The sequence below is a fragment of the Glycine max genome, chromosome 3, assembly GCF_000004515.6.
Source record: "Glycine max cultivar Williams 82 chromosome 3, Glycine_max_v4.0, whole genome shotgun sequence".
In the NCBI taxonomy this organism is placed as follows: Eukaryota; Viridiplantae; Streptophyta; class Magnoliopsida; order Fabales; family Fabaceae; genus Glycine; species Glycine max.
Window position 1 is genome coordinate 27707918 of NC_016090.4, and position 72089 is coordinate 27780006.

At 35.2% G+C, this 72089-nt stretch overlaps 2 protein-coding genes across 2 annotated transcripts; both read left to right on the forward strand.

Annotated features, from left to right (window-relative positions):
- The first annotated feature begins 32013 nt into the window (after positions 1 to 32013).
- LOC100797051 (uncharacterized) lies at positions 32014 to 59268 on the forward strand. The gene is made up of 14 exons (XM_003520946.5): positions 32014 to 32532; positions 33954 to 34063; positions 40691 to 40753; positions 40840 to 41029; positions 47457 to 47561; positions 47651 to 47781; positions 47902 to 48469; positions 53689 to 53754; positions 53906 to 53982; positions 54266 to 54541; positions 55642 to 55966; positions 56054 to 56200; positions 57007 to 57543; positions 58868 to 59268. Exons 1-14 carry the CDS (start codon positions 32275 to 32277, stop codon positions 59054 to 59056), a joined length of 3042 nt encoding a protein of 1013 aa, XP_003520994.1. The 5' UTR covers positions 32014 to 32274; the 3' UTR covers positions 59057 to 59268.
- Positions 59269 to 67445: 8177 nt separating this feature from the next.
- Positions 67446 to 70003, forward strand: LOC100797592 (exocyst complex component SEC15A). The gene has a single exon (XM_006576585.4). The coding sequence runs from the start codon at positions 67637 to 67639 to the stop codon at positions 70001 to 70003; it is 2367 nt and encodes a 788-aa protein (XP_006576648.1). The 5' UTR covers positions 67446 to 67636.
- The last annotated feature ends 2086 nt before the right edge of the window (positions 70004 to 72089 follow it).

Sequence of the window (72089 nt, forward strand, 5' to 3'; positions counted from 1 at the left end):
CTTTTTTCACACTAATTTTCAATTGAAATTTTAGAACAAAAGAACTAAGATTGGTATAAAATAGGCACCAATTATAGAACAAATTTTGAGCCAAAACAACAAGCACACTTCCCTTTCACTTTTTTTTCTGGACACTGATTTTCCTGCCAACTGGTGTGATTTTTCTTATTTTTTCCTTTCATCCAAATCACTTGGTTCTTTTTTTTATATATAATTTTGTTCAGATGTCTAGAAAATTCAGCTCAAAATTTGAAGTATTCAAGCCATGGAAGAGTTAAGAACACAGTGTGCCAAAACTAACAACAACCAAAATTTCAACCTAGAAATCAAGAGTAGTGTTTATGTTTCTTAAGGCTTGGGTAGTTATAATTTGTGTTTTCTTATGCTCAATTATCTTGAATAACACAATTCAAGAGAGCTTAAGTCTTATTTTGATTCGCAAATCCAGCCACAACTCAGCACCACAACTCAATTTCTTCATAAGCATCATATAGGAAACTTAGAAAACAAAAAAAAAAGTTCAACAACAAGATTACTTCTAGGAATTGATTTAGAACATGTATGAACTAAATAACATGCATGAATTAGGCTCAAAATTTAAATGATAGGCTAAGAATTGCAAGAATACATGAACAAATGTATCTAGAATTAAACAACAAAGTCAAAATTGAACATAAACTTAGAACATAATGTGACAATTATTATGACTAAACATGACTGTAAGACAACATGAACGAAGTGATTTACACTTAGATTTTTGTGTTTTCTTTTCTAATCAATATTTTGCAAGAAAATTGAGATCTAAAGGTTCAGCACAAGAAGATTATAACTAAAAAATGATAGAACCTAAAATCAACACAAAAACATGATTCAAGAGTAGATTTATAAAATTTGAACCATAGAAATATAAGAACAGGTGTAGATCTAAGATTTAATCGATTTATTTTTTTGAATCTACTCTAAACAGCACCAAACCACAAGACAATAGAGGAGATACATGGAGAAGAAGATGAAGAACATGGAATTAAAGTGATTTGACTGAATGGAGAAGGAAAAAAGATGATTGGAGATGCCACTTTAAGGATAAGATGAGTCAAGAACAAGCTCACCACCATAGGAAGCCATGGATAAGAGCTTGAAGGTAGGAGAAGATGAGTGGAGGGAGAAGGAGAGAAGGAGCATGAAATTTTATGCCAAAAATGAGGTTTGAACTTTGAAGTGTAATTCTCAAATGATCAAAGTTGAAAAAATGCGCACACAAAACCTCTATTTATAGCCTAAGTGTCACACAAAATTGGAGGGAAATTTCAATCTCTATTCAAATTTCACTTGAATTTGAATTTGAATTTGTGGAGCCAAATTTGGAGCCAAAACTTCACTAATTATGATTAGTGAATTTTAGTTATGGCTTAACCGACTAATCCAAGATCAAGTTCAAGATTCTCCACTAAATATGCTTAGGTGTCATGAGACATGTAAAACATGAAGGACGTGCACAAAGTATGACTATATGATGTGACAATGGGGTGTAGCAAGCAAATGCTCACCTCCCCCTTAAGATGGTCCAAAATTTAATTGGGTTGGGCTTCTCCCAATTCAGTTAAATTTGTCTCCCAACACACACATCAAATAGTGCACTTAATTCACGTGAAATTACAAAATTACCCCTAATACAAAAACTAGTCTAGGTGCCCTAAAATATAAGGGCTGAAAAATCTTACATTACTAGGGTACCCTCCCTACACTATGGAGCCCTAAATACAAGGTCCAAAAATAATGAAACCTTAATCTAATATGTACAAAGATAAGTGGGATCATACTTAGCCCATGAGCCCAAAATCTACCATAAGGCTCATGAGAACTGTTGGATCAAGTGGCCTCGGAATAATTAAGAAGGGGGTTGAATTAATTATAAACGTGTCTTGACTAATTATAAATTTTATCCTTCTTAATGTTACTAGATTCAATTAGGCTTTACTACTAAGTTATGAGAAAGTAAAGAACATAAACAATAACTTAGACAAAAGTAAAGCGGAAATAAAAAGTGCACAACGGAAAAATAAAGAGTGTAGGGAAAAAGAAAACAAACACAAGATTTGTACTGGTTCAGCCACAACCCGTGCCTACTTCCAGTCCCTAAGCAACCACCAGTTCTTGAGATTTCCAATAACCTTGTAAAATCCTTTACAAGCAAAGATCCACAAGGGATGTACCCTCCCTTGTTTTCTTTGAAACACCAAGTGGATGTACGCTCCACTTGAACTGATCCACAAGAGATGTACCCTATCTTGTTCTCAGTATTACAACCCAAGTAGATGTACGCTCTACTTGTACCACAAATGATGTACGCTCCAATGTGTTAAGACAAAGAATTCTTAGGCGGTTAGTCCCTTGAATCTTTGTAAGGGGAAACAAAAGATATCTCAGGCGGTTAGTCCTTTGAAATCTTTTGTTCAAAGGGAAGAGGAAGAATCAAAAGAATTTCCAGGCGGTTAGTCCTTTGAATCTTTTGGCAAGAGGGAGAAGGAAGAATCAAAAGAATTCTCAGGCGGTTAGTCTTTTGAATTCTTCTGGCAAGAAAGAGAAGGAAGAATAAGATAACACACTTTTGTTTTCTGCAGAATTTCCACTTGCAAAAAAAACAAAGTTTTGAAACCGAAGTTTAGAAAGCTTTTTGGCAAGAGTTTTTGCAAAGAAAAACAATGGGCAATGGTTAGAAAAGATTTGAAAGAAATATGTGTTTTTGGATTATTGAATTCTTTTGGATTGATTTTAAAATGCGTGCCAAGGTCTTGCTTTTATAGACTCTTCATGTCTAGTTAAAAAAAACCATTAGAAGAGTTATGACTTTTGAGAAAATCATGTTAAGAGTTATAACTCTTAACTTTTTCTTCAAAACTATTCACTGGTAATCGATTACCACAATGGTGTAATCGATTACACAATGTATTTTATGAAAAGTTGTGACTCTTTAGAATTGGATTTGAATTCCAACGTTCAGATTCACTTGTAATCGATTACTAATATAGTGTAATCGATTATACTATTTGAAAATCATTTTGGAACGTTACAAATCTTTTGAAAACCAATCTGGTCACTGGTAATCGATTATTGCTTACTGGTAATCGATTACCAGAGAGTAATCACTCTGGTATCTTTAGAAAATTTGAGAAAATTCTTTTGTAAAACAAAACTGTGCTATTTTGTTTAGTGAAAAACTCTTTTAATACTTATCTATATGAAGTCTTGACTTGTTGCTTCTTGATTTATTTTCTTGAATCTTGAATCTTGGATTGGATTCTTGATTCTTGATCTTGAAGTCTTGAATCAATCTTGAATCAATCACTTGGGCTTTTGGCATCATCAAAATTGCTTGGTTCATCATCATGAAGCTTGCTTCTACAAGAACCCTAGGGCCTCTTGCATCTACAAGAACCCTAGGGCCTCTTGCATCTCTGGCTCAATCTTCTTGGAGTTTTCCCAGACTTGATTTCCCTTCTGCGGGCTTTTTCTTCGGCCTCTCTCTGGTAGGAATATGTATTGTTGGATAAATCTTATAGATGTCTTAATTGTGAAAATTGGCCTTAGTTCTCTAATGAAATATATTTTTCATAATAAATTGAGTAATTTTTATTAAATGATAATATTAATAAATAAATATTTAAAGATAAGATGTAGAATCCATTTTCGATTATAAGTTTTTTTTAATCAAACAAGTAAGTTCATAGTTTTCAGCTTATCGGAAAATTATTGAATACTTAATGCATATAATAATAGTAATTTTGATAAAAATATCCATTTTTTATTATAGTAATACCATATAATGGTCTATATATAAGATGAGTTATAAGTAAACTTTATAATAATATTTTCGACTTAAAGGTTATTTTATAATTATTTCGATTTTGATACTGATTTTATAAGGAATGAGAAGTAGTGATTGAAAAAGTAAAGGTTTTGAGAAGAAATGAAGATTGAAAAAAGTAAAGGGTTTAAAAACTGTAGTAAAGTAAGAGATATGAATTCATAAAAGATGAGAATTGAATACATACATGATGACTTGTTGAACTTGTAGCCAATTTCGATGGTAAGCGTTGTTGGTGTTTGAGGAATTAAGTGATAGTGTTTCAACCCCTATATTGGCAGTTAGAGGTCTTATTTATAAACTTCTAATAATAACAGTCGAATTCTATGATTTTGACATGTGTACAATGATATTTTTAAATACATAAATCTAACGCTACTTGACATCTTTGTGTAATTTCTTTATAACCGCGTCAACTAATACTTTGATTATCGAAAAGATCCTATTTCTGAGTGCTTTCCAATCCCATACGCTTTAAAGAAGTTGTTGCAACCATCAATTCCAATCGAAATAATTCCCTTTGATGGCACACTCATCTTCTCGAATTTTAGACCATATTTCAATCACTTTTGAATGGCTCTTCTGCTTCTCTTGAGACAAGTTCATCGAAAGTATACATAAGTTCCATAACTTTGACCAGTTTTACATAATAGAGATAACAAATGCCCCCCAAAATAGTGTGTTCGAGTACCATTTTCTGAGAATACAATAATTTTGTAGCAATAATTTGGATATCACTTAAATATATTACTTAATCAACGCTTTAAACCTCATTAAATATGTTGGGAACATAATCCAATCATGGTTGCAATTTTTGAGCTAACCAATATGGGCATAATTACCCTTTTGAGGAATCTCTTTCTAATCCAAATTACAAGTCACAACTTCAACAGTTAATAAATGAGGTCTTTGAGTTTAATGACTTGGTGGTTGATGAGATTCAAAAGGAAATAAAGTCTTTCCTTAATATCTTCAACAATGCCTTCAAAGCTCATCGATTACATAGTCAACACATTACTGATATTGTTGAGATAGATTCTTTTATAGAGCAGGACCGAAATAAGTTAGTTCAAGCTCGAGAAGGTTTTCAAAAGGCCAAAGAGAATCTTATGCTAATGCAAGGGTCAATCTAGAAAATTGAGAGATCTGAGGCAGAATTGACCAAGAAAGAAGAAAACATTTTGGTGATACTTAGGCCTATTCAAGAAGAATTTCGTTCCACTCGCCTCAAGCTTCAATAACTTTGATCTACCAAAGAAACTAATTAGAAAAATAAAGATTTTCTGTACTCATCTGCTAAAGACTAGTGCAAGAGCTAAAGGGCACTCTTGAGAAGTGCAAGCAACTCGATTTTTCTCAAAAGGAGTCTATGAATGCCCTATCTATATGGATCGAAGTCTTTAATGAACCGAAGCAAAACCATTTTATTCAATTTGCTAAATCTTCATCTGTTGTAGATTTATAAACAACGCTCTATTATTTTCTTTTGATGTTTTACAATCCGTGTAATCCCTTCTTGAACCAATTGCACTCTAAATTTCTAAGTTATAGGAATATTTATTTTAGTTATCATTGGTCTATATGCCTAAAAGTATTTTCCATTTATTGAACCAATATAATTGTCTGTAATTACTTCTTGAATCACATAAGCATTTCCCGAAATAACCTTTTCAATAACATATGACCTATCCCAATTTTGTGACCATTTACCAAGAAATTTCAATTTCTTATCCATAGGTAATATAACTTTCCAAATCAAGACTCCAATTCCAAAAAAATAAATTCTAATTTTTTTATTGTTGTATTTAGCAACTTTTTCTTTTTGACAAATAATGTTTTCAAGAGCAGTGAAACGTTCTTCATTCAAGGTATTCAACTCATTATACATCATATACCAATAGTCTTGGATAGGGATCTCATTTTGTCTTTGGAATATTAACCAAATATCGATTCCTTGCACTCAAGAATCCTAAGAATATTAACCAAATATCGATCCCTCGCATATGAAGTAAATATCCCAACATTACAATCATAATCTCGTGCTATTTGCAATCAAAATGTTATGCTCTATTCCTAGCAACATAACATAAAGAGTAAATTCATTCAGTTCAAATTCTAAGAGTACTTCCCAGTCAAACTTAAAATACAATTTATGAAACTAGTAATCAAATAGAATCAAGCATTACGAATAGAATGAAATCACCAATAATGAGTAGAAAAAATTCATACTTATATATATATATATATATATATATATATATATATATATATATATATATATAATATCAAAAGAGAAACATAAGGATATGAGATTACATCCAATCCTTTGGAGAAACTAACCGATCATTGCATAGAGCACAAGACTAACAAGAGAAATGATGAAGGATGTGATCCATGGTCACAACTCTACAGCGCCCGGGCTCCACTTTCCACTTCCTTCTTCCTTCTGGTGTTTCTCATTTTTCTCTCTGCTTTTTTATGTCCTCTTCATCTTCATTTGCATGGCTATTTATAGAAAAGAGCTAAGAGGTGCAAACAAATTCGTGTAGGCAAATTTGTTGCTTAACCATGAAGGCACAGACTCGCCCAGGCGAGCTCGCCTCAACGAGTTAATTACTTATGCATGAAGAAATCTGATTAGCCCAGGCGAGCTGGTTGCTAGCCTGGGAGAATGGATGTTTGAATTCTTGGAAAATTAACCATTTTGCCCTTCCTTTTGACTTGGTTTCTGGATCAAACAAACAACCACTAAAACCTAGGAAATGATAGATGAATCTTTCATATTTAAACAAAAATATCAGGAAATGTACAATATATATAACTAGATTTAAGGGAATTTTATAAGAAAATAATTACAATTGAAAGATAAGTGCTAACAATTAAGTCCCAAAAATAACTGAAATATGGCACTTATTGTTAGAGATTAGGAAAACAACATGAGCAACATGGTAAAAAAACCTAAGGCTAAAGCTTGAAACTCAAGGAAAATCTTGAAGAAGTTTTGGCTTTTACATGCCTAACTTCCTTGAGTGGCATTTGTATTTGTTGTTATCTTGGTTGTTGCATCTTAGTACATTTGATATTTGTTTTGCATCAAGCATCATCATATTGTGTGTGAAGAAAATTTTTTAAGTTAGAAAAATTTCTTTAGTGGCAAAAACTTTATGTTTTAATCGATTACAAAGTTGTCGTAATCGATTACAACAAGCTGTCTGAAGCTTAAAGAGTTAAGTCTCGTATCAATTTAATCAATTACAATAGTATTTTAATCGATTACACTGTTGTTTGTGACAATGACTGATTTATTCATGAGTCTCTATTTTAATCGATTACCAAGTGGATTATTCGATTACTTATCTCCCGTTTAGTTGTTCAGAGGTGAACAAGAACACTTTAATCAATTACCTAGAATATCTAATCGATTACACTATTCTTGAGTTGTTTTCTAGATGTTGGATGAACAATTTAATCAATTACTTAGATAATCTAATAAATTAGTTTGCTAAAATAATCGATTACCTTATAGATTTAATTGATTACAAACAGTTATCACTGTTTTCTCTATAAATAACTAGCTTGTGTTCACATTTACACATCAAGAGATCAATAGAGAATATTCAATACATCTTGAAAATAACATCTTAGCCTCAAAATGAGAAAGATATTGTGCTGCCATTAGTGAATAAGAGAAACAAGAAAAGAGCTTTATAGTAACTCAACTTCTTAATCGTTTGGTTATGAAGATCTTTTCTTAGAAGTGAGTTGTGTCTTTTGAATAGAAAAATATCAAGTTCTCTATCCAACAAGGTTTTTGTAGAAAGATTGGTCAGGTTGTATCTCTCCTACTTGGTTTTTCTTGCGTATGGTTTTTACACGGTCTTTTTGTTTATGTGTGAATTGCTTACAACATGCTAGAATATGGTTTTCTAGTTTGGGCTAAGAGTAGGGTAAGGGCTTATATTTGCAAAGGATCCTAGTGTTGGGTGCCTTAGTCTCTTTTTTCGAGGTGGGAATTGTAGATTGGCTATGATTTCTTGTAAGGATTCTTAATGCATAATGGAAATTTAATTCAGATTGTGAATTAGATAATTGGATTAGCTTATCTAGAAATAGAGAGTGAATCAGTATAAAAGATTGTGTCTTTCTTCTCTTGTTCTAGTCTATTTCTCTTATTCAAGTATTAATCAACTCATTCAAGTGTTAATCAACTCATTTGAGTATTAATCAAGTTTTTCATAAAGATTCAAGTTTTATGATTGTGAAAGAAAAGATGTTAATGAAGGATCATGTTTAAGGAAGGGTTGATTAAGTATTGATTACATTCAATTCATATTTGTTTTGTGATACGATCCATAAAAAAGTTTTGTTAACTTTGTTTTTTTAAAAGTACATTTTGTTTTGAAAACCAATTCACTCCCTTGGTTTATTGAGTTCCATCATTTTTTTTTCAATTGGCATCAGAGCTAAGTCTTGAAATTTACTCAAAATCACAATTTTTATAACAAGATGGACTCAAAACAAATCACTTTCAAAGAGGGTGCATCTTTGAATCGAACTCCTATGTTTGAGGATGAACATTTTTCTTTTTGGCAAAAGAGAATGGAAATCTTTATTTAATCAATTGATCCCGGTGCATGGAATGCCATCATTAAAGGTTCTCTCATTCCTACTAAAGAATTGAATGGTGAATTAATACCTAAAGAATGGGATGAAATGAGAGATGAAGAGGAAAGAAAAGTGTAAGATGATAAAAAGGCTAAAAATATTTTAACTTCTGGTTTATCCTCTGATGAATTCTTTCGTACTACAAGGTGCAAAAGTGAAAAAGAAATTTGGAATATGCTTGAAGTCACTCATGAAAGCACAACGGATGTGAGAAGAGCAAGAAAGCTTACTCTTGTATTTGAATATAAAGCATTTCAAATGAAGAATGGGGAAACCATTTCAGAACTTCAAACAAGATTCACTCACATTGTGAACCATCTCCTTGGTCTAGGAAAAATGTTTGATGATGAAGAGTTGAACATCAAGATCTTAAATTGTCTCATAAGAACTTGGGAACCAAAGATTACAACAATCAAGGAATCCAAGAATCTAGCTAAAATCACGATGGAAGCTCTCTTCGGTAAATTCCTAGCCTATGAACATGAATAGACTTAACAATCTAATGCAAAAAAAAAAACAAAAAAGAAAAGAAAAGGAATTGCACTAAAAGTTAACTCCTCAAGGGAAGAATATCAAAATAGTTCCAACAGTGAGGAAGATGCAGAAAAATTCAATTTAATGGTAAAAAAATTTGGAAAATTTCATAGGAAATCAAGAGACTGAAAATTCTCCAAATCAACCAAGAAGGTTGACGACAACAACAACAACAACTATACATGCTTTGAATGTGGTAAGTAAGACCATATTAAATATGAGTGTTTTATCTACCTTAGAAAACATGGTGGTGAAAAGAAAGGGAAGAAGGACAGAAAAAGAAAGAAAGCCAACATAGCATGGTAAGATAGTGCATCAATAACTTGCAACTGCTTAAGTGATGAAGAAATTGCTAACATGTGCTTAATGGAAAAGCCCATGAATGATCTGTCAACAAGTGAAGAAATTGAGGTAAATCCTAATTTTGAAGAACTCTTAGAACCATTTAATGAGATGCATGAGGAAGGTTAAAGGCTTGTTGTGTTAAACAAAAGGCTGAAGAGCGAATTGAAATTGTATGTCAATAAATTGGCTTCAACACAAGATGAGTTGAACAAATTGAAGCAAGAAAATGAAAATATTATTTCAAAATGTAAAGCCACTACTTGTGATGATAGCTCTACTTCCTTTAACATGGATGATTACAAGTTTTTGCAAGCCAAGTTTGAAAATTTCAAAAAGGTCACCATGCTGAATGTATGAAATTGCAAACTGAGTTTTCCTACCTTAAATATTTGTTTGGAAAATTAAACAAAGGAAAGAGTGATCTTAATCACATGCTCAATATGCAAAAACATACTACAGATAAGATCGGCTTAGGGTAACAAGAAAACCACCTTTTCAAAGAGAACTCAGTTTGTATCCTAAAAAAGGATGAACCCAACCAAGGTCTCAAAAAATAAAAACATGGTGTATTCTCGGAAAAATTCAAAAACATTTCATTATTGCATGAAAAAAGGGTCACACTTCATATTATTGCTATGTTATAAAGTTATACATTCCAAGAGGAAAATGCATGTGGATTCCAAAAGATTTATTTGTGAAGATTAACCCATTGGACCCAACTTAAATTGGGTACCATCTATCTATAATTGATTTTGTTGTGTAGGTGTGCCTAAAAGCAAAAGATTCACTATGGTACTTGGATAGTGGCTGCTCTAGGCACATGACGGCTGACAAGTTCAAACTCTTTGACTTTGTGTCAAAAAGTGGAGGATATATCACGTTCGGAAACAATAACAAAGGAAAAGTAATGGGAGAAGGAAATATAGGAAATCAACACAAAACTTAAATAATGAATGTGTTATATGTGGATGGACTAAAGCATAATCTCCTAAGCATTAGTCAACTTTGTGATAAAGGTTTCAAGATCGAATTCAACAAAAATTGTTGTCTTATAAGTGAAGCCATATCTGGTAAAGTTGTCCACCTTGGTAAGAGAATAGGTAATATCTATATGTTGAATGTTGATCATGCATCTTTTCATGAGCTAAGTTGCTTGGTGATTAAAATAGATTATTCTTGGTTGTGGCATTGTAGGACTGCACACATTAACATGCATCATTTAAATAATCTAATTAGGAAAGACATAGTAATTGGTCTTCCAAAACTGAAGTTTGAGAAAAACAAATTGTGCAAAGCTTGTAATAAAGGGAAGCAAGTTAAAAACACTTTTCAAAGCAAAAATATTGTTTCTACTTCAAAACCCCTTGAACTACTTCACATTGATTTATTTGGTCCCTCAAGAACTACGAGTTTAGGTGAAAATTACTATGGCTTAGTAATAGTGGATGATTACTCAAGGTTTACTTGAACCTTGTTTTTGAAAACCAAAAATGAAGCTTTCGATGCTTTTCACAAACTTGCCAAGGTGATTCAAAATGAAAAAGGTCTCAACATTATTTCAATTAGAAGTGATCATGGAGGTAAATTTCAAATGAGTCTTTTGAAAAATTTTGTCAAGAAAATGGAATTCACCACAATTTTTCAGCCCCAAGAACACCACAACAGAATGGTGTTGTGGAGAGAAAAAATAGATCTCTTGAAGAAGACGCAAGAACCCTTCTAAATGAAACAAGGTTACCTAAGTACTTTTGGGCAGATGTTGTACATATTATTTGTTACACCTTGAACAAAGTACTTATTAGACTTATTTTAAAGAAAAACTCCTTATGAACTGTATAAGGGAAGAAAACCGAACATTTCACACCTGAGAATTTTTGGTTGCATGTGTTTCATTTTAACCAACGGTAAAGTCTCTCTTGGCAAATTTGATGCAAAGGCTGATGAAGCTATCTTTCTTGGTTATTCATTGCATAGTAAGGCATGTAGATTATTCAATAAAAGAACTATAACTGTTGTACATGTGGTTTGTGATGAAACTAACTCTATTGTTTAAGAAAATTCTTTAGAAGAAGATGCAGGTTTTTAGGAAAAGGATCGTGTTCTTGAAGATTGTCGCAACCTACCCTTCGGCGGGAGGTGACACGAGACTCACGGGTGCGTCTTCCAAGAAAGGAAAATGCGTGAAGTCGCCACCAACATTTATTTGAGGAAAACATTAGAAAAACCAAAAAGATTATGGTTTGCGGATTTTGAAAATGAGGGTTCGGGAGTTGTTTACGTTCGGGGAAGGTATTAGCACCCCACGTGTTCGTCCCAAGGGACGACAGCCTTTAATCAAATGTGCAAAATCATGACCTCAAATTTTATTTTATTTTCCCTTTTTTATGTTTTTTTTTATCTTTTTGGGGTCGACAAGAGCAGGGCTTTTGCTCTTACGTATCCTCAATTGCGATGAGGAACTCAGACCTACGTAGTTCTTTGAAAACAAGAAAGTTACACATAGAATTGATTTTTAGACTTTTGAATGGTTCATTTTAACCTATAAAAGAAAAAAAAAAGATCGTTGAGGCGTTGGACCTTTGAACGGATTCAAGCAATTTTTATGGATAAAAGCTTGATTTTTGCGTTGATTTTAGCTTTGGTTTCACTTGGTTACTTTCAAACTCATTAACAGAGGAATTGCAAAGTAAATGACCGGTTGAAACTTTATTTTTTGATTAACCGAAGTTACAACACGAACGATCGGTTGAATTTTATTTTAATAGAGTTTAAGTGAGATTACAACACAAACGATCGGTTGAAATTGACTTTAACTGTGATTAAGTGAGATTACAGTACAAGCGATCGGTTGAAATTCATTTTAGCAGTGTTAAAGTGAGATTACGACTTAAACGATCGGTCAAAACTGATGATATATGACTGGGTGGTATATATTTAAAATTGGTTTTATTCAAATTATGCTTTATGTATGTTTTAGAATCATTTATGTTTGTTTTACAAATTATGCTTTGCGTATGTTTTAAATTATTCATGTTTTACGCACTTTGGCCTTTTTGATGTTACCAAAGGGGGAGAGAAAAATGGGCATTTTAGAAATCAAGATATTATATTTTCAAAGCTTTAAAATTAAGCATAAATTCAAAAAGAAAGAGGGAGAAAGAGATGAGTGAATGATAGAACAAAACTTGTATGTATCCTCTTGATTTCAGGATTGTCATCATCAAAAAGGGGGAGATTGTGGAAGCAATGACTTCCAAGATTATTTTGATGATGCCAAAGAATCAAGAGTTAAGCAAGTTCCAAAGAATCAGGAGTCAAAAACTTCAAGAATCAAGTTTCAAAGAATCAAGATTCAAGAATAATCAAGTTTCAAGAATCAAAATTCAAGAATAATCAAGATCAAGATTCAAGAATCAATAGAAGACTCAATCAAGATAAGTACTAAAAAAGTTTTTCAAAACATTGAGTAGCACAAGAATTTTTCACAAAATCTTTTACCAAAGAGTTTTACTCTCTGGTAATCAATTACCAGAAGGTAGTAATTGATTACCAGTAGCCAACATTGTTTTCAAAACTGATTTACAAAGTTGTAATCAATTACCATGAGCATGTAATCAATTACCAATATTTTAAAATGTTGGATTTCAAATTTCAAGAATCACAACTAGTGATAAAAAATTTTCAAATCATTTTAAACATGTGTAATCGATTACACAATACTTGTAATTGATTACCAGTGTTTTTAAATGTTTTGATTTTCAAATTTAAACATGAAGAGTCACATCTTTTGATGTGTAATCGATTACACTATAATGGTAATCGATTACCAGTGACTGATTTCGAAAAATAAATTTCCAAAAGTCACAATTCTTAAAGTGACTTGTTTCTGAAGATTTTTTTCAAAAGTCACAACTTTTTAAGTGACTAGTTTTCAAAAGAGTCACAATTTTTGAAAAGGTGACTAGTTTTAAAGAAATTGCCAAGAGTCACAAACTTTAACTTGAGTCATCAAATGATTATAAATATGTGACCATGGCACGAATTTCATAATACAACTAAGACTGATTCCTTTCATTCAAAAAGACTGATTTCTTTCTGTAGAAGCAAAGCTTCATGATGAATCAAGAGTGATTCAAAGATGATTTGATGATAACAAAGATGATAACAAAAGATGATGACAAAGGTGATGACAAAAAGCTCAAAGGTTAATCAAAGAATGAGTTCAAGATATTCTAGATAGAATCAAGAACACTTCAAGATTCAAGAGGAAAGTTGATTTCAAGAATCAAGAATCAAGATTCAAGAGATCAAGATTTCAAGAATCAAGATTCAAGAGATCAAGATTCAAGACTCAAGAGAAGGCTTAATCAAGATTAGTATGAAAAGGTTTTCTCAAAAATTGAGTAGCACATGGATTTTTCTCAAAACATGTTTACCAAAGAGTTTTTACTCTCTGGTAATCGATTACCAGATTGTTGTAATCGATTACCAGTAGCAAAATGGATTTGAAAAAGTTCTCAAATGAATTTACAACGTTCCAATTAATTTCAAAAATTTGTAATCGATTACAATTTTTTGGTAATCGATTACCAGTGCATTTGAACGTTGAAATTCAAATTCAAATGTGAAGAGTCACCTCCTTTCACATAAAAGCTTTGTGTAATCGATTACATTGATTTGGTAATCGATTACCAGTGATTGTTTCTGAATAAATCTAAAGATGTAACTCTTTAAATGGTTTTTTGACTTTTTCAAATTGGTTTTAAGTTTTTCTAAAAGTTATAACTCTTCTAAATGGTCCTCTTGGCCAGACATGAAGAGTCTATAAAAGCAAGACTTTGATTTGCTTTTCAATACACTTTTCCAATCAATTCATTACAATCCTTTACAAACCTTGAATCTCTTTGAACTTCTTCTTCTTCTTTGTGCCAAAAGCTTTCCAAAGTTTTCTGGTTTTCTAAACCTTGAAAACTTGTGCTATTCATTCTTTTCATCTCTTCTCCCTTTGCCAAAAAGAATTCGCCAAGGACTAACCGCCTGAATTCTTTTTGTGTCTCTCTTCTCCCTTTTCCAAAAGAACGAAGGACTAACCGCCTGAATTCTTTTGTGTCTCCTTTCTTCCTTGTCAAAGAATTCAAAACGACACAGTCTGAGAATTCTTTTGATTCTTCCCTTTCCCTTATACAAAAGTGTTCAAAGGACTAACCGCCTGAGAATTCTTTTGTATCCCCATTCACAAAGTATCAAAGGTTTAATCGCCTGAGATCTTTGTCTTAACACATTGGAGGGTACATCCTTTGTGGTACAAGTAAAGGGTACATCTACTAGGGTTGTTGACTGAGAACAAGAGAGGATACATCTCTTGTGGATCAGTTCTAGTGGAGGGTACATCCACTAGGTTCAAAGAGAACAAGGGAGGGTACATCCCTTGTGGATCTTTGCTTGTAAAAGGATTTTTACAAGGTTGAAAGAAATCTCAAGGACCGCAGGTCGCTTGGGGACTGGATGTAGGCACGGGTTGTTGTCGAACTAGTATAAAAACTTTTGTGTGTTTGTTTCCTTCTTCCCCACTCTTTTACTTTCTGCTGTGTATTTTAATTTTTGCTTTTACTTTTGGTTAAGTTTCTCTTCTACTTCTTATTCTCTTAACAACATAAGTAAAAGCCTTAGAATAGTAAATTTTTAATTAGTAAAGGTTTCGGAATAATTAATTCAACCCCCCTTCTTAATTATTCTGAGGCCACTTGATCCAACACTTTCATTTGTTTCTCTTCATCTTTCTAAGAGTTTTTTGTTCAATACTTTCTCTTTCAAGAAAAGTTCATTGACCAAAAACTTGTGCTATTCTTTTTCTTCATTCACTTCTTTCTGTTGCCAAAAGATTCAAAGGACTAACTGCCTAAGAATTCTTTTGTTTCTTCCCTTCTCCCTCTTGACAAAAGATTTCAAAGGACTGACCGCCTGAGATATCTTCTGTTTCTTACAAAAGATTTCAAAGGACTAACCGCCTGAGATATCTGTTGTATCTCCCTCACAGAGAATTCTAGGGACTAACCACCTAAGAATTCTTTGTCCTAACACATTGGAGGGTACATCCTTTGTGGTACAAGTAGAGGGTACATCTACTTGGGTTGTTATACTGAGAACAAGAGAGGGTACATCTCTTGTGGATCAGTTCAAGTGAAGGGTACATCCACTTGGTTGTTCAAAGAGAACAAGGGAGGGTACATCCCTTGTGGATCTTTGGCTTGTAAAGGATTTTACAAGGTTGAAAGAAATCTCAAGAACCGTTGGTTGCTTGAAAACTGGAGGTAGGCACGGGTTGTGACCGAACTAGTATAAATCTTGTGTTTGTCTTCTTCTTCCCTACACCTTTTAATTTCCGCTGTGTACTTTTAATTGCCGCTTTTACTTTTGGTTAAGTTATTGTTTCTGTTCTTTACTTTCTTAACTTAGTAGTAAAAGCCTAGTTGAATCTAGTAACATTAAGAAGGATAAATTTTTAATTAGCCAAGGCACATTAATAATTAATTCAACCCCCCTTCTTAATTATTTCGAGGCCACTTGATCCAACAAGGGAGACATTTGAAGTCTCGACGAAAGACTGTGATAGTCTTTGAAAACAACGAAAGCGGATGACCATGTTTGTCCCTGCATGCCAACGGACTTGATTGTCTCTGGATGGCAAAATAGAATGTATTAGTCTTGAAAACAACGAAAGAGGATGACCATGATTGTCTCCGAATGCCAACGGACTTGATTGTCTCTGGAAGGAAAAGGAGACTGTAATAGTCTTGAAAACAACGAAAGTGGATGACCATGATTGTTTCCGCATGCCAACAGACTTGATTGTCTCTAGAAGGGAAAAGAGACTTTAATAGTGTTGAAAACAACAAAAGCGGATGACCATAATTGTCTCCGCATGCCAACGGAATTGATTGCCTTTGGAAGGCAAAAGAGACTTTAATAGTCTCGAAAATAATGAAAGCCGATGAGGCATTTGCTGTCTCCATGAAGGTGAGTCGTCTGTTCTCTGACAAGGCTCACAAGTGCTATAGATTCTCCACGCATCCTTGAAGATGGTGGGCCAATAGAAACCGCAATCAAGCACCTTGTGAGCTGTCCTCTGTATGCCAAGATGGCCACTTGGTGCGGAAGAATGACAGAATTGTAGGACCGAGTCAATCTCATGGTCTGGAATGCATCTCCTAATAACCTGGTCACTACACAACTTCCACAAATAGGGGTCATCCCAAATATAATGCTTAGCATCGCTCTTAATTTTATCATTTTGAGCTTTAGATGCTAAGGGAGGAAAAACAGAAGCAACCAAATAATTCACAATATTTTCAAACCAAGGAGTGGGGAAGGAATCAAAAATACTATACAGAATGTACAAATGGTCTTCCGGAAAATCATCCCGAATGGGTGAGTCCTCAGACGCACGCTCAATCCTACTCAGATGGTCAGCCACGAGGTTCTGTGCACCACTTCGATCACGGATCTCCAAATCAAACTCTTGGAGCCAAAGCATCCACCTGATGGTCCTAGATGCAGGGAATAATTTCTCCAAGGACACCCTCTTAAGGTCATCCCAGCTGAAAATGGACCTGGGAGCAAGGTAGTATAGCCAATCTTTTGCCACTCCCTCTAGAGAATGAGGAAAAGTCTTTAGAAAGATATGATCTTCTTGGACATCAGGGGGCTTCATGGTTGAACAAACAATATGGAACTCCTTAAGATGCTTATGAGGATCTTCACCTGCAAGACCATGAAACTTGGGCAGCAAATGTATTAGTCCAGTCTTGAGAACATATGGAACACCCTCATCAAGATATTGAATGCACAAGCTTTCATAAGTGAAATCAGGTGCAGCCATCTCCCTAAGAGTCCTCTCACGAGGTGGAGGTTGAACCATGTTTTCAGTATGAAAGTTAGTAGTGGAATGTTCAAAATCAGAATATTCAGAATGCTCAAAATGCACAGAATGACCAGGATGCACACTATGCCTAACTAATCTATGAAATGTTCTATTTATTTCAGGATCAAAGGGTTGTAAATCACATGGATTGCTCCTAGTCATGCACTATATGCAGCAAATAGTGTTTCTCAACAAGCACCTAACAAGGGGGTAAAACTATAGCTATACTCAAACGATATCAAAATGAGCTGAAATTTTGTGAGGAACACCCTAAAATCATGAAAATATAGCACAAAAAATTTCAAACAAAAATTCAAAGTCTAACTATGAAAAATACTTAAGCAAAGTTTAGAAAAATAGGACAATAATACTTGAAAAATAAAAAAAACTTAGTAAACGGATGATTTTTGGAGCTTGGGAGACCCCAACCAGCTAAAGCAAGTTATCACAATTTGGGAAATTTTTTCTACCCCAAATGCATATATAATAATTGTCATTCAGATATCCGGAGCAAAAGTTATGGCCGTTTTAAGTTTTGCTAAAAATAAGTTCCCAAATTTTTTGTCTCTCTCAAATACTGCCACACTAAGTGCTCCTGGTATTTTTCACACAAAATATGGACCAAAAGAAACTACCACACAAAAAATCAGCCAAAAATAACAACTCTAACTATCAAAACAAAAATTGCCAATTAAATTGCAAAATCAGTCGCTAATCACTGTTCACAGCAAATACAAAACTGAATTAGTCACTAAAAATAGTCGCTAAACAAGGGACGCGACCAAATGCAAAACAGAATGCTACACAAAACAAAACAACACACACTCACAACCTAAATGACAGAGTTACACACAAAAAAACTAAACACTATCATGAACCTTTAGCCCACTGCTCCCTAGCAACGGCGCCAAATTTGATCGAGGTCGTACCCGAATCAAATAAACATTAAAAATGCAGTATCTAGGAAGTGATCCTAGGTCGTCTCCCAACGAGCAATGGTCAACCAAACGTTCATAACAGATAGTAATAAAACAGTAACGAATTAGGGGGGGTTGTTTGTTTTTGTAATTTAAATAGCAAGCAAATTTTAATTAGAAAATAACAGAATTAAAACATGTTGTTTCCCCTTGATTCACAAGCAAGTCTCTTATCCTAGGTTACGAGAATTTATCCTTTATCAGTTTAACCACTTCATCCAACCCTAAATTAAATTACTAAGCGAAATTTAACATAAGGCTGTCATTATGTGATTAAGCAACACATACACCAATTAATCATGAACAAAATTGATCATTAAGCATGAACGTAAATTAAGCGCAGAGACAATTAATCAAGCACTAAGCATGCATGGATTAATAGCAACAAATACAGAGTAATCGGTGAAGAGGAAAAACTTATCAGAATTCAATAGTAATAATAAAACCTCAAAGAGAGTTGTGTTTGATCCTCAAGAGAAAACAACGCTGGAGACTTAGCCTTCCATTAATCAGTAGAAAACGAAATTGTAGATTGAAGCTAAAAACAAATTTGATTGCTACGTGAATAGTAAAAACTGGAATTGCAAAACCTAAAATTATTCTTTCTCTCCCAAAACGAAAAGAGTGCCCTCAAACTAAAACCTTGGTGTTGTTATATAGGTTCTCAGCCTCAAAGCTTACAAATCTGTTTTCAATCCAAGCCCATAAATAAAATAAAATCTGGGCAAGATAAGATAAGATTTGATAAAATAAAATCTAGATGAAATAAAATCTAGATAAGATAAGATAAGATAAAATCTAGATGAAATAATATCTAGATGAGAAAAAATATGGATAATATAAGATTTGATAAAATTGTTTGCTCTCTTCAAGTCCAAGCCCAATTCCGGATTCAAGCCCAATTGCTTACAATTCTTTTGAAATTAAATTAAAAACACAAAATTAGTCCAGTAGGCCCAAATGATAAAATTGCATAATTAATTTGACAATTAAGGCTAATCAGTAATTAAAATGGTGAAAAAAGGGTTAAGAAATAGGAGAAAATGATGACACATCAGTAATCATCAAACCCTTTGACAGCCCTTAATCTCTCTTCGATGAGATCAAGTTTCTCCCTCTCTTCCATTGCCGAAGGTGGCCCCCTACTAAGAAATGCAGCGGTTGCAGCGGGCGAGGTTGAGGAGCTCTCGCGACATGGGGTCATGGCATAGCATTAGATGCCGATCCCTCGGTGGTGAATGCGGGGTATGGGTCGAAGTCACCTTGAGCATGCTCCCGAGGTTCTTCACTATTTTAGAGTGACCTCTTCTAAATCATAGCCTCTCTTCTACCTTTAAGCCTCTTTCTAAAAAATGGTCAGCAATCCCTCCAAAGCTCATAAGAAAGCCATGTCCTCGAAAAGGAAGCAAGGAGAGTGCTCTCAAGCAGCTCTCAACAGGTTGGATACTTGGTTCACGGACAAAAATAAGAAGACTGACTTCAAGATGATCTATGCCATGAAGAATGTGAGAATTCCAAAGTTTCTGAATTTGAAATCGTTCTCTTAGTAAGGATTCAACTTTCCCAACTTGCTCGAGGCACAAGGACTGCCAAAGTTCATGCAAATGAAAGGAACCTTTTACCCAGAATTGGTAAAAGTTTTCTATGCATGTGCTAAAGCTAACATGGAAGGGAATCTGTACACTACTGTCAATGGTGTAGAGATGATTATTGACTATGCAGTTTGGAAAGCAGTTGTAGGGATAGACATGGGTGGAGTCCGCAAGTTTGAGGAATCAATGGATGGCTACAACAAAATGCAGACATATAGAGGAATGCTCATTGACCCAACAAGGATTTTGAGAAACAAACTAGGTGTTGATGGTCTGATAGATGAGGACAAAATGTTGGTATATATCATTACATACATTCTGGCACCAAGATCTAGCAATCATGCTTAAGTTACTAACAACGACTTGCAGATTATATATAGGTTGAAATCAGGTATTCAACTTAATTGGATACTTTTGATTGAAGATATTATGTTAAAGAGACATCGACTAGTGGATTATGAATTTCTATATGTTGTCTTAGCCTTTAGATTCATTGATTACTTTAATATCAATGTTTTTAACAAGATAGTAGACTTTACCAAAGCCTTTAATGAGATAACCAAAAGGCATCTCATGAAGCTTGGCATGACATATGTTGATCATGAATGGGTTATGGCTGAAGAGCCACCACCAGCAACAAGCGACAATCAAATGGAAGAAAAAGCTCGGTAAGAGCTAGCTCAACAATGGAATCCTTTTGAGTCTCTTATGATTCAGAAGTTGGATGCTATCCTTCATCTCCATCAAGAGCACCAAGCCGAAGTTCAGAGCTCCTTAGAAAACATTACAACTAGGCTTGAGAACATATAAATTAGGTTATCCCTTAGTAACCTTTTGAACACAGATGAGGATGAGGCGTAGTTATGTTCGTGTACTTGTTTTTCTGTTTGATGGTCTATCTATCATGTCATGTTCTGTCTATCTTATTTTTAAGATAATGATTAAGTTTGTTTGTCTTTGTTTAATGATTATGTAATGGTCTAAGTTTAATGAAATATGGTTATGGTTTTATTTCTATGTTTACTTGTGTGTTTTTTGTTTTGTGTATAATCAACTTTTTGGTCTTGTTAATGCCAAAAGGGGGAGAAGAATATACATTGTTGCATATTAACTGCATTCTTGACTACATTGTTATATGTGTGTGTGTGTGTGTGTGTGTGTGTGTGTGTGTGTGTGTGTGTGTGTGTGTGTGTGTGTGTGTGATACATGATGATGATGCATTAATCTCTTCTTGAGATTTAAGAATATTTCAGGCACTACTAGAAAATAAGGTTTTTACATTGGTTATTTAAGACTTTCAATATCGGTTATTAACCGATGTGGAAAGTAGTATCGTTAACATCAGTTTTTTAAAACTGATGTTAACTAATAAATACAACATCGGTTATTTAAATAGCCGATATTATATGATAAGAATTATGAAAAAAAAAGTTATAAATCTACATATCAACATCGGGATTTTAAAAAATCGATGTTAAATGTCACTTACAACATCGGTTTTTTAAAAAACCAATGTTCTTTTAGAACTTTTTTTTAATATGTTGTCCATTTTTTCAATAAACCCAAAATTAACTTGTAAATTTTAAAACTAGATCACATAACATATAATTTTCATTATGTTTTGAAATAGTTTTTACCATAAATTCCATGAAAAATTTACTAATTACTATGAATTTAAAGCATTTTTAATATTGAGACATGAATTGTAAAAAATGTAAAGTAAGTAAATATAAACTACAATTACAAAATTGTCTAAACATCCTAAGTTTCATTTTTAACTTTCAAATAGTACTTTGCCCACTGGATGCGAAGCACCTTTAATCTTTGTGGTTCCAATGGTCTAGCATCAGTGAAATATTATATGATATAATAAAATATAAGTTAATAATATATTAGCAATCATAACAAAATGAAATTTGGTGAATTAAAAATTACCATTTCCCAATTATTCTTGAAATTTCTTGAGATTAAGTTGACATCCAGTGCATGACGTAATACCCACACTCAGTGCTTCCTTTTTGTCTATTACACTAAATACATTATGAAATTTAGATATTCAACGTTGAGTACAAATTAGTCTACACAGTACTAAAATATAAGTAGAAACATATTGTTTAAATGACTTACTTTAACAACAATCCACCTAGCAGGAGGCTTGGATTTACTTTGTTGAGTATCGTCAAGTCCTTTTAAAGCAAAATACATTAATGCCATAAATCAACATACAAAAACAATCGTAACAAAATTAAGCATAAAAAATTTATGAAAAAGTTTGGTACCTGTGGTGATGACCAAAACAGTGTGCAGCAGTGAATGTCGTGATCACGATGCAAAAACCCAATTGCAAAATTGCTTAAGCCACTAAACACAAAGACTTAAGTTTTTTTTTTTTACATAGTAAAAAGTACTTGGAAACTACATAATAAATTCATTCCAATAATATAAACAAGCTCATTAGAGGATTAAACCTTTGCAAAATGGTAAAGGCTATAAACAGAAGTTAATTAAGTGCAATTAAATGAAATTGAAAAGTAAGACATTTGCATTCATAAGTGATTCAAATGAAAAGTTTTTCCTCTGACTCTACAAGCTTGGTCATTCACACCATTTTTATTTTATTTTTTATTATTCATAGTAACTCTGATAAATTCAAAAGAAAAATGTCCAGATTATTTATGAAATTATTCTTCACTTATGCATCTCAAATCATAATATATATATTACAATGCATTTTCTAAAAGAATTTTAGCTAGTTAAGTATAAAAAAAGGGAAAGGCATATATTTTGTTTGACATATAAACTTTGGAACCATAAAGATATTAAGGCATGTATCTGATATGCTTAGCTCTGATCAACATTTTGATCCCAATTTTGCATCCCAACAATTAGAAATAGTATCAAAGCTCTAACCAATAGTTTTTGGATGCTAGTATTTATCGTTGCCAAAATAATGTAGTAATCAACATGTATATGATAATAATATATAATATCTACTTTAAGCTAGCACACTTGTCGTAACTAACACAAGTGACTTTGAGGTGAGTAAGCTTGACTAGAACTAGAAGTTTTGAATTTTTTTTATCTAAACAACATGTATCATTTATTGGATATAATTATGTTCAGTTCAAGCACCAGTGTTGAAACTCTCTTTATGCAGTTACATACTAAAATTCAGAAATCAAATTTTTTGGTTTAAGTTGAAACTTTTTTCAATTATTTTATACACTCAGTAGTATAAGTTGTGGATTTAAGTCATACTAAATGAAAAAAATTAGAAAAAGTTTGATATGCCTAGCTCCAAGGGTTTGAATTTGGTTCACGCTAACTTTTTTGTGAACCTTTTTCTTAGTTACAGTCATTCCTTACCTTACTTTAGTTTACCTTATCTTTCTGGTTTCTGCCCCCAGCCGGATCATGTTATATAGAACCATCTTCTTCTTTTTTTTTTTCTTTTTTAAAGTGACTTTTATTGTTGGCACTTAAGGAATAGGGTCCACCCATTTGACATTGGTTGGATTAGATGGCTGGTCAAAAGCAAACACTAAACTCTAGAATCACCAAATTCAATGATCCGTTTTGGTGAGGCCACAAGAAAAAATAATAATAATAATTGAAACATTCTGTGAGAACTACTTGATAGTCCCTTGACTTGGAAAGTTCTTGAGAGAAAAAATGTGAACTTGTAAGATTTTTTTTTTTTTTACATTCAACAACTAAGTTATCATTGGGAACAAAATTTTACTTTTGCCCAAACTTTTAAAATAATTAACTCAAATATCATATTTACCATAATTTCAATTCTCGCACAAAAAAAAATAGCTCCTTTCTTTTAAATTTGGTCAACAAAGGCACTACGTTGAACCCAATTAGCAGAAAAGCCACAAAAATTGGAACAAAGATTCGGCAAAGGGTAAAGGGAGATAAGAAGAAGACCAGGAATTGGAGGGTTGCAAACGCACGCCGCTGCAAGAGATCAATTCCGTTTGGTGGGTCAAAATGTCGCAAAGATCAGAACTAATTTGATGAAGGAGCAGCTTGCCACCTTTCACTCTCAGCTCAAAGATTTCACTCGCAAACACAACTCAAAGAAAGTTAGAGCGAGAAAGTGAGAGAGGCTGCGTTGTAAGGGATGTCGTGCGTGGAGAAGAGGGGAAGAGGGGAATAAGAGGAAGTTTATTTTTAAGAGGGGAATAAGAGGAGAAAGAGGTTTAACCTAAAACCCTCAATTGAATTGATTACAGACGGAAAGGGTATTATAGGGAACGAACAAAACTTGCTAAGTCTTTATTTTTTTAAAATTATTTTTACTGAAATATCTTAAACAAAAAAAATCATTATAAATGTTAGATGAATATGGTGCGAGGAACATGCTTTCTGTTCATTTTTACAAATCGTTATAAATTGTTATAAATGTTTAATTTTCTGACATGTACTTAATTTAATAAATTTTTTTATATAATAGTGACAATGAATATTTAATACTACTAATTCATTTACTTCAAAGGGATAATTACTTCAAAAGTGACATAAGATTGACATGTGGTGTGTTTGAATTTTTCGTTAACAAAAAATTAGCATTTGTGGATCTAAAAAAATTGCTTTACTTCATTAAAAAAAACTATTACAAGTAACATAATATATAAAATTCACAAATTAATATGTATAATTTCAGTGCAACAATTCCTGCATGATGCATTTAATTACTTGTTAAGATGTTGTAAGCCTCAGTATTTATTATTATGTATATATGTTAATTTTAATGCTACAATATGTAATATTAAGATTAGTATATTATATTAATAGATTTATAAATAATCTAAATATATGTAGTACATAAGATAGATATTTATTTTTATATAAACTAAAATTTATAATAAATATTTTTTAGTTTGGAACAACTGTTCCAAGTTTGTCTTGTTATGAAAAAACATTAGGTTTGGATCAAGCACCAAACAAATCTAAAATTTTACCCCTAATATTAACAAAGTGTGCTAAGATTATTTAAATTGATTTACAAGTGTTGGAACTCCTTAGTTAGTAAGGTTATTAGGAAGCACGTATTAGAAAATAAGTTAGGACAAATATGTTTGGGTCTCACATTAATTAAAAATACATGGTTTGAATTTAACTTATTTACTTATTATCAACATTTTTTTTAAATTCAACTTACATAAAAGCTCGATTTGACTTATAAGTCTCCTCAAGGATTCACTTTTCATAATTTAATACCATGATAGATGTAAAAATAAGTGTGTCAGGTTTTATAAAAATTGAATTTCACTTATTTATATGATATAAACATATTTTTAAAATATAATATAATATTTATGATAACTTATTTAAAAACAAGTTTTGCTACCAGACTTTTAAATAAAAATTAAATTTTTTTTATAAACTTAAAAGTTTGATTTTTTATATAAGAAAAATGTTTTAAGCAAATAAAAAGCAAAATTGTATTTAGATATGTGATTTCTTTATCATGAAATTGTATAACAAAGTATAACTTATCTATTTTTGTAATTTTAAAAAAATACCATTTATGATCATTTTTTTAAAAATTTATCCATTTTCCTAATTAATCTACTATTAAAAGTTTACCTCTACTATTAAAAATATTTTTTTTAATTCGAATGAACTAATATGCAATAATTAATATAAATGTGTGTTATATTTAAATGATAATCATAAAATAATAAAATTAAAATTACAGAATTTATTTTGAAAATTTAGTTTAATTTTAAAATGCTTACCTTTTGAATTTGTTATTTTTTTATTAATTATTATATTTTTTAATTAAAATATAATTAATAACTCAATATATGATTTTTTAAAAAATATATAAATTAGTTTAATTTTTAAATGTTTACCTTTGAATTTGTTATTTTTTTATTAATTATTATATTTTTTAATTAAAATATAATTAATAACTCAATATATGATTTTTTTAAAAATATATAAATAATTAAAGAAAAAGAGTTTATATTAACATCAGTTATATTAACATCGGTGTTAACGACATCGGTTGTAGTGTGATTTTAACATTGGTTTTTCAAAACCGATGTCATTGAGCACTTATAACATCGGTTTTAAAATAACCGATGTTAAAATCCACACTAAATTCAGTTTTAACATCGGTTATTTGAAAATCGATGTTGTAAGTGCTTAACGACATCGATTTTAAAATAACCGATGCTAATATGACGATATTAAAACTCATATTTTTAGTAGTGAGGATAAGACTAAGGATCAAGTCTCCAATCCAATCTCAAGACTCTCCAAATGCACTCAAAGTTGTATTCATGCTTGCCATCATCAAAGCCAAAAAGGGTGAGATTGTTAGAGATAGGGGAGCAACATGGTAAACAACATAAGGCTAAAGATTGAAGCTCAAGGAAAAGCTTGAAGAAGTTTTGAAAATGTTTTGGCTTTTACATGCCTAACTCCCTTCAGTGACATTTGTATTGGTTGTTATCTTGGTTGTTGCATCTTAGTACATTTGATATTTGTTTTGCATCATGCATCATCATACTGTATGTGAAGAAAAGTTTCTGAGTTAGAATTTTTTTTCCAGAGGCAAAAACTCTCTATTTTAATTGATTACAGAGTTGTCGTAATCAATTACAACAAGTTGTTTGAAGCTTAAAAAGTTAAGTCTCGTATCAATTTAATCAATTACAATAGTATTTTAATTGATTACACTATTGTTTGAGACAATAACTAATTTATTCATGAGTCTCTATTTTAATTGATTACCAAGTGGATTAATTGATTACTTATCTCTCGTTTAGTTGTTCAAAGGTGAACAAGAACACTTTAATCAATTACCTATAACATCTAATTGATTACATTGTTCTTGAGTTGTTTTCCATATGTAGGATGAACACTTTAATCGATTGCTTAGATAATCTAATCAATTACTTTACTAAAATAATCGATTGCCTTATAGATTTAATCGATTATAGACAGTTATGTCTATTTTCTCTATAAATAACCAACTTGTGTTCATGTTTACACATCAAGAGATCAATAAAGAATATCCAATATATCTCGAAAATAACAGCCTCAAAATGAGCAAGATTTCATGTTGTCATTAGTGAATAAGAGAAGAAAAAAAAAGAGCTTTATAGTAACTCACAACTTCTTAACCGTTTGGTTATGAAGATCTTTTCTTGGAAGTGAGTTGTGTTTTTTGAATAGGAGAATATCAAATTCTCAATCCAGCAAGGTTTTGGTAGAAGGATTGATCATGTTGTATCTCTCTTACTTGGTATTTCTTGTGTATGGTTTTTACATGGTCTTTTTGTTTATGCATGAATTGCTTACAACATGCTAGAATAAGGTTTTCTAGTTTGGGCTAAGAGTAGGATTCTCTTAGGCTTATATTCACACAGGACCCTAATGTTGGGTGCCTTAGTCTCTTCTTCTGGGTGAGAACAGTAGATTGGCTATGACTGCTTGTAAAGATTCTTGATGCATAGTGTAAATCTAATTCAAGTTATAGATTAGATAACTGGATTAGTTTCTCTAGAAATAGGGAATGAACCAGTATAAAAGATTGTATCGTTCTTCTTTTGTTCTAATCTTTTTCTTTCATTCAAGTATTAATCAACTTATTCAAGTTTTAATCAAGTCATTTGAGTATTAATCAAGTTTTTCATAAAGATTCAAGTTTTATGATTGTGAAAGAAAAGATGTTAATGAAGGATCATGTTTAAGGAAGGTTTAATTAAGTATTGATTACGTTCAATTCATATTTGTTTTGTGATACGATTCGTACAAAAGTTTTTTGCTAACTCTATTTTTTAAAAGTGTTTTGAAACCAATTCACCCACCCTTTTAGTATTTTGAGTTCCATCATCATTTCTTAGAGGAATTCTTTCTACCCACTTCGTAAAATAATCCACTACAACTAAAATATACCTATGTACTTTCAAGGAAAGTGGATGAATTTGACCTATCAAATCTAAAGCCCATCCTCGAAAAGGCCAAGGTTTTCTTATCGAATGTAACTCACATGCTGGAACTTGTTGTATAAGACCATGTTTTTGGCATTCTTCACATGATTTTGCATAATTAATGCAATCCTTCAAAATAGTTGGCCAATAATAGCCTTGTCGAAATAACATCCACTTCATATTTTCACCAGCTTGATGAGAACCACAAATCCCTTCATGAGTTTCACCCAAAGCTATATAAGCTTCAAATTCTCCCAAACACTATAATAGGACTCCATCTATACTTTTTTTTATACAACTCATCTCCAATAGTAACATAATTTACAACTTTATACTTTATCTTTCGATCTACAAATAAATGAGGATTTCGAGGATACTCGACTAAAGGCTTTCTCTAGTCAAGAATTGTCAACACATCTATATTCAAAATTTCCACTTCTTCCATTAATTTTTCTTTGATAGTTATCAAAGTTTTGAAATTTTGTTTACTCAATTTATAATCAAATGCAATTTGAGCTAAGTCATATTTTGCTCTCGAAACAAATGTTCAAATTTGACTTTGTCAAATCTAGTTAAAAGCTTGGATGCATACAAAAAGTATTTTAGTAAATTACTTTTGATGCAATTAAATTTATGGGTTAATTGATTGATGACTAACTCTAAATCTCCTCTAATCAAAATGTGTTTTGCACCTAGATTTAATAACATTTCTAAACCCATTATTAAAGCCTCATATTCTACTTCATTATTGGAACATAAAGATTGGATTTCAAAAAGGATCTTCACAGGTGTATTATTTGGAGAAATTAAAACAACACCAATCCCGACACCATTCACATGTTTTGATCCATCGAAATACAACACCCAAGGTGTAACTCCTACATAGCATTCCAAAATTTCTATGTTTGAATGATCAGCCAGAAAATCTACTACAATTTGGCTTTTAATAGCTTTCAAAGGTACAAAGGCAAGTGAGAATTCTATTAGTGCAAGGGTCTATTTTCCTATTCTATTATGTAGAATAGACTTCGATAACATAAATTTGATAGCATTATTATGAGACAACACTTGAACATTGAAAGGCTTGATATAATACTTGAGTTTAGTACAAGAGTAATACAAGCATAAACTCATTTTTTCTATAGCACTATATCTAACTTCGACATCCTTAAGAATTCGACTAAGATAATAAGCTCACTCTATGCCATTATCATCTTCTTGCACTAGCATGCTTGCAATAGTCAAATTTGATGTGAAAATGTACAATTTCAAGTCTCTTCCTTTCAAAGGAGATACTAAAACTGGTGGATTGGCGAGATATCTCTTGATGTCATCAAAGGCTTCTTGATGTTCCTTTTCCCATCGAAATTCAGCTTCATCATTTAATCTAATAATGACTGAAGTTGTTTCTTATTCTTTGGAGGGGAAGTCTCCAAAATGGCTTTTACCTTATTTTTATCTACTTCAATTTCCTTTTGATGGATCATGAAACCCCAAAATTCACCTCGTAGTTCAAATAAAATTGACCTTCAGTAGCCTTTCTATCTTTACTTTGACGGCCTCTATGATATTAGGAACAAATCTTCTTGGTGTCTGCTTTACTGGTTTTTTCCCTTCACAAATAGCTAATCTATGTTCTACCAATTCTCTATTGAGTTCATACATATCTTCATACTTCTATGCAAAACAATCCTTGGACTCATGTAACAAAGAAATTATTTTTTTCTTAAAGCCCAACATCTAGCAATTTACTAACATATGTAGGCTTTTGATTTTCTTTAGTCCCTAGGTTAATTTCTTCTAAAGGATCTTGATATTCCATCTTTTTTAATCTTGTGGACATCGGTTTTTAAAACCCTAAAGGTGATTTATCATAAATACAATCTAATTTTAAATCATTACCTTTTAGCTGGAAAACATCTTTTGATTTCTCCTTATCATCCTTTTTTTTTTCTCTCTGATGGCATCAACATCCATCTTTTTCCCATTTTCTTTGATGACATCAATATCCATCCTTTCTTTCTTTTCTTCAATGACATTAGTATCCATCTTTGTCCCTTTTTCTTTGATGGCATTAGTATCCATCCTTTCTTTCTTTACTTCGATGGCATCAATATCCATCTTTTTTCCTTTTCCTTTGATATCATCAGTGTCCATCTCTTCTTTTTTTTACTTTGATGGAATTAGTATTCATTTCTTTCCCTTTTCCTTTGATGGCATTAATGTCCATCTTTTCTTTCTTTTCTACGGTCGCAGTAGCCATTTTTCGATTTTGACGACTACAATATCCATTTTTCCTATTTCAATGACCACAGTAGTCGCTTGTTTCTTATTATTGGCTATGTAAGCCAATAGGTGAGCCACAAAGCTCGCATACACTTCTGATGAAGTCATGACTCTTCGAATTTAGTCATTTTTTCGACAGCCTTGTTAATTAACAAGAAACCTCCATTTGCATCCCAACAAAGAACTTGTCTTTTTCATCACCTGATTTATTGTTCACATAGAATGAATCTTCAACTTCGAATGGAGTAGTTCTTGCCATTGCTTGGTCACCTTCACTTGCAAAGGCAACATAAATTTCATACGATGATTAATCTGCTTCCACCATTTAAAGTTTCCCATCTTCATTCCAAAAGAAAAGCTTTTGATGAATTGTTGATGGAATTGCTCATACTCCATGAATCCATTCTCTTCATAATAACATGTTGAAGTTGGCTTGTGAAGAAATCACCAGAAACACTATAGGCCTTCCCCTACTACCTATTAAAATATCCAAACAAATTATCCCTTAGAATCTGAGGGCTTCCCACATAAATCCAACAAAATCTTTTGTGAAGGGTATGGATGAGATATTTGGATATAAGTATCTGAGAAGGCCTAACAACAACGACATCAATCACCTACTACAAATTGGAGAGGCACATGGGTTTCTAGATATGTTGGGTTCTATTCATTGTATGCATTGGGAATGGAAAATTTATCTAGTTGCATGGTAAGGGCTACATCATAGAGGTGATAATCGGAAACCCACAAAATAGTTGAGGCCATCGCGTCACAAGACTTGTGGTTTTGGCATGCCCATTTTGGAGTTGTAGGTTCAAACTATGACATTAATGTGATAAATCAATCTCTCGTGTTTAGTGACATTATGCAAGGTCGAGCTCCTCCAGTACAATTTACAATTAATGAAACCACACACAATAGGGTATTACCTTGTAAATGACATTTATTTGGATTGGGCCACATTAATGAAGACTTTCCCAATGCCACAAGGAGAGAAAAGAAAGTTATTTGCAAAATGTCAAAAAGCGACAAGAAAGAATGTGGAGAGAACATTTGGTGTGCTCAAATTTGGTTTTGCAATTATATGTGGTCCATTGTGTAATTGACAAATGGGTACCATGAAGAACATAATCTTGACATGCATTATATTGCATAACATGATTATTGAAGACGAACGAGATACATACAATGATAATGTTAATGTTGATTACGATCATATCGACAAATAAATTTTAAACATTAACGTATCTTGTGATGCTCATCCAACTTTGTTGCATACCTACAACAAGACGTTATATGCATACCAGAGAGTTTATCAACAACTTCAAGTAGACTTGGTGGAACATATTTGAAAACATTTAGGTCACAATAATAATGAAATTTAATTTTTATTATTTAATGTCGATGTTTGTATTTTTTTTCCAGTCAATTTTATATATTAAGTAAGTTTAAATTATATTGATAAATAAATATTTAATTATTAATAAATTTTTTATTTTTGAATATTTTTTTGAAATTAAAATAATATAATTATTTTAAAATAAATTGTAAATAAATATTAAAAAGAAGTCTCCGGTAAAATCTACAGAAAAATAATTTAAAATCTTTAAATAAATTTTACTGTTGGAGTTAAAAATTTAGAAAATCTTAAAGATAAGATAAAAAAGTGATTAAGATGTTAAGATGATGACCTAACAACAATAGAAATAGATAGATGGAAGAACGGGCAAATCAAAACAAACTAACAGAAGACGTGGAGAGCGGACCCTACACACAGAGCTCCGTTTCTTAACCATAGGAATATTCCCTCACTTATCCCTCTTTTTTTTCTTTTTCTTTCTCCCCAAATAATAAAATCTAACAAAAACAAAACCATATTTAATTTTTCTCCCTTTAATTACTGTTAAACACTCCTTTTTCATTCCTATAATTCCCTCCCTCACCACACCGTTGTCTCTTCTCTTCACTCACTCAGCGTTGCAGCAGTCTGACTGGTTAGGGCTATTCTTATAACATGGTTTTAAAAAACGGTCCACCCCATCAAGGCTTTTAACTGTTCATTACCGCAATTGGAACCGCAAACGTCACAAACCACAACGCAACGGCCGAGACCGATATTTAAAAAACCTTGGTTATGGAGTTCATACAGAGCCGCGTGGAGCCGTGGATGAGGGACCAGCGGGCGCGGCTGCTGGGGCTGAAGGAGAAGGTGTCGTGGGGCCCACTCCAGTGGCGGATGAAGTGGCCGTGGGCGTCGCACCGCGAGTACAAGAAGCGGATCCAAGAAGAGTACCAGCGTCTCCGGAAACTCTGCCGCGCCCTCAAGGCGGAATCCGTCTCCGATTTGCAGGACCTTCTCTGCTGTATGGTCCTCTCCGAGTGCGTCTACAAGGTGGTCCTCTTTTTTTTTTTTTTTTTTTTTTATAGGCAAAAAAAAAATATTGATGGAAAAAAGATAGGAACCTCGCTTCAACAATAATAATAGTAATTTACTGTTCTGCTGATAGAAATGAAATTGAAAATAAGAAAGTTGAAATAAGAAATGTTGGTGTAAATTTGGGTGTAGAGGGTTGTTAACTTGTTATTAGCTTGCGATTTGAGAGACACGTGGAAAATTGGGAATTGGTTGCGGCAATGTTTTGAAAAAAAAAATGAAATTGGTTTGTGACTGCAATTCCGACCGGCTTCAAGGGTTTTGGGTGTTCTTGAGTGTTCGCAATTGTGATCGTGATCACGTCAGCTTCAAGATATGCAATTTCCTTCAATGTCAAGAAACGCAGTTTCAAGTTGGGGTGTAAAAAAAATAGAAAACTGGTGTCTTTGGTCTGATTAAAATTACATTTGAGGGAGGGGACTTTATTAAACTTTGAAAAATAGTGATTTTAAGAATGTGTGAAAAATGACTTTTTTAGTTTCATGCAGGTATCTTTGGCAAGGTAGGCAATTCTCTGCTTGGGTAATCTTATCCAGAAATACTTTTAAGAGAAGAAAAATGCAGCGAGCTTCTTCATAAGATAAAATTAGCTTATGCATAAGCTAATTTGTAGAAGTTCTCTCATGTAGTTTCTTTAAAAAAGTTAATTTGAGCTTATGGAGAAATCCATTTATTTTTTTCTTATTTTTTCTCCTAAAAGTGCTTCTAAATAAGTTTACCCAAACAGACCCTAATAGGACTTGATCATTTTACCTCAATATCTTTTACATTAACATAGCATGGGCAAAGGGTGAATTCTTATAAAAGTCAGTGTAATTATGTTTTACAGTGACTGCATATAAAATTAAACTAGTATATATATATATATATATATATATATATATATATTAATGTAAAGTAGAAACTTGTTTTTGTTTGGTTATAATTATAAAAAGCATAGTAAATGCTAAGTGGCTTCTTAAATAATCAGAATTCTGTTTCTTCTTAATTTTTTCCCAAAAGCTTAAACAATTTCAATGAATCCTTTAGAGGTTGTGTTTTTTTCTTGAGAAATTGCTTAAATGAACAGGCTCTGAACCTTATGCTATATAAAATGATTTCTGTTTATTTGTTTTGAGGGTCATGGAGTTTTATTATGATGTAGTGTTTTCTATAGTTAAATGTTATTTGTATAGTGGCTCTAGAAAATATATTGGCATTCTGTTATATTTGAATTATCTGCATGGTATATACCCCTTAGAGTCACAGACAAGTGCTTATAACAACTTTGCAACTTTAATAAATTTTTATGGGGACTATGCTTTCTTGAATGTTTGTTAGTTAGTTATAATCAAACTTGTTACTCATTGCCTGTCATTTGTGCCTTTCCCATATCATAGAGACCCGCTGCTGAGATGATTCGAGCTGTAAATAAATTTAAGGATGATTTTGGTGGACAAGTTGTTGCTTTGGAGCGGGTGCAACCTTCATCAGATCATGTTCCTCATAGGTTTTCATTCTTTCTTTATACAATTTAATCATTCTTCTAATCTTATATTGATTGACTAATTACAAATATGCCATTATTTATTTTGATATCGGGAGGCTTTTATCCTTTATCAATGTTCTCATTCTTGCTATAGTATATTTTGATTGTATTTTGGAGGGGGCAGGGGTAAAAGAAGATTTGGATTATTTTTTTTATATATATTAATTTGTATTGATCTTTATTTTTAATAATTTTTTTTAATGTAGTTGTTTTAGTTTGTTCTTTTTAGTTTTTTTTGACAATCTAGCATGTGAATTTCTTGACAGCTCAAATTGCTTAGAAGAAATATTTTAATAATTGCAATTACCTTATTGGTAACCATATAGATTGTTGGATTTTATCTCTACGTAAAATTGTGCATTCAAGTATTTTCTCTCTGTTTCTTCTTAGACTCTAAAAGATTATGTAGTATAGGGTTCAAATTTTGTGAACTTTCTTGCTTAGGGTTCTTTTATCATACTTATGCAGTGGATGAAATAGAGGAGGGATTTGGCTTGTTATTTGTAACAGAAAGATATTTTGCTCAGGAGTAAGGGAAAAAACCAACAGGACAATATTAACACAATGTAGCCAGAATTAGAATGTTGCATTGGATGAATGGACATACTAGACCACAAGATAGGATTGGGAATGAATGCACTAGAGAGAAAGTTGGGGCAACACCTATTATAGAAAAGATTGTAGAAGCTCACTGTTAGGCCTCTTATAAGTAAATATTATAAGAGGAGAGCCAAGACTTAAGATTTATTAATAGGACTGAATTGTTTCAGTTGTTGTTTATGGTAGTTATTTCAAGCAGTTGTTATTTTAATTAGGTGTGTGTGTAAGTAACTGCCTTAAGCAGTTATTGCAGAATAAATTGTGTGTTTTTAGGACCATATGTAACTGCCTTAAGCAGTTATTGCAGAATAAATTATGGTGTAACAGCAGGGGGGTTAGGCAGTTTTTAGTGGATTTTCAGGAAGGGAGAGACCAGGCTCTCAAACATCTTGGGGGAAACCTATGTATTAACTGGTTTACTCAGTTTCCTGTGTAATTTGTAATTTCTGTTATATTTCTTTTGAATAAAATTCAGTCCTTATTCCCTTACCAGTTGGTATCTATCAACTGGTATCAGAGCAACAAGTTCCTGGAGACAAATTCATGGTGTCAACACGCAGCATGGAGGCTAGAATGGAGGCATTGGAGAGGGGGTTTGAAGGCTTGCTGGCGATGCGTGAAACAATAGAGAAGAGCGCTGAACAGTTAAGAGAAGTGCAGGCCGCAGTGCAAGAAATTCGTGCCAGACAGGAAGAAGAGAGCAGCGAACACAGCCACACAATTCCTCAAGGTGAAACACACGGAAGTCACAATGGAGGACGACACAAAGTGGATAGATGGAGGAAGTTAGAGATACCTGTTTTTGATGGAGAGGATGCGTATGGCTGGACAACCAGAGTAGAGAGATATTTTGATTTGAAGGGAATGTCTGGAGAGGAAAAGTTGCAGGCGGTTATGGTAGCAATGGAAGGGAAAACACTGACTTGGTATCAATGGTGGGAGTTTTCTGCGCACCATCCAAATTGGGAGGATTTTCGGACAGCGGTTATTAGACGTTTCCAACCCACCATGGTTGACAGTCCTTTTGAATTGTTGTTGAGTCTCAAACAAACAGGCTCAGTGGAAGAATACAGAGAGAAGTTTGAACTCTATGCTGGTCCGTTAAAGAGTGTAGAACCAGCGTACTTGAGAGGGATTTCTTTGAATGGACTAAAGGAAATAATTAGGGCAGAGTTAAAGCTCCATCCAACAGAAAGTTTGTCTGATTTAATGGATTGTGCACAGCGAGTGGATGAGAAGAACCAGTTGTCCATCAAGGGGGGAAATCCAACAAGTGTGATGAGCAGGCCAATGAGAACGTACAGCAGCAACCGCACAGTGACGTGGGAACCAGGAGCGAAGCAACAACCCAATGTGTCCGGGACTGGAAGTTCTACCGGAGAAGGAAGTGTAGTGAAGGTTTCCAATACCTTCAGAGGAAGAAACTTTAGAAAGTTAACAGATGCGGAGTTACAAGAGCGATCTAGGAAGGGATTGTGTTTCCGGTGTGATGAAAAGTTTGGTCCAGGCCATGTGTGTGCCAACAAACAGTTACAAGTTTTAGTGTTGACCGAAGAGGATGACGAAGTGGGTACAGCGGGGGATGCTAATGCAATTGAGGAAGAGGGGGAGCCAAAAGACCTCCAGTTATCTATGTGTAGTATTGCTGGCCTGTCATCAAAGAAAACAATTAAGTTGTGGGGTAAATTGGGAAGGAACAAGTCATGGTACTTATTGATTGTGGAGCCTCTCATAATTTTATTTCAGCCACGTTTGTGAAACAACAGGAATTAGATATGAAGGCAACCTCCATCTATACTGTGGAGGTGGGTGATGGGAGAAAGCTAGATTGTGAAGGGATATGTTCCGGATTGACATTGGAGATGCAGGGTCTAAAAATTCAACAAGATTTCTATGTCTTTGAACTTGGAGGAGTGGATGTGGTGTTGGGAATGGAATGGTTGGCTAGTTTGGGAGAAGTAAGAGCAAATTTTCGTGAATTAACTCTTAAAATTCCAGTTGCGAACGGATACCACACATTGAAGGGAGACTCGGCTCTAACTAGGGCTGTAGCCTCTTTAAAATCTATCCTAAAGACTCTAAGTGATCAAGATCAAGGATTCTTGGTGAAGTACTATCACTTGCAAGGGGAAGGTAGAGAGTCAGCAATTTATCCTGCTTGGACATAATCGATTTTGGAAGAGTATGAATCAGTCTTTCAAGAGCCGAAAGGATTACCACCCCCTAGGAGGCAAGATCATGCGATTCGATTGAAGGAAGGTTCTAATATTCCCAACATCAGACCTTATAGGTACCCACATTACCAGAAAAATGAAATTGAAAGGTTAGTAGATGATATGCTTAACTCTGGTATAATCAGAACTAGTGTTAGTCCTTATTCTAGTCCTATAATCTTGGTGAAGAAAAAAGATGGTGGATGACGTTTTTGCGTAGATTATTGGGCTCTTAACAAGATTACTATACCAGATAAGTTTCCTATTCCTATTATAGATGAACTGCTTGATGAATTGGGAGGAGCGATGGTTTTTTCAAAGTTAGATTTACGATCTGGTTACCATCAGATCAGGATGCGTGAGGAGGACATTCATAAAACGGCTTTTCGGACTCATGAAGGGCATTATGAGTTTGTTGTCATGCCATTTGGACTCACCAATGCACCTTCCACCTTCCAATCTCTTATGAACGAGGTGTTAAACCATATTTGAGAAAATTTGTACTTGTTTTCTTTGACGATATTTTGGTTTACAGCAAAGGCGAGGATGACCATAAGGAGCATTTACGGCTGTTTTGGCATTGTTGAAGGAGAACCAGTTGTTTGCTAATAAGAAAAAAATGTACTTTTAGCCAAACTCAATTGGAATATTTGGGTCATATCATTTCTGCAGAAGGCGTGGCAGCAGACCCCCGGAAAATTGATGCTATGTTGGACTGGCCTATGCCCAAGGATGTTAAGGCTCTGAGGGGATTTTTGGGGTTGACGGGTTACTATAGAAGGTTTGTTAAGGACTATGGTAAGATAGCCCGACCTTTGACTCAATTGTTGAAGAAAGATAAGTTTCAGTGGAATGAGGAAGCACAAGCTGCCTTGGAAAACTTAAAGCAATTGGTGGCTGAATTGCCTATTTTGACAGTCCCTGATTTTTCCAAAACGTTTACTATAGAAACTGATGCATCCAACAAAGGGCTAGGAGCAGTTCTAATGCAGGAGGGCAGACCTGTGGCTTTTCTCAGCCAAACTTTATCTTATAGGGTGCAAACTAAGTCAGTGTATGAGAGGGAATTAATGGCGATTGTGATGGCTGTCCAAAAATGGAGGCACTACTTGTTAGGAAGACACTTCATAATTTTAACTGATCAGAAGAGCCTCAAATTCCTCACTGAACAGCGAGTAATGGGCGAGGAATATTTCAGGTGGACCTCTAAACTCATGGGTTTGGATTTTGAGATACAATATAGACCAGGAAAGGAAAACGGGGTGGCTGATGCTCTCTCTAGAAAGATGACATTTTCAGCTTTGTCTTCAGTCCACTTTGAGCAATTAAAAGATTGGGAAACGGAAATTCATCGTGATCCTAAGCTCCAAGGAATCATTCATGATCTGATACAAGATATTAATTCCCATCCGGGCTATAAATTTCAGAACCAGAAACTGTTTTATAAAGGACGGTTAGTGCTTCCCAAAGGCTCTTCTCTAATTCCATTGTTGTTACAAGAATTTCACAATTCGGCTGTGGGGGGACATTCAGGTTTCTTTAGAACCTATAAACGAATTTCAGAAGTTGTTTATTGGGAGGGAATGCGGAAAGACATCCAGCAACATGCAGCTACATGTGAGGTAAGCCAAATGAATAAATATCAAGCTCTTTCTCCAGCAGGACTTCTTCAACCATTGCCTATACCAACTCAAGTGTGGGCTGATATATCCATGGACTTCATTGAATGGCTACCCAAGGCTCACGGAAAAAATGTCATCTTAGTAGTGGTTGATAGATTGACTAAATATGCTCATTTCCTTGCACTTAGCCATCCCTTTACTGCAAAAGAGGTTGCTGAAGTTTTTATCAAAGAGATAGTTAAATTGCACGAGTTCCCTTCTTCGATTGTATCGGATCGTGACAAAATTTTTCTCAGCCACTTTTGGTCAGAATTGTTCAAATTGGCCGACACTAGACTCAAATTTAGATCTGCTTACCATCCCCAAACAGATGGTCAAACCGAGGTGGTCAATCGTTGCTTGGAGACTTATCTGCGGTGCCTCACAGGGACTAAACCTCAACAATGGCCTAAGTGGTTAAGCTGGGCTGAGTTTTGGTTTAACACCAACTACAACAACTCTCTGAAATTGACTCCTTTCAAAGCCTTGTATGGTCGTGACCCACCCCATCTCTTGAAAGGAGCCACTATTCCATCAACTGTGGAAGAGGTAAATGTGATGACTAATGACAGGGACCAAATGTTACATGATCTCAAAGGAAATTTGGCCAAGGCGCAGAATCAAATGAAGAAGTATGCTGACCGATCTAGGCGTTCAATACCATTAAATATTGGCGATTGGGTGTATCTCAAGTTACAGCCATATAGGCTACGATCATTGGCTAGGAAGACAAATGAGAAGCTTAGTCCACGTTTTTATGGTCCTTACCAAATCAGAAAACAGATTGGGGCAGTTGCTTTTGAGTTAGCCCTTCCACCGGAGAGTAAAATCCACCCGGTATTCCATGTTTCTTTACTCAAGAAGGCTCTCTCCCCTTCAGCGAATCCTCAACCTTTACCACCTATGTTATCGGAGGAGTTGGAGTTGCAGGTAACATCGACTGCTGTAAAAGCCGTGCGTAACACTGCTGCAAGGATTGTCGAGGTGCTTATTCAATGGACTGACCTCCCAGACTTTGAAGCCACTTGGGAACCAGTAGACACCATCATGCACCAATTTCCTTTTTTTCACCTTGAGGACAAGGTGACTCTTTTGGGGGGGAGTATTGTTAGGCCTCTTATAAGTAAATATTATAAGAGCATGTTTCTTTACTCAAGAAGGCTCTCTCCCCTTCAGCGAATCCTCAACCTTTACCACCTATGTTATCGGAGGAGTTGGAGTTGCAGGTAACACCGGCTGCTGTAAAAGCCGTGCGTAACACTGCTGCAAGGATTGCCGAGGTGCTTATTCAATGGACTGACCTCCCAGACTTTGAAGCCACTTGGGAACCAGTAGACACCATCATGCACCAATTTCCTTCTTTTCACCTTGAGGACAAGGTGACTCTTTTGGGGGGGAGTATTGTTAGGCCTCTTATAAGTAAATATTATAAGAGGAGAGCCAAGACTTAAGATTTATTAATAGGACTGAATTGTTTCAGTTGTTGTTTATGGTAGTTATTTCAAGCAGTTGTTATTTTAATTAGGTGTGTGTGTAAGTAACTGCCTTAAGCAGTTATTGCAGAATAAATTATGTGTGTATTTTTAGGACCATATGTAATTGCCTTAAGCATTTATTGCAGAATAAATTATGGAGTAATAGCAGGGGGGTTAGGTAGTTTTTAGTGGGTTTTCAGGAAGGGAGAGACCAGGCTCTCAAACATCTTGGGGGAAACCTATGTATTAACTGGTTTACTCAGTTTCCTGTGTAATTTGTAATTTCTGTTCTATTTCTTTTGAATAAAATTCAGTCCTTATTCCCTTACCAATTGGCATCTATCACTCACCTTATGCTTTGGTAGGCATGTGTGGAGAAGATCTACAATAAGCCCAATAAATCAGATGGAGAGTAGCAATCCCTAGTGGTAAAGGGAGACTGGGAAAAACTACTATTGAAATTTGAAACCATTAACAAGGATTTAGAGGTCAACAGTTTGTCCATACTCCATAGACATGATCTATGATAGAACATTATGGCATTGTTTGATCCATGTAGTTGTCCCCAACTAGTGGGAAAAAACTTGATTGTTGTTGCTGTTGTCGTGTCATACTTATTTGATTATTATGTTGTTGAAGGTATTTGTTGGCAGAGGCAGGAGACACTTTATTTGCCTCCTTTATTGGAACAAAGCAGTACAAGTGAGTTCTTTCTTATGATTCTTTGTGTAAGCCTTTAAAATCATTGCAGCTTCAAGAATCTTGACCTTTTTTTGTTTTGCTGAAAGGGATATAATTGCTGATGCAAATATACTTCAAGGTGCCATCTTTCATGATGATGCTTTTGAGGAATCTGACAAACATGATGTGACTGAATCTGACAAGGATGAAAACCAAAACGGAAAAGATTATATGTGGAATCCTCTACAATCAAGGCCTAAAAAACTGAAGAGTAAATACAAACCTGCAGCGCATAGGGTAAATAAGTCTGTTATCCAATATAATGTTTTTGCAATTAAATTAATTTGTAGACTCTTATACTTTTTGGAAAATTTTATATAGGGCTGATAGTTTAAAAAATATAATTGGGTTCCAATAGTTGCATAAAGTTTTTTAATATAGTCCTTGAATCCAGTCTAATTATTATTCTTATCTTCTTCTTCTTATTAGTATTATTATTTTGAATCTATACATACCTGATAACAAAGCTCTCAGATAAGTGTTTTTTACTTTGTACAGCTGTAGGCTTAGCTTAACTGGCATTGTGCCAGCTGTATTCTCAAGTAATTATAGTTGGTTGACAGTTAGCTAGTGTTAGAACAATAGTATAAATACTCTGTTGTAATTGTAAATCAGTTGGGTTGAATTCATTTATCCTCAACATGTTTCATCAATAATCTCTTCTCTCTCAAACTCTATTATGGTATATAGAGCTAGTTACGATTCCTAGGGTATTTTCGTGGCTTCCGCTAATAATTCTTCTCCACCTCCTCCTCAGCCGCCACTGCCGACATTGACACTGGTGGCCGTTGCTTCATCCGCCGCAGCTGTGACTTCATTTTTGCACTCGATCTCTTACAAGTTAAACAACTCCAACTATCTTCTATGGTGTCAACAGGTAGAACCTGTTATCAAAGGCCATCATCTTCATCATTTTCTGGAAAATCTGCAAATTCCACCACGGTTTGTGACTATCACCAATTGCTATGCCAAAAATGTTTCCCCTGAGTTTCTCCTTTGGGAACAACACGATTAACTCTTGCTTTCATGGCTTCAGTCCACAATTTCTGGCGAAGTTCTTCCCAGGCTCATCGGTTGCTAGGCCTTGTGGCACTTATAGGACAAACTCCATGTGCATTTTCATTCTCTCATCCGTGCGAAGAAAAGGCTACTCCGTATGGAGCTTCGCAATCTCTCTCTCGATAATTGCACGGTCTCTGATTATCTTCTTCGCATCCAAACACCGATCGATTCTTTGTTGTCTATCGGTGATTTCGTTTCGCAGAATGAGCACCTTGATGTAACCCTTGAAGGAGTACCTGAAGAATACGAATCAACAGTCACGCTAATCAGTAGCAAATTTGGGCCTCTCACCATTGATGAGGTTGAGACATTACTCCTAGCTCACGAAGCTTGGATTGATAAATTTCATTGGAAATCACTTGCTTCTGTCAATTTTACCAAATCTGTGAAACCTAATTCTGGCCCCATTTCCACTTCTCAAACTTCTCAGCAAGTTTTTCCGAATGCTACCTCGTCTCAAGAGCCGCAGGCCAATCTCGCTCAAGCTCAGAATGATTCTACCTACAGCACTGAGTCGAATTGCAGTGACTACAATGGTGTCAATCGCTACACAAACTCTGGCTGTGGTGGCAGCTGGAATTTCTCTTGTGGTGGTTGTGGTCGGCTATGGTCGTGGTGATGGCCGTGGCAGTTGGGGTCGTTATTCCAATGTTCAGTGTCAGGTTTGCCATAAATTTGGGCTTGAAGCTTCCTTTTGCTACCATAGAGTTGAGGAAAACTATGTTCCTACTCAGCCATTGGTCCCACCTGCACCCATCATGTCTCCACTGTGGTATTCTTCTAACTGGAGCTCTCCCTCCAATTTCCAGTAGCCTAATCAGCCACCATTCCAGTACCCTAATCAGCCCCAGTTCATGCCGTCAACATCCTACTTTGGGCCTTCTAATTCCATGCCATCTTTTCAAGCATATTCAACTTCTCCTCAGTTCATTCTTCCACAAACTCACCTAACCATTGTTCAATCTGTACCTTCACAAAACTGGTATCCTGACTCGGGCATCTCATCATGTCACCAATGTTTCTCAAAACATTCAGCAAGTCACACCCTTTGAAGAACCAGACCAAATAGCGATTGGTAATGGTCAGGACCTGAACACCAATTCCTCAGGTGTAACCTTTCAATCTCCTTTCAACTCTAAGTTTCCTCTTGTTCTTAATAATCTTCTGTTTGTTCCTTCCATAACCAAAAATTTAATAAGTGTAAGTCAATTTTGCAAAGTGCTTGCGATGGTCTTTACCAATTTCCTGATTTGCTCCAGTCAAGTAGGCAGCAACTCAAGTCTGATTTCACTGTCAATACCATTTATCCCGGTGTTTCAGAACCTGTACCAAGCGTCATTTGTTCAAATTCTGTTTCAGATTTTGTAAACAGATCCAATAAGGCTTCTTTTGTAAACACTGTCTCTAGAAGTGCAGTTTCCCTTGCCACCTGGCACTCTAGACTTGGACATCCCTGTGTGATGGCCATGAAGCTTGTATTCAAACTTTGTAATCTTCCCATTGTTAATAAAACAGGTTCTGATTTCTGTTCTCATTGTTACATTGGCAAGTCTCATTGACTTCCTTCCTCCCCTTCTCTCACTGTCTACTCTAAACCCTTTGAACTTGTTTTTACTGATTTGTGGGGCCCTGCACCCTTCTCTTCTAGTTCAGGATATAGATACTATGTGACCTTTGTTGATGCTCACACTAGATTTACTTGGCTGTACTTATTGAAAAGTAAATCAGCCACATTAAATGTCTTTAAACAGTTTCAAGTAATGGTTAAAACTCAATTTAATTTGCCTATAAAGGCTATTCAATCTGACTGGAGAGGAGAATATAGACCCTTTACCAAGTTTCTTACAGATCTTGGCATTCTACATTGGCTGATTTGTCCTCATACACACTATCAGAATGGTGTTGTGGAGAGGAAGCACAGACATTGAAATCAGAAATCAACCTAATGGTGCTCTCATTCTCACTCAGTCCATGTATATCAGGGACTTGTTGACAAAGACTAAGATGAATGAGGTCAACCCGGTCTCATCCCGTATGGTTGGTGGCTGTAAGTTGACAAAATCAGTTTATGAATCCTTCTTTGACCCCACTCTTTACAGGTCTGTTGTGGCTGCCTTGCAGTATGCAACAATCATCAGACCTGAGATCAGCTCTCATTCTCACACAGTCCATGTATATCAGGGACTTGTTGACAAAGACTAAGATGAATGAGGTCAACCCCGTCTCATCCCGTATGGTTGGTGGCTGTAAGTTGACAAAATCAGTTTATGAATCCTTCTCTGACCCCACTCTTTACAGGTCTGTTGTGGCTGCCTTGCAGTATGCTACAATCACCAGACCTAAGATCAGCTTCTCTGTCAACAAGGTCTGCCAATTCAAGTCTGATCCATCTGAACAGCACTGGATGGCAGTGAAAAGAATTCTCAGATATCTGGCTGTCACCATAAACTTTGGTTTGAGTTTTCATCCTCACTCCTCTGGACCTCAGTTTCCATTACATGCTTACTTTGATGTTGATTGGGCTTCTGACCCAGGTGACAGACGCTCCACCTCTAGGGCTGCAATCTTTTTTGGCCCCAATCTAGTGTCATGGTGGTCTAAGAAGCAGACAGTTGTTGCTTGCTCCAGCACAGAGGCCGAATATCGCAGCTTGGCTTTGGCAGCTGCAAAAGTCACTTGGATTTTTTTTTTGATCAGCAAAGATAATACTTTTTATATAGATAAAAGAGTACCAGAGGTACTAGTTTATATAAGGTTAGCTACCCGATGAATGGTTCCGACTCAGACTAAATAGAGTCTAGATTGGAACCACAACCAGGCAGAACATATTAGGAAGATGTATTGACAAGCTATGTTGCCAATCATTACTGATACAAAATGCCTGCTCTAAGATTACAAATCCATTGATTGAAATGCATTGAGAAATCTTTCTCCAGATGCCTCAGCCATGTCCACAACAGAAAAGCTGTGTCTTCCATAACTTTGTTGCTGTCAAAAGATTCATTTGATTCATTGGAGAATATCATCTTGTTCCTTTGCTGCCAAATTGTCCATGTCACTGCCAACCACCAACACTTCCATCTATTATCCCTAGTTCCCTCATTCAATATAGATCCATGGTGTAGGAAATGATGTCTTGGATCATACGGTAAGGTTGTAGACTTCTTCACCCAGGATAATGTTTCCCACCAATTAGGTATAACTTTGCTGCAGTGGAAGAACATGTGTCCTGGCTCCTCTTCCATGTTTGTGCAAAATAGGCATCTCCTGTCCAAAAGCTGGACTTGTCTCCTATGTAAGTTTGCTTTAGTAGGCAGCCTATTTATAAGCAGCCTCCATGCAAACACCCCATATTTAAGTGGCACCTTCAATCTCCACAGCTCCTCAAAAGCCTGATCTTGAATCCCCTCAACTGCTGTCTTCCTCATCTAATTATAAGCTGATTGCGCCGTGTATCTCCCACTTGGATCTGCCATCCATTCCCACTCATCTCTTCTCTGTGTGTAGATAGTCTTCCCTTCAATGTCTTGTAGAAAATTAACAGCCATTGGGATCTCGTTTTCGAATAGCTGTCTCCTCCATGATAAATATCACTCCCAACCCCCTTCCTTATGGCCACCCATCTGCTGGATTACGTTGTTTTGCTGGCACGAAATTAGGAAAAGTCTAGGATATTTCGTTACCAGTGATGTCGCTCCATCTAACCACGTATCCTGCCAAAATTTTATGCTGTCCCCACACCCCACCCTCCATTTTACACCTTTTATTGCATCCTCACCTTGTTGTGTTGTTTGGAAGATGGACTTTAGGTCTCTCCACCACAATGACTCAAAGCTATTACCACCATTCTCTTCTAAGCCCCTCCACCCGCCGTACTTAGACACCAATATCTTTGCCCAAAGCTGTCCCTCATCATGAAATAAGTTCCATCTCCATTTTCCAAGCATAGCCAGGTTGAAAGTGCTTATGTCTTTGATACCCAATCCACCTTTTTCTTTTGGAAGGCATACTGTGTCCCACTTGATCCAAGCAATCTTGTTTGTGTCTGATCCTCCTCCCCACAAGAATCTTAGTTGCAGTCTGACTAATTCGTCGTTCACCTTCTTGGGGATCCTGAAAAAAGATAAAAAATAAATGGGAATAGAAGTTAAGACTGACTAAATAAGGGTCACTCACCCCCCAAAGGAAAGATGTCTCTGCTTCCACTTAGATAAGGCTTTCTCACACTTTTTAATGATAGGTTCCCACAACTGCCCCCTCCTTTGATTTGCACCTATAGGTATACCTAAATAGACAAATGGTATGGACAATAAACCACAGTTCAAACAGCCGGCTGCATCAAAGTTCCACCTCTCCGACATACCGATTGCACCAAGACTACTTTTTGCAAAATTAATTTTCAAGCCCGATGCAAGTTCAAAAGACCTCAGAATTGCTTCACATTCTCCATTGATGCCTCTCCAAAAAATATTGTATCATCTGCGTATTGGAGTATGCTTATGTCAACACTGTTTGAGCCCACTTTGAATCCCCGGAATAAATTTTTGCTACATGCCTCTCTCACTAGTCCAGTCAGTGCCTCCGCCACAATATTGAATAAGATCCCTAATTTCTGAGCTTCAGATTCCTCATGCTGCTCCTGTTATTTTCTGTGATAACATGAGCACAGTGGCTCTTGCTCACAATCCTGTGATGCACTCTGACACCAAGCACATGGAGCTGGGCTTATTTTTTGTTCAAGAGAAAGTCATTGCCAAGCATCTTCAAGTCATTCATGTTCCAGCAGTTGATTAACGTGCTGATATTCTAACTAAGGCTCTTACCCCTATAAATTTCCCTACTTACAGGACCAAGCTCAGAGTGGTAGAAAAGCATGCTGCCTATCCCTCATGAGCTTAACTGGCATTGTGCCAACTATTTTCTCAACAGTTAGCTTGTGTTAGAACAGTAGTATAAATACTCTGTTGTAACTGTAAATCAATTGGGTTGAATTCATTTTATTCACAACATAGTTTAGCAATAATATCTTCTCTCTCAAACTCTATTAGGACTTAATTTGAAAATGGTAAGGAACCCATAGATCAATTTAACCATTTTGTAAAATTCATATAGTTTGTTGCTTAAATACTCCCCCCTTTCCTAATTGTAAGACCTTTTCAACTAATTCACACCACTTAAGAAAAGTAGTTATCGCATTAAATTTGTCAATTATTTGTACTATCATTCCATAATTACCCTTTTATTCTCTCTCTATTTACTTACTTGTTTTTCATTAATGTTTGGTAAGAGAACAGTTAAGTAGGGAAAAGAATAATTAATGCATCTAGAAATTAGAAAAAGGGCAAACAAATTTTTGAAAAGGGTCTTATAATTAGGGACGGAGGGAGTATATGGTAAATTTATAATAGTTTAATTTCCGTGGATGTCTTATCTTTTTTGCTTTTTATTTTTTCAACTGTTAAACACTTTATATTCTTGGTATCTCAATCAAGAATAAAATTGCAACCTTAGTTCTTGATATGTTGTTATAGACCAATATTATTTTGTTATAGAAACTCTTTCGATCCCAATAATTTCCTTCAAAATTCATGTTACTTCTCAGGGTTTCATGGCTCGTGCTAAAGGAATACCTGCTTTAGAATTATATAGGCTTGCTCAAAAGAAGAAACGCAAGCTTGTTCTATGTGGCCATTCACTTGGCGGAGCAGTGAGTTTGATTCATGCATTTGGATTTCAGAACATCGCTTCATATGTCTGAACAATTTACATATATTAAGTTTCTCACATTCTATACAGGTAGCTGCATTAGCTACTCTTGCCATTCTTAGAGTAATTGCTGCTTCATCTTCATCAAAGGACAATGAAAATGTCTCCATCAAATGTATTACATTTTCTCAACCTCCTGTTGGAAATGCTGCTTTGAAGGAGTAAGTCTTCCTGTTTTTTTTTTTTCTCACTTTCTAAATTGGTTAACTGCTTATCCTTTTCCAAACCTGCAAAACAAGGACATTAGTTAGTTATTTTTCTTTTTTTGCTTTTCTTTCCAGCTATGTTAATAGAAAAGGTTGGCAGCAATATTTCAAGAGTTACTGCATTCCAGAAGATTTGGTTCCACGTATTTTATCTCCTGCTTATTTTCACCATTATAATGCTCAGACTCTGCCAGGGCCTTCTGAAAATGAAACTAACAGCTCAATATTGAGAAAACATGAGCAAGGGGTAGGGAAGCCAAAACAGAAGGATGTAGAGCAATTGGTTTTGGGGGTAGGTCCAGTGCAGAGATCTTTCTGGAGACTCTCAAGGCTAGTTCCTTTGGAAGGTTTACGAAGACAGTTAAGTAAACACAGAGAAAGACGGATCAATTTTGTTGAAACAAATTCATTGCCTGGTTCTCTTGCTAATACATTGATTGAGGAGGAAGTAGTTGCACCACAGCCACTTGAAATACAAGAGGGTTCTGATGGCATATCACTCAAGCCTTTACCTGAAACAGATAAACATTCATTAGAGGTTCCAACTAATGGGAAAACAGATACAAAGAGCAATGTGATGACTGGAGACGAAATAAAGTGGCGCAGAGTGCCTTATTTACCTTCATATGTGCCATTTGGACAGGTAGATATTATGGACTGATGATTTGTTTCAGTTTTCTTTTGCAGTCACCATAGGTTCTATAGTTTTTCACTTTTTTTTTTATTCTGTAGTTTTTCACTTTCCTACTGTTTCCTGGTGTATTGCTTTTGCATGTTATTGTTTATTGTGCTTGCACATAAAAGGTTGATTGCTTTCTCCCATAAGATGATAACAACTGGATTAGAAACTAGAATGAAATGAGATTTTTTTGATCAAATCCTTAATTGCCAATCTGAACCAGTATGATAGCAGAATGGACCAGAGCAAAATCTACAAGAATGATTTAATGAACTCCCGGGAACTTGACAGCCTGGTCTGTCCCACCCAAAACTAATTCTCACCACCTAACTCACTCCTCCTTTCAATCCTTTTTTATAAACAGCTATCTTTTTTTTTTTTTTGATCAGCAAAGATAATTTATATTGATAATGAAGTACCAGAGGTACTAAGGGTACAAATTAGCATGAAACATCAGTGAACTGGTTCCAAACTCAGACTTTAGTCAGTCTTGATGGGAACCAGAAACTAAGAAAATACAGTATGTGATTACTGCCATTGCAGCTACTTATATTCCCCCCCACTATTAGACAAAAGCTGATGATAAATTTGACGACCAGTGACTGAAGGGGATTGCAAAATTCTCCTCAAAATTCCTCAGCCAGGTCCACAGTAAAAATATGGCGTCCTCCAATAGTTTGTTGCCTTCAAAAGTCTCATTAGAAAAAATAATCTTGTTCCTCTGCTGCCACACTGACCATGTAAGGGCCATCCACTAGCACTTCCATCTATTATCCCGGATTCCTCTACCCATAGCTTCGACATGTTGGGAGAAATGCTGCCTTGGGTGCTGCGGGATAGCACCTACGATGTTCACCCACGACATAGATTCCCACCACAAAGGCAGGATCTTATCATAGTGGAGGAACAAATGTGCAGTGTCCTCCTCAACCCTTCTGCAAAATGGACAAGATGAATCATTGATTTCCACCTGTCTCCTTGTCGAGTTTGATTTAGTTGGCAGCCTATCCCTAATCAGTCTCCATGCAAAGACTGCAACTTTGGGTGGTATCTTTAGCTTCCATAGATCTTCAAACTCCTTCAATTGATTGCCTTCTGTAGCAGTTCCCCACATCTCATCATAGGCACTTTTTGTCGAATATTGACCACTAGTGTCTGCTATCCAATTCCACTCATCCCTTCTGTTAATTTGTATGTGACTGCCTTCCACATCACCTAGGAAGCTGGCTGCCATATCAATCTCATTGTCGAACAGATGCCTCCTCCATTTGAAGTTCCACTCCCAACCCATATTCTTCCAAGCTCCCATCTCCTCAATTCTGTGATTTTGTTGGCAAGAATTGAGGTATAACCTAGGATATTTTGCTAACAATGTTGTCTCACCATCAAGCCATCATCTATCTTCCCAAAACTTTATTTTGTCACCACTTCCCACCTTCCAGACTATTCCCTCCTGAAAAAATGCTTTGGTGTGTCGGATGATGGAGAGCTAATTTTAAGTCCCTCCACCATATGGAAGCGCTATTATCGCAAGATGCTTCATCCAACCCCCTCCAGCCCCCATACTTTGATTCCAGAACCTTTGTCCATAACTCTCCATGGTGATGAAATAAATTCCACTTCCATTTGCCAAGCAGTGCCAGATTAAATTTGTTTATGTCCTTGATTCCCAAACCACCACTTTCTTTTGGAAGGCATATCCTCTCCCAATTGACCCACGCGATCTTATTATGATCATCTCCACCACCCCAAAGGAACCTACGTTGTATGCGCACCAATTTGTCCACCACCCTTATGGGTACCCTGAAAAAAGAAAAGAAATAAATTGGAATAGAGGTTAGGATTGATTTTATAAGAGTGACTCTTCCCCCAAAAGATATGTGTCTCTGTTTCCACTTTGCTAGTTTCCTCTCGTACTTATAGATTATTGGGTCCCACAACTGACACCTCCTTGGATTTGCCCCAGTGGGCATCCCCAAGTAAACAAAAGGGATGGACAGCAGGCTACAATTCAAGTAATTGGCTGCATTTTGCTTCCACGACTCCGACATACCAATTGATCCGAATCTGCTTTTTGCAAAATTTATTGAGACCTGACACCAATTCAAAGGTCCTCAAGATGGCTTTGATCACCCTGATGTTCTCCATTGATGCCTCACCAAAAATATGGTGTCATCTGCATACTGTAAGATGCTAATGTCCGCTTTATCTCTCCCAACTGGATAGCCTGTATAGATTCTCTTCTCTATAGCTTCTCGCATCAAACCATTTATGCCTTCAGCAGCAATATTAAATAAGAGGGGCGCTAGTGGATCTCCTTGTCTTAGACCCTTTTAGGGGTAAATTTTGCCGTAGGGCTCCCATTTACCAAAACGGATATGGACGCAGATGATAGACATCCCTCAATCCATCTGATCCATCTAGAATAGAATCCCACGTGGCCACCATCCCTCTCAACGCACGCAGATGATAGACATCCCTCAATCCATCTGATCCATCTAGAATAGAATCCCACATGGCCACCATCCCTCTCAACGCAGAGAGCCGTTCTGCTGCTTGTCGACATGCGAGACTTTACCCGCTGGTCGGAGGGGTTACCCTCTGGATCTTCGTCCTCAGATAACCCACTGGGTAACTTAACGATCCCGACCCCATCGTTCTCGGTGTTGAACGCGAGTGGCGATTGTCGTGGTTCCACCGTGTTGCGCGACGCCTGACTGTGATGCATGTCATCGTTGTCGGATGGCGCGACTGGTGAGGCTGAGGTCGGTGTTCTGAAGCAGCTCTCGTCGGAGTCGATTTCCTCCGACGACCATAAATCCCTCCTTCGCTGACAGATATAGCTATCAAAGCCTCGATTGATTTCCTCCACAACCTGCACCATGTATGATTCCCCCCTTATTATGTCTACGCATACAGTGTGTTGAAAAGCTGGGCTCCACAGGGTACGAATGAGCACCCTTGCTCTATCCACCCTACGGGCTTCTTCTACATCATTGTCAACGTCGACCACATCCCCCATTGCCGCCACAATCTGCTGGATATATTTTTTCTCCTAAGCTATAAGTGGGATGCCCCAGCATTGGACCCAGGTTAGTCTTTGCCCCGTTCTTAACTTCGGACTCCATTTCTCCAGCGAGTAGAACATGGATTCCTCTCCCTCCATTACCTCTTGCATCATTCGTTCAGCCCTGTCATCCGAGAGCCCGAGTAATAGAACCATGTCGTCCCCTAGGTACTTCGGAGTTATATCTGCTCCGAAGTCCCACAGAGGATCTTCTTCGAGTCTGTCAAACCATGTTAGGTTTGTCATGCGCCTTACCCAAGCTTCGCTGAACCATTTCTTGTCAGTCAAAGGGATGTCAATGGTTAACGACGAGCGTGACGCTCCCTAGTTATTTCCTTCACATAGCCACCAGTATGCTTGTCGCGAGCCACCACTTCCGCGTACGATGTCTTGCTGTTGATTACCCTATGTTGTCCCCAATGTCGTGCAATGTGCTGCTGTTTCGGCTCATACCTGGTTGTTTCAGGTTGTGTGGTTCCCTTCATTGTCGTGTCTCTCCCATATTTGGGAATGTTGACATACAACTTCAGACCTCCGATGACAAACTGGTCCAGCTGCCTTGCTAGCTCATGTACATCACTCACTCCTCTGAATCTAGCAAAACCAAATCTTCTTCCGTTTCTGTTTTTCTGTTTGGAGATGAAAATCTCCCTCACATCGCCCCATTTCTTGAACTGGTGCCAAAGGTCCAGTTCCGTCACATCTTGAGAAAATCGCGTGAAGTAGAAGGACGATATATCCTTCTTGTCTCGCTAGTTTACTCGTTGGTAGCCTTGCTGTTGGCCCTCCTTGTTTCCGGCGTGTGTCAATCGCGGATCCCTGTGGAAACCCACTCTGTCTCTCCCTGTTTTCCTCACTCTATGCCTAACACTCTCCCACCCACTGTTTCTCTCTCTACTCATTCTCTCTCATAAGTTCAAACAGCTATCTTATTTATTTTGTCAAACTATCTCAACTAAGTCCCTCCACTAACAGACCTGTCAATATCCCCCCTATCAATAGTCCCCCCCCCCTCCCCAAAACATTCACCTAGTTCTTAAGGTGAACAGCTTGTGAGTTGTGACTGGTTAACAATATTATCAATGACAAAATATGGTGGAAGGCCAAAATTCCGCTATATAACACAGCCTTTGTAGCCTATGGTGCCGTCTTGTTTGTGGCGGTTGGCAAAAAAATGGCCATTGATGTTCAATTGATTGGAGCATGATGACTAAATCAATTCCACCCTGCAGTACAAGAATAGCTTCCAATCCTCCCACTGGGTCAAACACTAACATATGAATGCTCCTTTATTCCTTTAATGCTCTGTTTTGGGTGTTTTCCATGATATTTTTGGCCATGAAACAAAGCATCAGAGACTCCATAATTAAACTAAGATCACACGGCTCCCTTGCGAACTGCACTACTCCACATGGTTGCAGCTGGTAATTATCAAGATCCTGCGCCTTATTGTGCTTTTGTGGTGGGTTGTGGTACCACCCAAAACCTCTGTTATTGCCTATGGTTTAGTCCTTGGCTTTCCTCTTTTGTCAAACATAAGGCATTAAGGCTTCTGTGAGGATCCAATTGCTTGGTTCTCCAACTAAAACAGCTAGCTTTTGTAGTGTGATTCTGCCAAGGTTCTTATTGGCCTTCCTCAATTGTTTGCCTCCTCTTTGCCACCCAAAAGGACCCATCTCTGTCATCTCTGTCACCTCTGTCACTGATTCTTCATCTCAGGAACTGCATTTTTTTATTCTGTTTTCTGATTCTTTGTCCAGAATGTTGTTGGGTTTCTCCCAATTTATGTAGCTTTCTTGCCCTTCTGTTCTCTCCATACCTTCATCTTCTGGCTACCTTTTGTCCACAAAAGCCCACATTTTACAGCAGTTTGTAGGATTAGTATTTAATGAAAAAAACCTAATGGTCAAGACATTGGATTCTATAATCAATATCAACAAGGATTTATATTTTATGTATTTGACAATGCAAAATATTTTTTAATGTATAGGATCTCATATATCTTTTATATTTCCTCGATTAATGTGCATTTTTTTTTTCAATTTGTATATGCTCTCTGTGCTATGTTTCTTTCAAATAATTTTGAACTCATCAGAACTTATTTCATGTAAGACAGCTTTATTTATTGGGAAATTCCTCTGTAGAGTCTCTATCAGGTGCAGAGTACTCAAAGATGACATCGGTATGAGCTTTTCTTCATTGCTTATCAATATTTGTTATAGTTTCACTGTCCCTTTATAGGCTGAGGATTTATCTTCTAATTTTATATTTATGAATATAGTAATGTAAGTTCTCTCATTTTGTTTGCTTTCTTTTGGCAAAGACATTTTCAGGTCAGATCAGTGATTGCTGAATTGCGGGAAAGACTTCAATCACATTCAATGAAATCATATCGATCTCGATTTCAGAGGTAATCATGTTATATTAATAAAAGTTGCACTTATATAGTTTTCAAAATTATTACATGCTTAAAATGACATATGCTTACATTATCCCAAGATTATATCATGTCCAAACTGATTTGTCTTGTCTACTGTATATATTTTCTAGGATTTGTCCTCTATTAGCTTATTGAATTCCAACCTAGTGGGCTAATTATTGGTTGATAAAGCTTTTGATAAAGGCTTTTATACATCATTAATTGGTGTTTCAAATAGTAATAATACTTTATCTTTCTCCCTTTTTGGTTGCAGAATCTATGATTTGTTTATGAGTGATGATTTCTCATCTTTCTCACGGATTGAGCAACAGTTTCCTCATCTGAAGCAATGGCTTGGCTTTAAAGCTGCTGGCACTGTGGAGCTTGGTCATATAGTTGAGTCCCCTGTTATTCGAACTGCAACTTCAATTGTTCCTTTGGGATGGAATGATGGACTAGGAGCAAAAAATGGAGAACCTCTGAAAGTTGATATTACTGGTTTTGGGTTGCATTTATGTACACTTGTTCATGCTCAAGTGAATGGTAACTGGTATTGTCATTACCCAATAAAACATCATCATTAATTTGTTTAGTTTTCTTTTGATAATGTTTTTCAGGACTTATTGAATCTGTTTAGATTTGTGGGGTGGAAATGGTCAGAAATATGAACTGTTAAAGCACTAGAAAGAATATCAAGGTTTTTAGGATTCACTAACTGATCTGTGAGAGAAACAAAAGAGTACATTAGCTAGCATTCATTCATGGATTCTAATTTCTAAACATAAACAGGACCTGTCATCCTCTACAACATCTATGCTACCATAAAGAGGATATTCCCTGTTTCTTATTTAAGTTTTTCTGATTTAAAATAAGCCCAGTACTTTAATTTAAAAGAGTGAAGAAAATTGTCACGGGCCAACCACTCATCCCTACTTGCTTAAGGTTTATAAGTGCAGTCTCATCTGCGGTCTCTTGCTGTCATAATAAGCTTGTTATACCATGTAAAGAGAGTCATACTTAATGGGATTAACTATGTAGCATAGTATCCCAGACCGGGCCCATGGACTAAGATACTCATTTTCAATGTAATGTGTTTTAACAAAACCATGAATGATAAAGGCGTTAAACATATTCTGAAATTGCTAATAATCAATAACCATTACAAATCATGGGATTGGATTTCAATGGTTTGGAGGATGTTCCATTCCCTTCCATACTATTCCTCTGCATGAACATATTTTATCAAATTTTTCCAACATCATCCCTCTCCAGTCCATTGTTTCAAGTACAGGTTATGGATGCTTGAGTATTGGTGGTTTCTGAAGCTATCAATGAGCTAGTTTTATTAGAGTAGTTTTGCTGACATCTGTCTTCTGTTAAACAATGCAATTCCTGAATGAGCATGTGTATAGTGTTTATTTTTCCCATTGATCTGGAAAAGAGAATCTGATTTAATATTTATAATCTAGATTCCTTGATTAGTGATGTAGGATGGAACAAAATTAACATCTTTGCAATGCAGTGCAACTTAGTAATTGAAACATATAAAACACCCCGTCTTTCACTCTAACTGTTTCTCAGTGCATAGTTTTGCTGCCAAATAACTTCAATGCGCCTAGAGGTGTGATACTTATTTAATGTTTTCTTTAGGTGCTCAACTACTGTTGAATCATTTCCTTCTCCACCAAACTATTCTTCAAATCAAGGTATCCAGCCTGAGTTACAGAAGTTGAGGATATTTGTTGGTCCTCCTCTAAGAAGTCCACCAAAGCATCAAACTGTGTTAGACTCATTGATGCCTGCTTTTACTTCTGTTGACTCTGAGACTGCAAGCAGTTCAGCACCTGCTGACAAGGATAAATTCATCCGTCCAGAAAATCTAAATAACTTCGTAATATTTTGCACCAGTGATTTTACAACTGTTTCTAAAGAAGTTCATGTGAGAACACGTAGAGTACAATTAGTTGGGCTAGAGGTATAGACATTTTTTTTCTCTGGGACAAGTGTATTCAACTCTTTTTATTATCCATCTGCTGACCTACATGAGTTGTCTTATGGGCAGGGAGCTGGTAAGACTACTCTTTTAAAGGCTGTCTTGCATAAATGCAAACCAAATACTGCTGCCAATGAGGATGCAGCTTCAGAGGTTGTGCGAGAAGTTATTGCTGATGGTTTGTGCTATTGTGATTCCAACGGAATAAATATGCAGGTTTTCCATTTTTGGCTATTGTCATTTTTCTAATTGTTATTGTTCTTCCTTGCAAAAAACTAAGCACGTTCTTCCTTGCTGAAGTATTCCCTGTTTTATGGGTCAAACAACCTAATGCTAACCAGTTGAATGCAATGTTGTTAAATGGAAGCACCATGGCGGAATGACATGGCAGATTTTTGCCAGCTGTCATATGTAATTTGCGAAGGGAGGCCCACTATGGTGTTGCCATAGGCTGCAATGGCATGTTTATATGACAGAATTTTTGCCATCCACCATTGATAACACTGGTTGAATATCTGTTGCTTGTACTAGATTCATTCTAAATTTGCCTTCTGACCATATGTTGATGGTTTGATTTGTGGTCATAATTAATCAATTCTACTTGTTTGGTATGACAATATTCTGTGCCCTTTTTCAGATGCCAAAGTGTTGAAACACTCCTAATACATTTTTGTTTTCAGGAGGGTAATGATGTTGACAATCTATTTTGTGCATTATATGTTTCAATGAATTGTGATTAATATTTTAGTCAACACAGTCAATATGATAACAAAACTCACCATTAATGGTGTTCTTAATATGCATAAATACTTGAGCTTGATATAGATTCTGATTACATGAATTCTGTAGAAAAATATTCATATGACCAGGTGGTGTCAAATATTTTAGTTAAACAATTATTTCAGGTGCATATTTATGATTGCTTTTAAGAGCTTGGCCATGAGCACATGTAGCTTTCTGTTCAAGATGAGTTAGGTTGGAAATAAACAGACTTTTTTTTTAAAAAAAAAATCGTTTTACAGGAGCTGAATGTTGAAACCTCCCGCTTCAGGGATGAACTATGGCTTGGAATCCGAGATCTAAGTCGGAAGACAGATTTGATTGTTTTTGTTCATAACTTATCCCATAGCATACCTCGATGTAGTAATTCAAATGATACTCAACAAAGGCCAGTCTTGTCACTTTTCTTGGATGAAGCTAAATCTCTTGGAATTCCTTGGGTTCTTGCTATCACAAACAAATTTGCAGTTAGTGCACACCATCAAAAGACAGCAATTGATGCCGCTTTGAAAGCATACCAAGCATCTCCTAGCTCTGCTGAAGTTATAAATTCTTGTCCATATGTTATGCCTGGATTTGTTGGGGCTTCTCTTTCCTTGGATGCAACCAATACAGATTCTAATAGAAGGGTGGGGGCTGAAAAGCTTATATTTGCTCCTATTAACTTTATTAGGAAGCCTTTCCTGAAAAAGGAGATTGTTTTTCCAGTTGAAGGCGTAAATTCTCTTTGTCAGCAAATCCACTGTATACTCCGCAGTCGTGAGGAGTCTTCCTTTCAGGTGGGGAATTTTTCAGGGTATCAAATCTTTCTTCTTTTGTTTGTTTGAATAATTCTAATAGTACATAATTTTGTTGAGTATATTTCACTTCAACTGTGATGATGGCTTTTAGAAATGCTAGTAACATTCTCAAAGACATTCTTCACTATTAATTAAAATTGATTGAGGTTCCCACTCACTATTTAACATGTCTCACTTGTGATTCCCAATAAATTTCAACCAATGATAGAAGAGAGTATTGAAAATAATGTGTTAGAGGATATGTTTCGAGCACTTATATTGTGGCTTTTTATCTAAAGGTTATAATCATAGAATGGTGTGTTACATGCTTTTATATATTCATTCACAAGACTTCACATAAATGGTTAAAACTTTTTTAGAGTAGTTGGTAACCAACATGATTTAAAAGCCTTGATGGCCTAGCAATCAAATTTTGATACCGTCCTCATTCTTCAAAATTAAGTTGAATTTGATCACAAGATAGAGTATGAAAAGATTAGCTTGATCTTTGATCTTTCAGCTAAAAGATTAAACTTATTGGAGAGTCAATCATTAACCCCTTGCTAATAATATATGATTAGGAGAGCTTTTGAAAAATTAGCTTATAAGAGAAACTCACTGAGAGTTTAAAGTGTTTACTTGGGTTTATCCAGAAAAGAGTCTGACAGCGGGCAAACTCATTTAATCTACCTACCTAGAATCACAAACTATAAGATTTTATTAGTTAACTCAAGAGTTTGACAACCTTGGTTATGACGCTCTTTCTAGTGGTTTAAGGGTGAGTGGTTCCTCTTTCCAGTGAAGTTCTTCCACTAAACAATGTGTGTATCATATAATGATGCAGTTCTTTAGATACTTAAATGCATAGAAGCAGCTCAGGAATGAGGATTAGTCAAGATAAAAGATGGAAACCTGTGGTTAAGAGAAGCTTAGTTATTAGGCTCCCCCTCATTTAGACGTTCTTGCTCCATTCATACAGAGAAGCATTAAACCCCAGAACCTTAGCCTTCAACCACGACCATGTACTAAACAGCTGAACGGGTTTGTTTAAAATTAGAATTTGACAGCTGAATGTTTTGATCTTTGCATCTGATCCAACCTAGATGTTAGAAGTTGATATTGCTAAACCAGCAAAGCTATTGGGTTAGAAGTTCAATTATTTATCCTCAAGATTCCCTGTTTCAAGTGAAACTTTGTTAACCATATCAATTGTGATTTCGTTGATGCACAATTTTTGTCCATATTTTTTCATTACACAATTTCAATTTCTTTTTGGTATAATACACCAACAAATTTGATTTCTTTTTAATGTTTTTCTTCACAGGAATTTGCAAGAGATAGGCTTCTGATGGAGTTGGCACGAGAACAAGCAATGTCGATTGAGGCAAGTAGAGATGCTCAAGTTAAGGCAAATTCATTGAATTCTGCTGCTGTGGGAGCATCCGTTGGTGCTGGTCTTGGCCTTGTCCTGGCAATTGTAATGGGTGCAGCATCTGCCCTGAGGAAGCCCTAAGGACCAACTTTTCCTTTTAATTGACCTGGTGCTTGCTCAACAGAAGTTAGATTGGGTCTGCCCGGTGTTCAAATAATTTTTGTTATTGTTAGGGTTTCATTCTTTCCCTAGATAATATAGAGAGATAGAAGGTATTTATATGAAGGCAAATTTTAATTTATTTGTCACACTAGCTATATATTATCAATCATTTATTTATTTATTATTTTAAATTCTTGAGTTTTGAGTTTGCTGAATTGTCAGGCTTGGTAAAAATGCAATTAGATTGAAACAGGATGAATTCAAATGCAAATGTGTTTGATTGCTCAATGCATTCATGTGCATTTCAAAGAATCCAATCATCCAATGTTATGTGAATATGACTGGGTGTTTGACCCGACTTACTGAATCAAACATTCAAACTTGGCCGTAGCACTGCATTTCGGTAACTAATAACCAATGGGACCAGATTTAGAGTTGTTCATTAACTAGTATCACACGGCATATGTTTGTATTAAAATAGTTGTTAAACGTAGATAAAAAGGCTAGGTAAAAAGTAGATGAAGTAATTATTCGAATAATTGGATACATGCTTTTAAAATATAAATATTATTAGAGAAAGCAACTTAATTTCAATATGAAATGTTGGAATTATACACATTGTATGAGTAGTTGTTCCACACATTGCATGGGTACTTGTTCCAATAAAGAATAGTTAATGTACCTAGTTAGTCACATATTCATGTATCTAGGAATTCACATGCATGTACATAGGTATTAGAACTTCATTAATATTCTTGTAAATTTCAGATTGTATTTATTTTCTAAGTCTATATAAATATAGATCAATTGAGTGGGTTAAGCACTCAAGCATTTCACAATCTCTAGTCTCTTCAATATGGTATCTAGAGTCACCTTGTTTGTTCTTTAAAGGTTTCTACATTTGGTCAAAAGTCCTGTTTGTCCCTTTGTCCAAACAGCAACCTCAATATCCAACACTCCAAATTGGAGGAAATTTAGTTGACAATATTGAAACTTCTGCCATGGTATCTAATCGAGGGGGACGAGGTGGTTGTGGAAACCGAGGAGGACGAGTTGGAAGAGGAGGTCATCTTCAATGTTCTTACTATAAGAGAGTGGGCCACACACAAGACACTTGTTATTCTATTCACGAATTCCCCAAAAAATCGGTGAATATTTCAAAGTCTGAAACATCTGAGGTAAAGTTTTCGAAGGCTGACTATGAAGAGTATCTCCAGCTAAAAGTTGCCAAGAAATCTCTAACATCATCTACTATAAGTGGTCATAACTCCATTGTTTGCATTTCCCAATCTGGTAGTAATCAAAGTTCATGGATAATTGATTCAGGTGCTTTTGATCACATTGCTGATAATAGTTCTTTATTTTCATCCCTCTCTCCTCCTAAAATTCCCCATTTCATTACTTTAGATGATGGTTCTAGAGTTGCAGCAATAGGAATCAACCATATATCACCCACTTCTTCTTTGTCTTTAAACTATGTTTTGCTCATACCTGGTTGTCCTTTCAATATAATATCTCTCAGTCAGCTTACTCGTTCTCATAATTGTTCAGTAACATTTGATGTTAATTCCTTTGTCATACAGGAACGTGGTACGGGTTGGACGATTGACGTAGGACATGAATCTCATGGTCTTTACTACCTCAAGTCTAATCTTTCTTGGGTTTGCAGTGCTGCCACATCACCAAAGCTCCTTCATGAACGTTTGGGACACTCACATTTATCTAAATTAAAAATAATGGTTCCGAGTCTTGAAAAAATAAAGAACCTATTGTGAGTCATGTCAACTAGGAAAACATGTCTGTTCTTCTTTTAGGCATGTTGAAATTCGTGTTAATTCCCTTTTTTCGGTTATTCACTCTGATATATGGGGTCCTAGTCATGTTTCGTCTATGAGTTATAGATATTTCGTTACTTTCATTGATGAATTTTCTCGATGCACTTGGGTTTTCTTAATAAAAACGATCTGAAATTTTTTCCATTCTCACTTCTTATCCTATTTATAACTTCTTAAGTTATCATCGTCTTTCTTCTTCGTACTATTCTTTTGTTTCCTTTGTATCTTTTGTTTCTCTTCCTAAAAATCTTTGTGAAGCACTTGGTGACAAACCATGATTGATGAAATGCAGGCTTTGGAGCATAATGGTACTTGGGAGCTGGTTCCTCTTCCCCCAGGCAAGAAACCTATTGGTTGTCGGTGGGTATATGCTATAAAAGTTAGGGCCAATGGACAAATTGATCGCCTCAAAGCTCGATTGGTAGCCAAAGGTTATATCCAGATTTATGGCCTAGATTATGGAGATATTTTCTCCCCTGTGGCTAAAATTACTTTTGTTTGACTCTTTCTTGCCATAGCTGTCATCCATCATTGGTCACTGTATCAGTTGGATATTAAAAATGCATTCCTACATGGGGAGTTAGAAGAGGAGATTTATATGGAGCAACCACCGGGATTTGTTGCTCAGGGGGAGTCTAGCTTGGTTTGCAAACTTCGGAGGTCTCTTTATGGACTCAAACAATCCCCACGAGCTTGGTTTGGAAAATTCAACTCAGTTATTTAGTCATTTTCAGACTAAGGATTTGGGAAAACTTAAATATTTTCTTGGAATTGAAGTTGCTCAGTCAAAAGATGGGATTATCATCTCAGAGAGGAAGTATGCATTAGACATACTTAAAGAAACTGGTATGTCAGATTGTAGACTAATTGATAGTCCCATGGATCCAAATAAAAAATTGTTACCCAATCAGGGGGAGCCTTATTCTGATCCTAAAAGATATCGGAGATTGGTTGGGAAGCTTATTTACCTCACTATTACAAGGCCAGATATTTCCTTTGCAGTTGGAGTGGTGAGTCAATTCATGCAGTCTCCTCATAATGATCATTGGAATGCAGTAATTCGAATTTTGAGATACATTAAAAGGACCCCAGTACAAGGACTACTCTATGAAGACAAAGGAAACACTCAAATAGTTGGATTTTGCAATGCAGATTGGGCAGGATCACCCATTGATAGGCGTTCCACTTCAACATATTGTGTGTCTGTTGGAGGAAATCTTGTCTCATGGAAGAGTAAGAAGCAAAATGTTGTTGCAAGGTCTAGTGCAGAGGCTGAATATAGAGCTATGGCTGTAGCCACTTGTGAGCTCATTTGGATTAAACAACTTCTTCAAGAATTGAAGTTTGGAAATACTCAACAAATGAAGCTATGCTGTGATAATCAGGCAGCCCTACATATAGCTTTTAATCCAGTATTCCATGAGAGAACTAAACATATTGAGATTGATTGTCATTTTGTCCAGGAGAAAGTTCTTTCTAAGGAAGTTATTACTGAATTCGTTAGTTCTAATGATAAAGTAGGAGACATATTTACAAAATCTCTAAGGGGACCAAGAACTCAAAATATTTGTTCCAAGCTTGAAGCATTTGACTTATATGCTCCAACTTGAGGGGGAGTGTTGGAATTACACACATTGTATGAGTAGTTGTTCCACACATTGCAAGAGTACTTGTTCCAATAAAGAATAGTTATTAATGTACCTAGTTAGTCACATATTCATGTACCTAGGAATTCACATGCATGTACATAGGTACTAGAACTTCATTAATATTCTTGTAAATTTCACATTGTATTTACTCCCTAAGTCTATAAATATAGATCAGCTGAGTGAGTTAAGCACTCAAGCATTTCACAACCTCTAGTCTCTTCAATATGAAAAAAAAAAAGTTATGCTCCATTAGATTCAATATATGTCAATGAAAAAAAAAGCAAACAATTAATAATAGAGTGCTAGTAAGTAGTAACATAAGTTCTAACATACTTTTATTGTTAGTTCAAATTTATTAAAAACTACCAAATTAGGAGAGTATTATACTAATATTTAACCCACTTTTGTCGGGTACGATTCATAAAAATGGTCTTGCACACTTAATCTGTTTTGGTCCTAACCTTTTTGCATTGTGTTCCCATTTTCCTGCAACGTGTTTTGTGTATGAATGGTGGCTTTCTTTTGCAGTCATTTATGTATATAATTAGCTGATGTTTCCATCATGTTCTTGTTTGGTCGTGTTCACTCCATATGGGACATTGCACCATTGTTTATCTATTTTTTCTTGGTTAAAAAATGGAGCTTCTAAAATCCATGTAATGCACCATGGTTGTTTGGTGGTCTCATAACAGATGTTAATCTAATAACAAGCAATTTTGCACATGTATTCAATCTAAAGTTCAACGTATCATGATATTATTAAAATAACTTATACAAAGACTCTCTGGTAACACCCTCTTAAAATCTAACTTAAAAAAAAATAAAGAAAAAGAAACATACTCTTAAACATTAAAAGTAGGCAGTAAATAAAAAATATTAAAAGTAGAAAAATTGTAAATTTGTACAGCTTGGGCTGATTAAGCCCAAAACCATATAGGCTTTCAAAAATTTTGAATTATTGAATGGAAATTTACTATTGACACCACCATAAATGCTAATTACATTACCCATGTGATCTGAGTGTCTTTTTGCTTTATCTTAGAATTTCCCCTTGGACCAATAAATGACAAAATAGTGTTTCTATTTTGTATATGGGAGTGAAAAAATGAATAACAACATAACATGATTTTGTTGTAAAGGTGTACAATGAGATCATGATTCCATTGTGCAATTTCTTTTCACCCCCTAATAACAAAAAAATGATTTGTTGTGATTTTTTATTCCACCCAAAGTGTGTAACAAAAGTATGATTCCTTTTTGCTATTTTATTTTCATCCCCTTTGTGCAACATAATTGTGATTCCACTGTAGTGATTAGCACAACAAAATCATGATTATGTCGTATTTTTTTGTATGAAAAGTGTTTTAATTTTTAAGAAGTAAAAATAATGTTTTATATTATGATTTAAAAACCATATTTATGGTGGTCTGACAAGCCAATAGTGCCTTTGTAGAGCTTGATGCAATCTAATTTTTCAATTTTGTTGGTGCAATCTTGGTCATTGCTTATAATTAACTCACGAGAGGACAATGCAAGATGCTAATAAATAGAACTGGTGTTCTGAGGTAAATCAATGCATTATGTTGATATTCATCATATTGGTTTGTAGATGGAGGGAACCATTGTTGTTGTTGTGTATTATGATGATGATATGATATCAACTTATGAAGGGCTATTGTTTGATTGTCCTTGTGGCCCCAAATTCATTAAAATTAGTGAGAAAATGTTGTTTGATGCTTTAAGAAAAGTAGTTACGAATGCCATAGGAGGTGGAATAAGCTAACTTGACATTTTTTTACTGTAAACCTACATATGTAGGTGATGGTTGTGTTGAATATGACTATATGAAGTTTAAAGATGACAACCATGTAGGGAAGATATTTTTCATCTTTTCAGAGTTTAGTTCTAAAGGTCCAATCGAGTTGTATGCAATGGTTGGGTAGGGTAAGGAATAATAACCTTGTCACCATGGCTGACCAGCTTCAACTCTGATATGGGCTCACTTATCCAAACATGCCCAACTACGTGGTCTTTATATGACCTAAGCAGCATCAAATCCCTAGGGCCTTCTCCAAATGGGGGTCTAATGATACGATCAACAATTGGTATTTGTGCTTGTGCCTCATGTTGTCCCTAATGCTCTGCTACTGCTAAACCAAGTTTGCATCACGACGTGCTAACACAATCACAAGTTGTTGCCTCTATATACTTTAGCATCTGAGACATAGGAAGTATGTTTCGCATGCACCCTATGAAAAAAACAAAAAAAAATTAGAATTAGAAGTAAAATTAATTAAACAATAAATTAAATATTTAAAAAAAATGAAAATACAATTTTATTGTGTTTCTCAACTCAGAACAGAACGAAGATGTATTTCCATTGTGTTTTTCACAAACCAACACAATGGAAGAACACTTCTATTGTGTCTTAGGTCAAGGAACACAACAGAATCATACTTTTATTATATTACTTTGCAAAACAAAATAACACATTATATCACTATTATATCCCTTTTGGAGGGAAATGTTGTTGATACCATCCTGTTTACTATGAGACCCCAAGATTTTACCAAAACACATGATATTACTATTATACCCATTATGATTCCCTTCTTCACCCCCACCCTAACCTCTACATCAAAAGCATTCTTCCTCCCGTACTCAACTCGCATTTTCTCCACCTTTTCTATTCTTATTTTGCTATTTTCCTATACTCTTTCTGTTTATTATCGTCCTCTACTGCTAAAGCCAAGTTATTCCATTGTTTGGCATCTCACGATGAAGTTACTTGCCGAAGGTAAGTTCATTGAACTTGCATGTGTTTCGTTTCGTTTTTTATTTTTGTACACACTTGAATGGAAACATATTTTAACTGAAGTTTGATCTCCCAAAAATGCGTTTTCATTTTGTTGTTTTTATAATCAAAATGAAAGTGCATTTTCGTTGTTGTTACTGATAAATAATCAAAACATAAATGAATTTCTGTTTTGGTGCTAAAGGTAATATAACAATCATGAGTTTCTGTTTTGGCGCTAAAGGTAATATAACAATCATGCTCTTTGTTTGTAACTAAATAATAATAGGGTTTAAACATATTTTATTTATAGTAAATGTAGGTAGTTTTCATTTTAATCTTTAGTTTTTTATTAATTTTTATTTTCATAAATTTATTTTTTAAACACTTTCTATTATCATTTAGTGATCATGACATATATTTTGATACATTATGTCAACAATTACTTTGAGATGACATGTAATGTGTTATGTCTAGATACATGACATACCATTAGTAAATGATGATAAGGATATTTTCATAACCTTTTACATTTATATAAACTAAAATAAACAATTTTTTTAGGAATTAATCAAAACCAAAATTTATCATATTTGTTGAAACTAGAGATGATAATAATAATAATAATAATAATAATAATAATAATAATAATAATAATAATAATAATAATAATAATAATAATAATAATAATAATAATAATAATAATAATAATAATAATAATAATAATAATAATAATAATAATAATAACTTAACTTTTATATATTGTCATTGTAAAGATTTTTATATTTTTAAATAATAAAAAATAATCTTATATATGATTTTATGCTTTTAACTAATAAGAAAAACATCTTAATATAATAATTATTACATGCATGCATGTTCTTAAGTTTAAATCCTGAGTGACTGTATTAAATACTAAACAAAAAATTGTTACGTATAATAATCGCCTTTGGTGCTCAAGAAATTAAAGTATCTCCAATAAAGATATATACATACTAACTCTTTACAACATACTACCTCTTTACAATAAATAATTAAAAAGTAACTAAACTTGCCATATAATCTAGATATGATAGTAGAAAAACAATGCATTCTAATTAAATAACAGTAATTTTAAATTTCTCCTTTTTTTATTTTTCTTTTCTTAAAATGCCTCCCCTCTCTCTCTCTATATCCCTCCTACGCTTATCATGGGAAACAGTTTCTGAAAAAGTTAAAACTTAAATACAACCTCGGATTGGATCCGTGGCATTGGCATTGGGATGCATGGATACGAAAAAAAGAGAGTGCTACTTACGTATGCTATTGCTAACACGTAAACCCAAACCTGCCTGTGTGTGTCTGTGACCAAGAAGGAAATAGCCTCAGCCTCTGATTTCTCGCCGTCACCTACCTTAACACGTACATCAATCAATTCCTCACTTCAGTTTTTCAGTTTCAATTTTCGCTTCTCACTCAGATCATGAATATTTAATTCCTTAATTAATTTCCCAAAGTTAATCTATATTCTGAATATCTGATCACATAATTATTAGCCAAATCCAAATGTGTCAACTGAAACTTTGCATGCAGAAATTGGAGGGGGGGGGGGGGGGGGGGGGGGTTGATTGTTTTTGAGTTTTAATTTCATTATTCTTCCTATTTTGTCTATGTTTTAGTTGGATTGCAGCTCTTTCATATTGAGTTCTAAATCCCTTTTGCGTTTTAGCTAAATAGACTGTTTCTAATCTCTAAACCAAATCCTTTAGTGATTAGTAGAATATTTTCTTTTTGTTTAATTAAACATGTTGAAGTGATTTAGTCTTGTAACTTGTAATCCACGAAAATGGCTTGTTTAAATTGATTGGTTAACACTCTATTTTGTTCATGGTTGTTGTTGTTTCTAGTGGCTCATATGATTATAGAAGAGTTCCTATTTTAGGAGATATATTTCATTCACATGTTCACTAAGGGAGTGCAAAAGAAGGAATATTAGAAAATTTAATTGTATGTAAAATAAAATGAAAGAGGGGAAGATTGGTAAACGAATAGCCTCTTTTTTTGGTCTCTATGGATTCACAATACCCTAACAGTAAATTCTGTGTTTTTATATTTAAGAGTAAGGTTGTGAATAGTAGAGGGAGGATCGGAGGAATTTTACATCTCCATTGGTCTCTATAGGCAATTTAGGCATTGTGCTCATATAAGAATTACTGTAATCTAATAAATTTGTGTTAGGCTTGGTTTAGTATTTGGCTTCTAATGAGCAGAGTGTTTTCAGATTACAGGGATTCAAGTGACAATGGATGTCAAAACAAAAAGGAGAGCTCATGTAGAGAATGGCGACGAAGGAGAAGACTTAGTTCTAGCTACTCTGGTTGCCAATGGTGATGACATTAGTCCTCTTGTCAGGCACGCCTTCGAAATGGGGCGGCCGGAGGGCCTCCTACGCCAGCTCGATTTTGTGGTGAAGAAAAAGGAAGCTGAAATCGAGGCAATGTGCAAGACTCACTATGAGGAATTCATCCTTGCAGTTGATGAACTTCGAGGCGTGTTAGTTGATGCTGAAGAGCTCAAGAGTGAGCTCCAAAGTGATAATTTTAAGTTGCAGCAGGTTGGAACTACCCTTCTTATCAAGCTTGAGGAGCTTCTTGAATCGTATACCATCAAGAAGAATGTGACCGAAGCTATAAAAATGTCAAAGAACTGTATAAAAGTGTTGGAGCTTTGTGTCAAGTGCAACAATCACATTTCTGAAGGCCAGTTTTATCCTGCACTGAAAACTGTGGATTTACTTGAGAAATGTTACATTCAGAATATTCCTGCCAGGGCTCTCAAAAAGGTGATAGAGAAAAAAATACCTTCCATAAAATTGCACATTGAGAAGAAAGTATGCAGTCAAGTTAATGAATGGATGGTCCAAATAAGGAGTTCTTGTAAAAAAATTGGGCAAACGGCGATTGGTCGTGCTGCACAAGTTCGCCAGAGGGATGAGGAAATGCTGGAAAGGAAAAGAAAGGCTGAGGGATTAAACATTTCAGAAGTTGATGATCAAGCTTATAATTTGGTGGTTGAAGAAGATGAGGATTCTGCCATGAAATTCGATCTCACACCTCTTTATCGCGCTTGTCATATTCATAGTTGCCTGGGGATCCTGGAGCAGTTTCATGACTATTACTATAAGAACAGATTGTTACAATTAAATTCAGATTTGGAGATATCTTCAGCTCAACCTTTTGTAGAATCACATCAGACATTTTTGGCTCAAATTGCAGGGTACTTCATAGTGGAGGATAAGGTCCTGAGGACTGCTGGTGGGCTCCTTGTACCTGATAAGGTTGAAACTATGTGGGAGACTGCTTTAGCAAAAGTAACATCAATGTTGGACATGCAATTCTCTCATATGAACTCTGCCACACATCTTCTCCTAGTTAAGGATTATGTTACACTTCTTGCCTCTACTCTTAGACAATATGGATATGACATTGGCCAACTTCTTGATGTGCTTGATAATAGCCGCGATAAATACCATAGGCTTCTTTTGCAAGAATGTCAGAAACAAATTGTTGATGTTCTTGGCAAAGACTCATATGAGCAAATGGTGATAAAAAAGGATACTGATTATGAGAATAATGTTCTGTCATTTAATATTCAAACATCAGATATTATGCCTGCTTTTCCATATGTTGCACCATTCTCCTCGATGGTACCCGATGCTTGTCGCATTGTGAGATCCTTCATCAAAGGCTCTGTTGATTACTTGTCTAATGGTGTACGTACCGGTTTCTTTGATTTTGTGAGGAAGTATTTGGATAAGTTCCTGATAGAAGTATTAAATGAAACTTTACTTGATACAATCAATAGTGGAAATATCAGTGTGTCTCAAGCAATGCAGCTTGCTGCCAACATAACTGTTCTTGAAAGAGCCTGTGACTTTTTCCTTCGACATGCTTCTCAACAGTGTTGCATCTCAGTTCGATCAGTTGAGAAGCCTCAAGCTACTTTAACCGCGAAGGTGCTACTCAAGACTTCGAGGGATGCGGTTTATATTACTCTACTGAGTTTGGTGAACACAAAATTAGATGAGTATATGAATCTTGTAGAAAGTATCAACTGGACTTCTGAGGAGGCAAAGCCAAATGGAAATGACTACATAAATGAAGTGATCTTTTACCTTGATTCACTAATGTCTACAGCGCAACAAATTTTACCCCTAGATGCTATGTACAAGGTTGGGACAAGTGCAATTGAACATATTTCCAATACAATTGTGGCTGCTTTCCTTAGTGATAATGTCAAAAGGTTTAATGCAAATGCAGTTATGAATTTCAACAATGATCTTAGGATGTTGGAGAGTTTTGCGGATGAGAAGTTCCATTGTTCTGGCTTGGCTGAATTTTACTCTGGAGCTAGTTTTAAGAGCTGTATGATAGAAGCACGACAATTAATGAATCTTCTGTCAAGTAGTCAGCCTGAGAACTTCATGAATCCTGTTATAAGGGAGAAAAACTACTATGCGTTGGATTATAAGATGGTAGGCTCCATTTGTGATAAATTCAAGGATTCTCCAGATGGGATATTTGGAAGTCTTTCAAATAAAAACACAAAGCAAAGTGCTAAAAAGAAATCAATGGACATGCTCAAAAAGCGACTTAAGGATTTCAATTGACTAGACTTGGAAAACTATTCTTTCATTTCAACTAGGGTATAATTGTAGTGTTCTTCATTTATGGATGTTAACTTCCGAATGAATAGTGTTTCTGTATTTCTCTGATTCTTTTTTTTTTTCATGTAATAAAAGATCATTTCTGTCTCTAGTTTGTTTCTTTACAATATCATCATGCCTCTTTCACACAAATAAATGCTCCTTCCCACTTGAATAAAGAAGTTCAGAGGGTTATTATCTGTATTTGATTTCATTGTCACTGCATCATTCAGAGATGCTGCAATGTATTGATAGATCCCAACACTGATTACATGTATGAAGACAGATCATGCTAATCTATTTTGCTTGTGGCTTTCTCATTTCAATATCCTACACTTTTCTAACTGTCTTAGGAAAATGGTGGTGGCCATTGAACATGTTGCAAATTATACTCAAACTGGCTTGACATTATTGTCTATAAATATATTTTTTCCTAGGTAAGGAAATCAGTTTTGTATGATTTATTTATAGCATCTTGTTATTTGTAATATATTGATAGAAACTGGATCAGATTAGCTAGTAATGGAAGAGTGAATCTTTGATGAAGAACCCAATGTCCCAGCCCTGCCCAATGCAGTACGGTAATGGGATTTGGAAAGCTTTACAAGAATATGGGCTTCCTTTACAAAATATTTTCCCTTCCCTCTCTATGTTCCCCTCTTATTTATTCTTTCAGCATTACCTAACTAGATAACTCTCTAATTATTCTATTATGAAACTATGAGAGGGTTACCTATCATATATACTCACATATTGTTGTTGAACTTTTAGCTCAAGATTGATTCTGCTTCTTAGAGAATGTATTTCATGTGTCACCACTCACCTCTGGTTTAGTCAAGGAGACTTGTATGGTTGTTGGTCAGATAATTGACTCTAGAAATATGAGGAATGCTCATGTTATTTATGTTCTTTAATTATTTGGGACAAAAAGGGTTTCTCTTGTAATGTATAACTTACCATGGCAAACCAGTGTCAGTACATTTTTTTCCTCTCCCACTCCCTCCAAGTTATTAAACTAATTTCTGATTTTAAAAGTTAGGTGAAAGGAGAGGAATAAAAAATGAAGATAGAGATGGTGTTCTTTTGTTTTTGGTTTATAATGGAGTTATGGAATTAGTGACTTGGTGTAGCTTTCGAGTGGCAGATATTTTAAAATAAGTATTTTAATATAGATTTTAGGAAAAAATGAGAATACAATCAGTCAACACGGTATCATGCTTATTCTATGTACTTACATGCAGTGGCGGAGCCAGAAAAATTATAAAGCCTGGGCAAAAATTTAAAGATAGCAAATTCATAAAATATGGATAAGTGGTGAAGGCACGCAATTTCTGTTAACATGTCAAAAGTGCCAAGGAAATTAGGAATCATTTCCAGTCAAAAGAACATAAGGCGTGCGTGACCTAAGTCCGCGATATCCCTGTTTGAAACAGAGAGACAGACAAGCCAGAAAGTAACCAGAGCAGAGACCCAATTGGCAGAGTATATTTCTACATTTTACTAAATCCATGTGAGGATAATGTCATATTGAACACAAGCATCTTATTAGTGTGCGTTTGGATATATATATATATATATATATATATATATATATATATATATATATATATATATATATATATATTTGTAAAATTAATTTTGAATCAACGTGAATTTACGGAAACGGGAGTTTTGTAGTAACATAACTTTTGTTTGGATAACAAATAATATTATCACACAATACTGTTTGAAGTTTGAACCAAGAGTTGCCATTTATCTGTACACTGTAATGCCATAATTTGATGACTGAGGCCACATTAGGATATCCAGTGACCTGCCAAATAGAATGTCATGCAATAGATAAAATTATAATTATTATTAGAATATTCTTTGATAAAAGTGGAGAAAAATTTTAAGTTTTTATTCCATTATTTGAGAAAATAAAATAGGAAGCAAATTACTAAACAATTAGTCAGGTTATTTCATTTCACAAAATTTTAAACAATTTCAAGAAAATATAATAACTAATAAGTGAGATGATGAGGAAAAAAGAAAAAAAAATAGAAAGGAA

Coding starts and splice junctions, on each gene's coding strand:
- LOC100797051 (XM_003520946.5), top strand. CDS start 32,275: ATGGAGTTCATACAGAGCCGCGTGGAGCCGTGGATGAGGGACCAGCGG. Junction 47,782..47,901: donor GGAAATGCTGCTTTGAAGGA/GTAAGTCTTCCT, acceptor TTTTCTTTCCAG/CTATGTTAATAGAAAAGGTT. Junction 54,542..55,641: donor GCTCAAGTGAATGGTAACTG/GTATTGTCATTA, acceptor TGTTTTCTTTAG/GTGCTCAACTACTGTTGAAT.
- LOC100797592 (XM_006576585.4), top strand. CDS start 67,637: ATGGATGTCAAAACAAAAAGGAGAGCTCATGTAGAGAATGGCGACGAA.